At 39.9% G+C, this 60,948-nt stretch overlaps 3 protein-coding genes across 4 annotated transcripts; 2 read left to right on the forward strand and 1 right to left on the reverse strand.

Moving 5' to 3' along the window:
- The first annotated feature begins 9,508 nt into the window (after positions 1 to 9,508).
- On the forward strand, positions 9,509 to 18,599 carry FAM136A (family with sequence similarity 136 member A). Of its 2 annotated transcripts, none has more exons than XM_020985336.2 (3): positions 9,509 to 9,675; positions 12,730 to 12,870; positions 17,085 to 18,599. In XM_020985336.2, exons 1-3 carry the CDS (start codon positions 9,589 to 9,591, stop codon positions 17,271 to 17,273), a joined length of 417 nt encoding a protein of 138 aa, XP_020840995.1. In that variant the 5' UTR covers positions 9,509 to 9,588; the 3' UTR covers positions 17,274 to 18,599. The 2 variants fall into 2 exon arrangements, with proteins under 2 accessions (XP_020840995.1, XP_078005686.1); XM_078149560.1 differs by lacking the exon at positions 9,509 to 9,675 and adding an exon at positions 10,073 to 10,212.
- A 3,712-nt stretch (positions 18,600 to 22,311) lies between these two features.
- On the forward strand, positions 22,312 to 31,447 carry SNRPG (small nuclear ribonucleoprotein polypeptide G). The gene is made up of 4 exons (XM_020985338.2): positions 22,312 to 22,452; positions 28,476 to 28,498; positions 29,228 to 29,352; positions 31,253 to 31,447. Exons 1-4 carry the CDS (start codon positions 22,421 to 22,423, stop codon positions 31,301 to 31,303), a joined length of 231 nt encoding a protein of 76 aa, XP_020840997.1. The 5' UTR covers positions 22,312 to 22,420; the 3' UTR covers positions 31,304 to 31,447.
- A 225-nt stretch (positions 31,448 to 31,672) lies between these two features.
- On the reverse strand, positions 31,673 to 60,709 carry PCYOX1 (prenylcysteine oxidase 1). The gene is made up of 6 exons (XM_020985327.2): positions 60,491 to 60,709; positions 55,757 to 55,963; positions 50,659 to 50,833; positions 46,341 to 46,552; positions 45,780 to 45,932; positions 31,673 to 35,182 (listed from the first exon to the last, which is right to left on the reverse strand). The coding sequence occupies exons 1-6, from the start codon at positions 60,624 to 60,626 to the stop codon at positions 34,518 to 34,520; spliced, it is 1,548 nt and encodes a 515-aa protein (XP_020840986.1). The 5' UTR covers positions 60,627 to 60,709; the 3' UTR covers positions 31,673 to 34,517.
- Positions 60,710 to 60,948: the final 239 nt, after the last annotated feature.

The following is a 60,948-nucleotide window of genomic DNA, read 5'->3' on the forward strand; positions in this document are numbered from 1 at the left end:
ACCTTGAAAAGTATTATACTTTTCCAGCCTCCACTCTGATTCCCCATATTTTTCCACTCTCACCGTCTTACCCTGAAGATGCCCCCATCATTTGGCCTTTTCTTTTGATTGATGACTCTCGGGCCTAGACCACCATTTCATAAGGCACCCAAGCTATGCTCACTTCATAACTCACTTCAATTCCTCATTCTTTGAAATTCTCCAGCTCCTAGCAGTAGCCTACATTCCACCTTACCAGCTCTGTTTTATGTAGTCTTCTCCCTTTAGAATGTAAGCTCCTTGAGGGTAGGGAATGTCTTTTTGACTTAGATTTGTATCTTTAACATTTAGCACAGTGCCAGGAACTTAGGAAGCGCATAATAAATGCTCTATCTATCCACCCACTTATCTATGAACGTATCTATCATCTATCTACCTACCTTTTATAAACTAATCCTCATTGAAGTTTACTAAAAATCACAGATCTGCATTAAAAGTACTTCAGATACTTACAAGAAAATTCCCCTCATGTACTCCTGAATAGAGGCAGCTGTGGGGTAATAGATAGAGCACTGGGCTTGGAGTCAGGAAAATCTGAGTTCAAATATGACCTCAAATACATACTAATTGTACAACCCTGGCCAAGTCACTTAACTTCTATCTGCTTCAGCTTCTTCATCTGCAAAATGGGAATAATAATAGCACTCACCTCCCAGGGTTGTCATGAGAATCAAAGGAGACATTTTTACAAATGCCTAGTACAGTTCCTGACATATAGTAGGTACGTAATAAATGCTTATTTCCTTCCTTATAAATAATAGCTTCTAGGTCCCTGTAAGAAGTGACATGAAAAAACACAGAAGAGAATATGAAGAAAATACTAAGAAAAGGTGAATATGAGTTAATTTTGGACTAATTGAACTAAAACAACAATGGAATATTTTTTTAAAATTACAGGTCTGCACACTGCAAAACATTTTGTGCTACCATTTTGTTTCTAATGGCAGCCTGAAAAAAAAATAAATCAAAATTGAAATCCTTTAGCAGAATGTACTAAATTTGATGAAAATTGGTCAGTCCTTCTAAAGCTATTGTAGACAAACATGAACTGTTAAATAGTTAAGTTAAAAAAAAAGATCCCACTTTTGCTTGACCAATTAAGAACTATTAATACTTTGATAGATCTGTGATCTCATTGATGTGGAAATTCCCTCCAAGAGTACAAAACACAAACAAACCGTGCCTTCTCAATCTGTTCAGCTCGCCTCCATGTTCTCCTGTCAGTCCTCCACAGAGAACTGTGCTGGGGACCATCCTCTACATCTCTTGACATTGTGTGGATACCAATGGAACAAACGAGCTTTCCATTGGTTACCTCTTATTCCACGACCAGCCCACCTCAACTATCTAATGATATCCTTTATACAGCTCTTAATGTGTTAGTATAGACGACAGCCTTTTCACATCCACCATGTTTCTCCCCATTGTCCTTTGAGTGACTCAAAACTTTAATTCTTTGGAGTCAGTGGTATTTCATGACTCATAGCTACATAGCATCACTGGTAAAATATTAGTGCTAAAAAGATAGATCTTTCTTTCAAAATTGGGGTCATTAAAAGCACTGAACTGTCAAATTTTCCAAATGCAATGCAGCCTACTCTCTTCCTACTCTCCAATTCCGGTCCCAGTTTATTGTCCATCTGAAGTATCTTTCCAAGATGTGTATAATGACGGACTGATGCTGTGGGCTGTCCCTTGAACTGTTTATCAGTGTGAACAATAGGCATTCTTCATCTAGTTGTTTGTTGTTGTTTTTCCTATATAGACAGTCAGGACAAACTCTTTTGAATGGTTATGAATTTAATTTTCAAGGCTTGAAGCAGTAAGCATGTCATCCACAAAGAGGAGCATTTGGAGAATCACATGATCCATAAAGAATCCCTCTTTAACTTGTACTCAATACTGGGCACCTTCCACTGATAGCAGCAAACTCCTTTGGCAGAGATATTTGTCTTCTTCTTTTATGTCTCACTTGATATTTATAATCAAAGTTGTCTCTGTAACTTATAACTTCTTTAAAGGTGTATTAATTTTAACATATGCTTGGTACACACTTATTGGAGGACAACCTTTAAGGCAGCATTTTGTTCACCAGATTAAATGTTTTTGGTTTTTGTTTGGTTTTTTGTTTGGTTTTTTGTTATAGAAAATTGTTAGTGAAAGCCTAACTACTCTTCTTTTTTAATTTCCACTTAAAATAAAATGTTTTATTGATTTTTATGGCTTTTTAACATCACTGTTGCTTTCCAATTCCTCCCTCCCACCCCCACCCCCATAGGACCCGTCCTCATAAAAACAAGACAGGCAATTAAGCAAAAGAAATTGACAAAGACCACCTCTGACAATGCATGCCACATTCTGCATCCATAATTCATTGCCCCTCTATTGAGAGACAGGAAATATATTTCATCATCAATCATCTGGAATCAGTCACTGCATTAATATGAATTCTGATGTGTTTTGTTTTCCTTCAAGAAAAAAAGTATTGTGGTCATTGTGTACAATGTTCTCTTGATTCCTTCACTCTTCATCAATTCATCCATATCTCAAAATTTCTCTGATTCCTCATATTGGTTATTTCCTATGATGTAATAGTCAATCAAGCATTTATTAAGTGTTTACTGTATGTCAGGCACTGTGCTAAGCTCTGGGGATACAAAGAAAGACAAAAGACAGATCCTGTTCTCAAAAAATTCAGCCTAATGAAGGAGACAACATAAAAACAACTGTGTACAAACAAGATAGATAGGGAATAAATTGGAGGTAATCCACAGAAGGAAGGCATTAAATAAAATATTCCACTACATTTGTAAGCCCTAATTTGTTTAGCCATGCCAAAATTGAGAAGTACCTGTTTTGTTCCCAGTTTTAGTTACTACAAAATGCTTTTCTGTATATTTCAGTTCATAACAGAATCTTTCCTCCTATTTTTTCTCTACATGGGATACATAGACAGTAGCAGTAATGCTATGTCAAAAGGAATGAGCATTTTGTTCCTTGATGATTCTGTCTAAATGCTGAGCCTTCCAACCAGCATGAGGGTCCATCACCGACTTCACTACCTTAACTTAAAGGCTCCATGATGGTGTCTTGATTAGGTGTCAAAAAGACTTATTTTAAAATCCAAATTCTGCCCATTCTACCTATATTACTTTAGATAAATTACTTAATGCAATTAATTGCTAGCAATTAATTCTAGGTGGTGAAGTGGATAAAGCACTGGGCTCTAGAATCAGAAGGCCATGAGTTCAAATTTGGCCTTGGACACTTACTAGCTTTTCAACCCTGGGCAAGCCTCATTTAACCTTTGTTTCAGTTTCTTCAACTGTAAAATGAGAATAGTAACAACACCCCCTTCTCTTAGGATCAAATGAGATAATATTTGTAAAGTATTTAGCACAATGACTGGCACATAGTAGGTACTTCCTAAGTGATCCTTTCTTTACCCTACACCAAATTCTATGAATTTACGACAACTGGTGGCATGGTAGATAAAGCATTTGGCCTAGAGGGCCAGGAAGACCTGAGTTCAAATCCAGCCTCAGATACTATGATACGGATAGCTATGTGATCCCTGGGCAAGTCACTTAACTTCCATTTGTCTCAATTTCCTCAACTGTAAAATGGGAATAATAATAGCACCTACTTCCAGGACTGTTGTGAGAATCAAATGAGATAATATTTGTAAAGTGCTTGGCACATGCTCAATAACTGCTTGTTTCCTTCTTCTCCACAACTTCTTCCCCTCCCCCAACACACATACACACCAAATCCTATAAACCTGTGGGCTCAAAGAGAAGGTTTCCTATCCTTCCAACTCTGGGCATTCTCAGCAGTACAGCTGGGTAACCCCAAGTCCAATTCACCCTTTGCATTTTTTTTTACTCATAGGTTCATAAGTTTGAGGAAGACCTAGGCAGGCAGGTAAATACTTATCATTTGAATAATACCAATTCAATCAATATATGTTAAACACCTCTAAGAACAACTGGCATGTAGGAAATGCTTTGCTTACATTATCTCATTTGCACCTGAAAATGCTGTGAGCAAGGTGTTATTATCTCTATTTTGCCAATGAGGACAGTAACCTTATATTCTACTAGAGAAAAATAACATACACGCACACACACACACACACACACACACATATATACGTGTGTATAACATATAAAACATATAAAAATAACATATACACCTAGACCTATAAAAAAATACAAAAGTAATATATGTGTATAACATATATAACATAAAAAAATAACACATACACATAAGTCCTATAAATAAAAAATAGATACAAAAATAATTTGGATTGTATTAAGTAGCTTGCCCATAGTAACACACTAGTAAGCAATAGAAGTGAGTTGAACTCAGATCCCACATTTTATCTGCTCTACACCACAGTATTTCACAGGTGAAAAAGTATTGGGTAGAATCTAGGGATATACATTCAAACAAAGAAATAAACAACTGGTTCCCTATCCTCAAGGGCCTTATAATCCACCAAGGGTATACAAATAGGTAAATAAACAGTCCTTTGACCAAGAAGAGAGTATTAACATTAGCAGTAGCATAGCATGGGTGAGGAAGACTTTCTGGAGAAAGAACATCCTTGCTTCTTCAGTGGATGAGGAAGGGGGAGTTGGGACAAAGAGAATTTGCAACTGAAAATAAAATAAAATTGAATTAAAATTTTAAAAAGAAAAAGAAGGGATTACCTTTGGTAAACCTTAAAGGAAAATAAAGATTATGTGAGGTCAAGGTGGCAGAAAGCTTCGTAGTCTCTAGAGAGGTTTAGGTTCATAGCTTAGCTCTGTTCCCATATAGCACCGTCCCAGTTCCAGGTCCAAAATCCCATGTCCCAGTCACCCTGGCTTTTCAGGGTTTCTCTGCTAGGCTGACTGGCTGCACATCACCCCATGCAATGCTGGCTCCAAGGCCACCATCGCTCAAACTCTCCATCCCATCAGAACCTCTGGCACCTAAAAGCAAGGAGGACAAACTACATAAAACAGAAACAAACACTGAGGCCCATTGCTCAGAACTGGGGTGAAAGAATGAGAGCAGGGGAAGAAAAGTCACTCCCCTCTCATTGGCTCCATTCATGGAGCCCATGCTCCATGGGGGTGAACTGTGATCTTCACCCTCTGGACATAGCAGGGAGAAGGAAAAAAGAGCCTACCAGATTTAGAGATGCAGGCAATCAATCAAAGGAGACTACTCCCACCATGAGTAAGGGGAGCAAACTGAGGGGTACTCAAATAAGCCCCAGTTACAATAGAAAGCAATTTGGTACTAGTTGCTACTACTATTACTTACTAAACTGTGAATATACCCTTTGACCCAGCAATGGCAGTATACTAGACCTATCCTCTAAAAAGATCAAAGAAAATAGAAAAGGACCCATATGCAGTATTTATATCAGTACTTTCTGTAATGGTAAAGTACTGGAAACTAAAGGGTTATTCATCAATGGGGAAAAGACAAACAAATTATAGCACATTAATATGATGGAATACTCTTGTGCTATAAGAAATGATGAAGGGGATGGTTTCAGAAAAACCCGGGAAGACTTACATGAACTGATACAAAGTGAAGTGAGCAGAACCAGGAGAACAATTTATACAGTAATAACAACATTGTAAAGACAAACAACTTCAAAAGACTTGAGAACACTGATCAATACAAGGACCATCCATGATTCCAGAAGTTCACCATGAAGTATGCTACCTACCTCCTGAACACTCTTCCTGATTCAGGTTGCAGAATGAAATATTTTTTGGACATGGTCAGTGTGGGAATTGGCTTTGTTTGACTATGCACACTTGTTTTTCTTCCCCTTCTACTTTTTTTTTTGGGGGGGGAAGGAATAGGAATATATAGGAAGGAAAGAAAAGAGATTTTTGTTCATTGCCATAAATATTTGATTCTTAACAGATAAGCATTGGATAAAATTCTTGTCACTGCATCAAAAGATAATAATTAACAAAAATTAATTTTTGCTGCTTATTTCCCATAATTGTAATAGTCTTGATTAAGAACAATGTATTTGCAGGAGATGACCCAGGGCTCAGTTTTGCCATCCTAGCCCATCACAGATGATGGTACCGCTCTGCTGCTTTCCCATTCAATCATCCAGGTATCTCCTCTACAAAATCAAGGTGTCTAGAGTAGGGATAAGGGAGGAGGAGGAAGCCAGAGGCAGTTATGGTAGCGGAAAGAGCAACAGTGAACATGGAGTCAGAAAATTTGAACTTAAATTCTGGCTCTGCCAGCATTCTGTGTGGCCTCCAATTGTTAGCTGTATGGCCTTCAGTACCTTTTTGAAGGGCTTTAAGCTTTACCATGGAAAAGTCACTTAGATTTGGAGAGTATTAAAATTAGAAGGGAACTTAAGGATTATCTAACCCAAAACCTTCTCATTTTAAATTGAGGAAACTGAGGCCAGGAGAGGTCATATACTTAGTAACATAACTCAGACTCAAACATAGATCTCTTCACTCCTAATAGAACATTTTCTATTTCACAACGCACTCTGACTTACTCTGGCTATGATGTTTCACCTCACATGCACTTTTTTTGGACTCTGATGCACTTAGTCTTTAAGTCTATGATATACTTTGTGTCTATTGTGCTTAATATTGCGTATAACGGTTTTCTGTGAATTCATTTTCCTCTAAGACTTTCTCTCCAAACAAACATTTAACCAGTTGTACCTTATCTAAATTTTATTTAGATTGTGCTAGCACCTAGCATAATATATGTTTTACAAAACAATAAATTAAAATGAAATATTGAAAACATACGTAGAGAATGTGCCAGCAAAAGTATTGCTTGAGTTACATAAGGCTGCTTAAAGAATTGCCAAGTGTAAAAAGCCTTCTTTGATAAAAGAGACATTGGTGCTATTTGCAGCTATTTGTATATTTGAAACAATGCTTGGAAAATTACATGCAGAGCAGTTTCAAATGGTTCTACTTGCAAATAATATAGTGGGAAGGAGAAATGTCCATATACATCTGCAAGCCTTTAATCAATTACATAAAAAATATAATTTTCTAGTTCCCCGAATGCCTACTGTGTATCTCCCAAGATGGCTCCCCCAGGTTCTAGGCACCCTGTAAGTCCACACTCCTAAATCAATAATTAGTTAAAGCATACAACCAGGGAAGTCAACAAGCATTTATTAAGTTCTTTCTATATGCCAGGCACGATACTAAATCAAGGATACAAAAAAAGGAGGAAAAAACAAAACAAAACACCCAGTCTCTGCCCTCAAGGAGCTCATAATCTAATGGGGGATACAACATGCAAACAATTATGCACAAATAAGTTATACAGGATAAACTGGAGGCAATCTTAGAAGAAGGCATTGAGATTAAGGAAGAAATCAAAGCATAAGCATTGGCTGAAATGATAAAGAAAGATTTGCAATAGAACATTTCAGCTCCCACTGCATATCCCTAGGCATCTCTCCTGCAAACATACAGGCCATCACTGGGGACAGTGAGCAGATCTTGAAGTTGAATTATTGAATCCCAGTTCCAAGGTACTCTGTGGGTTAGCACTCCTAAAACCATAGCTGCACCTTTCAATTGCACTGCAAGTAGATGAAGCAATAGATCTAATTAAAGATGCTCACTTGATTATGATATGGTATTGAAATGGATGTTAGGAAAGGTTTGTTACTTTGCAGACTTAGTGATGACAATGCCACATCCAACGAAGTTTTTTTAGCATAATCTCTATATATTTTTGAATGACAAATATATGATGTTGAAGGATGAAAAGAGTCAATGTTTAGAATGTAAACTCTTTGAAAGAAGGGATTGTTTTATTTTTGTCTTTGTAACCCCAGCACCTAGTAGGTACCTAGTAGCCTTTTGATAAATACTTGTTGATTTAATAAATGGTGGATTGATTATTGATCAAATATTATAGGGACAGGAACATTAATACAATGTATTAATGGAATGTTAGTATAATGTATTACTGGAGGTGTGAATCTCATCAACTGTTATGCAAAATAATTTGGAATTATGCAGATGGGCTAAGCCAGGTCCAGGGTAACTGACTGGCCTCAAACCCATTGGTGAGTTAGGGGGGATGTCTACCCAAGCATGTGAAGACTTACCTCCTAAGGAATGGGTAGATGAGAATAATTTGTTCCAACTGCCACCAAGGCAGCTGAAGCAGGCACTGTGGAGTGCTTAGAGCTGGGTCAGACATCCACCGTGTCAAGGTCATCCACTGCATGCAGGGCCATCTGACAGTCTCTTGACGTTTGTCCTGTGCCTGGACTTTGATGACTCTGGAAGAAAGAGTGAAGCTGACAACTTTGTGCAGCTCTGCCTCACTTAAATCCAACTCACACACAAGTCAAGACATCACCTCATGAGGTCACTGGTCCTCTTTAGAGCAAAGAACAAACAACAGATACTGTACATATTCTCAGACCTTTTTTTTTGATGTATTGATCGATTTGGATAATTTTTTCTTTTCTTTTTTTTTTGTCTTTGAAAAACACTCTGGAGGCAGCTAGGTGACCCAGTGGATAGAGAATCAGTCCTGAAGTCAGAGGACCTGAGTTCAAATCTGACCTCAGACAAAACACTTGACACATACTAGCTGTGTGACCCTGGGCAAGTCACTTAACCCCAATTGCCTGGCCAAAAAAAAAAAAAGGTTATATGGGTTGGCTGGCAGGGGAGGAGGAGACAGGGGACATTATAGTGATGTTTTGTTTTGTTTTCTTTGTATTTTTTTTCCTTTTTAGGCAATTGGGGTTAAGTGACTTGCCCATGGTCACACAGCTAGTAAGTGTCAAGTGTTTGGTCTGAGACCGGATTTGAACCCAGGTCCTTCTGACTTCAGGGCTGGTACTCTATCCACTGTGTCCCCTAGCTGCCCCCTGCTTTGTTTTGAAGCAAAACAAATCAATTTTTTTGTGCTAAGCACTAAGCGTCACTACCTCTAATGATCCTATGAACCTTAACCCCCGTAAGATATTCCAACTCTAAAGGCCCCAACACTCTCAAAGCCATACGTGGGCTTTAAAGCCCTATATACACGTGTAAAAGACGTTTGCTAATTATAAGGAAGCAGCCAGATGAAATGATAAAAGGACTGCTAGAGATGAAGGCTTAGTGCCTGGGTTCAAATCCCAGGCCATCCACTTGCAGTCTGAACCACTCACTTCACATCTGTGCTGCTCAGTTTCCCGGCTTGTAAAATAAGAGGGTTGTCCTGGATGTGCTTCCTTAGGAAGGCCGGGAGAGGGACCCCGCCCGGCCAGAGGAACTACCGGCCGGAGCGGGCGCTGCAAGTTCCTCTTCTCCGCCGCGAGGGGGAAGCACCGCCCCGCACAGGTAAGACGGAAGGAAGGGTCGCTCGGTGGGACTCTCTGGTTGCTGGGGAGCGCCACCGGCGACGGACGCCGGAAGTGGGCGGTCCGAGGGGGGCGGGGCGGCTGTGGGGCTCCATGTGGACCTCGGGCTAGAGCGCTCGGGCAGAGCGGGGCAGGGCGCGGGGCTGGGGGTGGGGGTGTGCGCCATGGCGGAGTCGCAGCAGCTGCGGGTGCAGGAAGCGGTGGACACCATGGTGAAAGGGCTGGAGCGGGAGAATATCCGCAAGATGCAGGTAGCGGCGGCGGGAGGGCAGGCGGGAGCCCTCTCCCAGGACCATACCACTGAGTCATGGAAGGGCCCTTAGTTAGTAGCCGCCGAGGCCAAACCCTCTCATTTCACACGCGGGAAAACTGAGGCGCAGAGCGCCAGGTCCAAGCCTAACCCTCATTTTACACGCAGGGAAACTGAGGCGCAGAGCAGCAACCCCACCCCACCCCCCGCTGTGAGGTGCGCCGGCATCAAGTCCAATCCCCCCTAATTTTACGCCCCGGGAAACCGAGACGCAAAGCACCTAATCCAACCCACCTTATTTTACACACGAGGAAACCGAGACGCCCAGAACATTGATTCCAACCCATCCCCCCTTTAGTTTACACACAGGGAAACTGAGGCGCCCTGAGGTGGAGGGAAGGGAGCCCTCCCAAGGTCACTGAAGGGCGGAGAACCTCTGATCAGTGCCATGTGGACGCTGCCTTGGAGGCCGCGAGGAAGGAGCGCTGGCCGCCAGGTCGAGACCCGCCCGGGGCGACAGCAGCAGCAGTGACCTTGGGTAGGTCACTTACCCCGTCCCCTTCCGAGACTCAGTTACCTCGTTCTTGAAAACGGAGATGATTATGTTCTTGAGTGCGGTGGGGAGAAGGGGCAGAGGGCAATCACACACACAAACTCACTCTCTCTCTTTACTAAACTACAAGGACTTGCAGCAAAATGAGGGACAGGGTCCGATAGGTGGGTGGGAACCTAAAGTCTTAATAAGCTCTTAAATTGGAAAGCTGTATTCGGTCTCAAGTCTTCGTCTCCCGGTGCCAGCTTGGGGGTGCTTCGTGGGCAACTGTTGCCTCTCCTCTTGTCTCCAGGCTCTCCTTCGAATGCCCACCCTCGGTGCTGTACCGTCCCATCATCACAGGCCATGGAACCCACCTCCCCACCCAGAGTTAGGAGAAGCGGCCTGGCATGCTCAGCACCATGCACTTGGGTTAGGAGGACCCAAGTTCAAACGAAATTAATTACTCTCTTCTCTCTCTCTCTCTCTCTCTCTCTCTCTCTCTCTCTCTCTCTCTCTCAAGGTCACACAGCTAGTAAGTTTTGGGTTTGGTCTGAGATAGGATTTGAACTCAGGTCCTTCTGACTTCAGGGCCGGTGTTCTATCCTAGCCGCCCCTAAACGAAGTTTCTGAAGCTTGAGCTTCCACTCTGGACGGGTGGCAGGTTACTGACCCCTGTGTGCCCGAGGGCCTAAGTCGTGAGCCCTTGTAAAGGGACCTTGTTGGGGGGCTCTGTAAAAAACTATGTGCTCTCCAAGGGCTTACCATTTTTCTGCATCCAGTACATGTTGAATAAATGGATTATTGAATTTGAAAGCACAAGCCTTAGGGTTAGGTGTATTTTTATTAAGAAAATGCTTCACGTGGCAAGTATTTCCTTACCCCGGGAATAATGGGGTAGGACTGAACAGAAGGTAATAAAAGCACTATCAAACAGAGGCCCTGCACACCAAGGCCTTGAGTCACCAGGATGAAGGCACCAAGCTCCTTCCCTTATATAGCTTTGTGTATGACATTTAAGTAAGTTCTTTGCACAAATGTGATTTATGGTACCACATAGGGATACACACAGACCATTTGCAAAAACCCTAGGTTGGGAACTACTAATCTTGTTCTATGCAGAAATCCCTTCCTTTATACTGAATTTGGTATGTTCCTGAAAACCATGTCATAGCTGCTGGACAGGTGTCCTCAAGGGACATTTGTTGGTTGGGTGGCACCTGCATCATAGTTTAATGACCCTTTGACTTTTGGGCTAGATCTTCTATCCATCCTCTGACTGCCTGTACAGGATTTTATATACCAAATCAATTTTTATGATTCCTTCTTAACTCAGTAACTGTTCAAAAAGTATAAACTTTATAAGAACAAAGACTGTATTTTATCTAAACTTTTTATCTTATTACTAGGGTACCTGGCAATACTCTGCACATGGTGTTTAGCACATAGTAGGTGCTATATAAATGTAACCTTGCTCCTTGTAAGAACAGCTCACACTTTTCAAGCAGTTTAAATATTATCTTATTTGATCCTCACAACAATTTTAGGAGCTAGGTGTTGTTATTATCCTAATTTTACAGGTTAGAAAGTTGAGGCACAGAGAGGGTAAATGATTTGCCCAGGGTCATTTGGCTAGTCAGTGTCCGAGACTGTATTTGAATTCAGATCTTACCTAGCGCAAATGAGGTAAATGTATACATAAAGCTTTGTAGACTTAAAATACTATGTAAATGTCAGTTATTTTCATATGGAAAAAAAATTAAAGTTGTTTTGTTTGGGCCCAAAGGCCCAGAGCGGGAGCAGTGGGTAACAGTTGCAGAGAGTCAGGCTTGGATTTGATATAAGAAAAAACCTCCTAACAATTAGACTTATCCCAAAATAGTTTGGGCTGGGCTGCCTTGGAGGTAGCAGGATTAGGAAGTTCTCCATCACTGGAGGTCTCCAGGTGAGACTAAATAGCCAGTTTTGGGGGAAAATGTAAAGGATATTCTTGTTCAAAGATGGGTTGAACTAGATAGCCTATGATTTCACTTCTGGCTTTGAGATTCTAGAGTCTACCTGTTTTATAAGTGGGAGGGGTAGGCTTTTTAGTGAATGGGTGACAGGAATGGTGCAGAAGTGTACTTTTCACCTCTTTTCTATTACCATATCTTGTTCTATCACAATAGCTTGCATTTGCATAAAACTTTGAGGTCTTCCTAGTGCTTTGTGCTTGTTGTCTGATTTGATCCTTACTTTAGCCCTCTATGGATAGGTACTCTACAGGTAGATTATCTTCATTTGACAGATGGGGAAATTGATGAACAAAGGGATTAAGTGCTCTGTCCATAGTCAAAGGCAAGAAGTTAAGAAGTGTCATTGGCAGTATTTAAATCCAAGATTCCCCTAACTTCAGTCTTGCGTGCTTTCCATCATGCAGTACTGTGTCTTCCATGTCTTTCAGTTTCTACTTTTGCTTGTCTTTCACCCTGGGGTGAAGAATGTGTTCCTACTTGACCTTTCCACCTTCTGTGTCTTTTGTAGGGTACCATGTTCCGGTGCAGCGCCGGCTGCTGTGAAGATACCCAGGCCTCCATGCAGCAGGTTCATCAGTGCATTGAACGCTGCCATGCTCCCTTGGCCCAGGCACAGGCCCTTGTGACCAGTGAACTGGAGAAATTCCAGGTGAGGCTCATCTTCTCATCAGAGATGACAAGTTCAAAATTCCCTCAGCTCCATTTCTAGATCTATGGTTTGATTCTGTTAACATTTATGTTAGTGCTGGCAGTTTCCATATTTATAGTAGCTTATCTTCCTGGAAGAATGTTATAAAGTGTGACATAAGCTGGATTTGATTTTCCCATAGAAACTATTAGAATCATGTACCTAGCCAAGAACCTGATGACCATTTTTTTAATAGGCAGCATACTTACTTAGTTCATAGTATCTGAAGCTGGAGCGAATTTTATTTAGTCCGACCTTCGGGTTTGACAGATAACCTAGAAACCAAGGACTAGCCGTAGTAAGTGATTTGTCCAAGGTCACAGAAGTATGAAATAGCAGAGCTAGAATTTTAATTCAGGTGTCTCCAAATCCAAGGCCCTTTTCACTCTTCCCCTTCTCAACTATGCATTGGGTCAAGAATATACACTACTGGAAAAGAAACTCTTTAATCCATGAGAACTGCTAGGAAAATAGAAAGCACTCTGGCAAAAAACAGGTTTAGATCAGCATCCTATACTATATACGCTATAAATTCCAAATGGATAAGTAATCTTAACATAAAGGTCATGTAATACATTAAAAAACAGACAAGAATATCTAGATTGTGGGAACACGTATAACCAGACATAGGATATACGAGATTGTAAAAGATAATCTTTTTTATATAAAATTTAAGAGCTTTTGCACAAGTAAAACTGGTTCAGAATTAAAAGAAAAGCTACTGATTGAGGGGAAACTATGTAATTATCTCCTATATTTTTCTGTTAAATATCTTCTATATCTGACATTCAAAATCTATAAATAACACAAATTTATTAGACTAAGCAAGTGAGTAAGCATTACATCGAGTACTTGCTGTATGCCAGGTACTGTGCTAAGTGAGGGGGATACAAAGAAAGGCAAGAACAGCCCATGCCCTCAAGGAGCTCACATGGAGGGGAGGGGAAGAATAACATGCCAAAACAAGGGACAAAAAAAAAATAAACACAGGATAAATTTGAGGTAACCTCACAGAGAAGGCACTAAGATTAAAGACGCCTAGAAAAGGTTTCTTGTGGACTTTTATCTGAGACTTAAAGGAAGAAAGGGGATGGAGATGAGGAGGTATAACATTCCAAGCATGGGGTGTTGCCAGTGAAAATGTACTCCAAACAGGTAGTCAAAGGCTATGAACAGTTTTTTCAAAATAAAAATATATCATGTTCAAAATATGAACCCGAGAAAAATTTTCAGAATGAGTAATAATCATAGAAATATAAATTAAAACAACCCTGGGGTATGGCCTTACATATCCGGTAACCAAAGATGGCAAAACTCATTGTTGGAAGAACTATGGGAAGAGAGGCATGCTAATTCAGCCTTGCTGAAGTTATAAATTGGTTCAACCTTTCTGGATAACATTTTTAAATTAAGCAAGAGTATTTGCCAGATTGTTCATGCCCCTTTGACTTAAAGATTCCTTTATTGAGAGAGAAAAAGAACCTTGTATGTAAATCTCTCTCTCTCTCTCTCACACACACACACACACACACACACACACACACACACACACGCGTACATATATGTGTCCTGGAAATAAGACATGCCCAGTGGTTGGGGGAATGACTTACTGTGGTACAGAAGAATAAGCGAATTAAAAAAAAACGAATTGGCCTTAGTCACCTATACAATTGCATATAAGACTGACATCAGTTGCCAAACCCAGTATAAACTTTGAAACTTCTTCCGCAGTCCCCATGGGAATAAATAAAGCCATGTAAGCCAAATAAAACGATGGGCTTAGAGTAGATTTCTATGGTCTCTTCCAGCACTGGAGAGGTGTAGTGTGGAGAGCACTGGATTTGGAGTGAGAAGTCCTGGGCTCTAATAAAAGCTAACATTTAGATTGCACTTTTAAGTTGGCAAAGCACTTGACATGTTATCTCCTTTGAACCTCACAATAGACCTGTGAAGTAAGTGCTATTATCTCCATTTTACGGATGTAAAAAATGAAGCAAAGAGAGATTAAGTGACTTCCCCCAGGTCACATAGCTGGTCTGAGGCAGGATTCTAACTCGGATCTCTCTGACTTCCACATCCGGCACTCTAACCCACTTCCTTCTTTACAACTATTATGCTGTGATCCCTGAGCATTATAAAGGCCAAGCTTCTTAATTTCTGCCTACTTTTTACTATCTCAAACCAGAGGACAAAGTAATACCTTTATCAGGGATATAGATTTTTAAAGGATTTCTTTCTGTGAATATTCACAGGCATCTTTAGGGGTTCCTGAAGTCAAGTGAGGGATGCTTTCTCTTCATTCATCCAAATCCTACCCATCTTTCAAGATTCTGCCCAAGTCCCACTGCTTCCATGTACCCTTCCCAATCTAAAATTGGAATAGAAACATTAGAGCTCAATCTAGTCTAAATTTTCCCATAGGAATTCCTACAACAACATCTGGGTAGAAGATATGGGATACAGTGTCTAATACTGCTCCAACTCCTAGTCTCTTCCATGTCTGGGTCTCTAAAACACAAAATCTTTCACTTATTTATATGTTTTTTTCTTTCCTCTGTGTATAAGCCTTGAATCCTACCTGGATTATAAACTTAAACACACGGACCATCTTTACACATTCTGTATACTCTACAGTGGTGGCCAGAATTACAGTTGAATGGGACCTTAAAAGTTATCCCTTCAGCAGCTAAGTGGTACAGTGGATAGAGCACCAGCCCTGGAGTCAGGAGGACCTGAGTTCAATTCTGGCCTCAGACATATAACACTTACTAGCTGTGTGACTCTGGGCAAGTCACTTAACCCCATTTGCCTCCCCCCCCAAAAAAAAAAGTTATCCTTTCTTTTTTTTGTTGTTTTTGTTTTGTTTTTTGAGTTATCCTTTCTAATCCTTACTTTTCAGATGAGAAAACTGAAACCCAGAGGGATGAAGGAACTTAAATGTGTCTTTCTACCCCAAATCTAGGACTTTGCTTTACATAATAGCTGCTGTTAAAAAAAAATTATTGATTGATGATCCCCTCTCTATGACTATTCCAACACCATAGCAAGGGATAAAGGGGAATATACAATATATGCAGTCATCCTTAAAGGTGAATGTTCTGGTGGGATGGGCTGAATCAGACAATACTGTTGGTTCCCCTTTATGATGTTAGCCAGTGGTGCCTGTAGTCTAATTTCTGATGCTCCTGATTACCATTACAGGGCCCCTTTCAACTATGATCTGATAGACCATATTGCTTTTTCCATATTCTCTTCTGCAGGCAAGTAAGCATTCAGGAAGTATTCTGGGTGTTTTTGGTTTTGGTTTTTTGGGTTTGTTTGGTTTTTTTTATAAATTAGATCAGGGATGTCTGGTTTTGGTTTACCACCTCTTTTGTTGTCTGTTTCCCTGTAGTGAGTTTAAGTGCTCCAGGATAAGTTGTGGACTTAGAAGCTTAGACAGGAAGGAGGTCACTAGGAATACCTTCACGCAGATACTGTATTAATTCTCCCCTGCACCAAATGCTATAACAGGAATTCTGACATAAGTAAGGGTTAAACTAGATGACTTCTAAATCATCTTTACAGTTGTAGTGTGGGGAGTCTTGGGCCAAATCTTGAAGGATGAGTGAGACTTAGATAAGTGGAGAGAAAGCTTCCCTTGCCACTACAAGACCCTCAGATGCCTATGAACAGCCACTGAAAGAAACCCTTGTAAAATCTATAGCCCTAATAAACAAGGGCAAGAAAGTAAGAGCTCTATAGACTAAAGTACTAAGGCCCATAAGGATAAGTTTCAAAATTTACAAAGGTTTTATCATAGATTTGTAGCTTTAGTGCTGAAAGGGACTTTAGAGGTCACCTAGTCCAACCCCTTCAATTTAGAGATAAGAGACTCAGGGAGGTTGAGTAGTTTGCCCAAGGCCACCCAGGCTGTGAGCATCACAATCAAGTTTCGGACAGAGATTCTCTGACTCCAGGGCCATTGCTCTTACCATATCAGTTAGAGAGATCAAGTTGTTGACTAAGGACCCTTGAACTAACTTAACCTCTATGTTTCCTGGAAAAGTATTCTTAAAAAATGGTTTATTCCATCCCCTGGTTCCCATTTGCTTTGCTAATACTGTTCAGGTTGTAGCTGACACCATGTTATCAGAATGTTAATTATATCCCTGACTTATGCTTTCTGATTACAGGACCGCCTGGCTCGATGCACCATGCACTGCAATGACAAAGCCAAAGACTTGATGGATGCTGGGAGCAAGGAGCAGCAGGTGAAAAGGCAGCTAGAGTCCTGTGTGACCAAATGTGTTGATGACCACATGCACCTCATCCCCACCATGACCAAGAAGATGAAGGATTCCCTGGCATCTATTGCAAAATAGAGTCATTGTCAGTAGTCATCTGGGGTGGGAGAATGGGTCTATGTGTAAAAATGTATGGAAATTTTTACCTTTCAGTGAAAATTTAAGAATGAAGAAATTGAGGTTGGTAGCAAGTTTAAGAATACTTTATGGGAATTTTGCATCTGCCTCTGGACTCTGTTGGTTCCATTATATGTTTTAGCCCATAGGTGAAGAAATGGAAGAAACTGGTACTCATCTAGTTTGGAGGTAGCATGGAGGGCTAATAATACCCAGCCTATCCCTTTGGTGAAGATGACTCCTGTTCTGTCTGTTGGAGCCCTTAATGGCTTTCAGCTAGTTCAGAGATATTCCATTCCTAGAAGCTGAAATGACTGTTTGGGTTCATAGGTATTAGCAGTTCTCCCCCAGCTCACCTCCTATCTGGTATGAATCCCTGAAGTAGCTGTCCACATTTGTTTAGTGCCAACTTCACATCCACTTAATTAAACCATTTCTCATAGAACAGAAAGCAGCAGCCATGAGTTTGCTGCTGATTGGAAAAGAGAAACACAGTCGTATTTTCTCCCCAGTACAAGAACTGGCATTCAGAGGGGAGTCTGGGGAAAGGGAGTTGCTTGGATTAGACCACTGAGCTCTAATCAGGTGATCCTTCCTTTGATGAAGACAGTGCTCACGCCAGCTTTCAGCTGGGACACCAAGCAAGATCATCAAAGGGAAAGCTCCCACCAGGCACGTGACGCTCAGGTTCCTTCACGTTGGCTTCTCTAGGAGTGCTGCTCGTGTTACTTTTTCTTGCCCTTCAGGAAGTTACTACAAGGGCAACACTTCAGTTAAAGTGTTTTTTGAGATTAACATGAAACGGTTTTGACTAAAGCCAAAGAAAGCCTCTTTTTGCTTGCAGAACAATCTGAAGCCTCTTGTTTAATGCAATGGTAGATGATTGGTTTGGGGGAAAGTTAGTTTTCCTCAAAGCTAAAAAAGATATTATGCCTGACCCTGGTCCTGCTCATTTGCCCTTTTCAACAGAAACAACTTGTTGAGAGGACCCTTTTAGGACAGGAATGGGTAGGAAGACAGCTTAAACTTCTAAGCAGGTTGCAAGGGAGAGCTTTTTTCTACCCTGGAGTACAGGAGGCAGCTAGCATCAATTTTCCAGTTATCACTGTTGGTTAAAACTTTGAGCAACATGTTAGTACCAGGCATTGTGTTGGAAAAGATCTTGTTCTCTTTATACCAACTTCTTGTTGAATGCAATTAACATAGCCTTCCTGCTCAGTGTTTCAAGGCTATGTCATATTTTCCTAGTGGTTTGATTAAAAAATAAATAGTTTGATTTTTTTTTTACTTCCCCCAGTAGTGGACTGATTTTCTGTTTACATCTGGACAATGATATATTTTACCTGGTTCTCAATATTTTCTCATAAATGTATTTACATAGATATCAGAAACATCACTTAAGCACATATGCAGGAACTAACCCATTTACACCTAAACCCATTTCTGACATTTAGTAGAGGCATTGTTCATGCCTTCAGGAAGATTCCTACTGGAGTAGAAATCAAGAAACCTGGGCATCAGTTGCGTGGCATTGACCTGTGCCCTTCTATGACAGGGGATTGGACTAGCTGGTGGTCCTTGAGGTCTCATTGAGAGATGCCAACTCAGACATTCTATGAAGTATGTAATCATTAAGATTACTTTGATTTCAGATAAGCAAGATAAATTCCAGTTCTAGTGAAAACACATTTTTTCCCATAAGACCTTGGATGAGTCCCTTCATTTCTCTGGGCCTCAAATTCTTCATATAAAATGAGGAGGTTAAACTAAATCTCAAGATCCTTCTAGTTCTAACAGTCATGAAATTTAAGGCAAGGAGTTTACATGTAAAATGTTCTGTCTTTTGGCTTCCCCTTGCTTCTGGAATCAGGGAGGTTGGGGTGTTTCCATGGTGAACAAGGAAGAGATTGCCAGGGAGAGAATTTGTTTTTTATTTAGTTTAGTTTTCAACATTCACCTCCACAAGATTTTGAGTTCCACATTTTCTCCCCATCTTGTCCCTCCCCCCACCCCAAGACTGCATTTTGAATACCCCTTCCCCCTAATCTGCCCTCCCTTCTATCTCACCCCCCTTCTCTTACTCCCTTCCCTTTCTATTTTCCTGTAGGGAAAGATAGATTTCTATACCCCATTGCCTATATATCTTATTTCGCAGTTGCATGTGAAAACAATTTTTAACATTTGTTTTTAAAACTTTGGGTTCCAAATTCTCTCAGGGACAGAATTTGCTGAGTGGGCCCTTTAGTGTTATATTATTTGTGTACCTGGCAGTGCTAAGTCTACAGGACATCCTGATGAATGCTTGTAATTGGTGGTAGACATCTAGGAATATGGATTATAGAAAGAATTATAGACTAAGACCTTAGAACTTGCCTAGGGAAACTGGGAACCAGAGAGAAAAATGAAGTTCTCCAAAACCACAAATTAATGATATCTTGATTAGACATTTTATTATGTTAAGGAAGAACCTCTCAACACCTATTCTAAATTTTTGTTCTTATCACTAATAGATTGATGACCATTTTGTATTTTTATCACACTAGTAAATCCATGAGGGAGAATTTATGTGGAAACGTGGACAAAAATAAGAACACGAAGATGTGAGGGATAATCTTTAAAATCACAACTATTATGAACAGATAATTGTAGCTTCTTTATAAAAACTCATTTTTATACAGTAGTGGCAATATGGAATAATGGATAAAGTGATAATCCACTGATTGACAGTATTCAAAAAAGAACAGGCCAAATCTATTAAAGTTAATTTAGTATGAGTAAATTCAAAGCCTTACATATGGTTCAGAATATCTACATTGAGTATAAAGTAAGGAAGGTGTAGCTCCATTGTCATGTATCCTGTTCAGACCATATCTGATGTACTTTGTATAGTTCTGGGTGCATTTGTTTAGGAAGGGCACTGATAAGCTGGAAGACGTCTAGAGGAAGACCAGCAGGACTATGAAGGGCTTTGAGCTCATGCCATACAATAACTAATATATAATGCTTTAAAGTTTCCACAATAGATTGCCTTCTCTTTCTCATTTGAACCAACAACCTGAGAGAGTAGGTAGTGTTATTCCAATTTTACAAAGTAGAAAACTGAAGGAGTGATATTTGTCCAGTGTTACACAACTATGGTGTCCAAGGCAGGATCCAAACCTGAATCTTGATTCTAAGTCCAACACTAACTTCTAGGAACAAAGGATGTTTTTAGCTTGGAGCAGACAATATTTGGGGGACATGATAGCTATCTTCAAGTATTTGAAAGATTTGTTCCCCTTGGCCCCAGAGGGAAGATATTTTCCCTTTCCATTATATAATTCTCCTGCCTCATTATTGTGATGTCCAAGAGGCTTCATGCTTATGGGCTTAAGATCATCCTAGATAAATTCAGAGAGGCCCATTTTGCATATTAACCACTTTGCAAGTGTAGTCACTCAAGCAACTTTACTGGGCTTCAGTTGCTTCATCTGTAAAACAGTGGTTTAGATGCAGTGGGTAGAAGTTGTGGAGGAAGTTTAGGCTTGATGTCAGGAAAAACTTTCAAATAATTAGATCTATCCAAAAGTGAAATGGATTCCCTCACAAGGTAGTGCCCTCTGATTGGAGTCCATAAGATGACTTGTTACATAACAGAGAATTCTCTTCAGATTTGTAAAGTTCTACCTACCTTTGGGTACATAAAGTCTTTGGTACAAAAAGTCAACTTCAGCATGTACGAGGTCGGGGAGGCTTGATTAGATAGCAGCTGTTATGAAAAACATCTGTGTTTTAGTGGGTTACAAAAGTCAATGCAAATCAGCAGTGTGATGTAACCATATAAGTTAATATGATCTTGAGCTACATTAAAATATGAATAATGTTTGTAGCTAGCAATTATATAGTACTTTAAGATTTGCAAAGTGATTTACATATCATCTCATTTGATACACTCAACAGCCCCATGAGGTAAATGATAACTTCACTTTGCATTTTATGGGTTTGTCTGGTCACAGAGGGCAGAATTAGAAGCAATGGGTGAAAGCTGGCAAAGAGGCAAATTTAGGCTTGGTATTAGGGAAAACTTCCTAAGAAATAGAGCTGTCCAAAAGTGTAAATTCCTCCTCAGAAGCAGAAGCTATCTAATCAGGATGATCACTTGTCAGCGGGGATTCTTTTCGTATATGGGTTAGACTAGATGGTCACTTAGATCCCTTCCAACTCTCAGGTTTTCTGATTCTGCGATTCATAGACTGATTTATTCCTGGTGGAGGAAATTATCCATTCTGATAAATCAGATCTTTTGGGCATTCCCAGGTAGGATACTTTTAAGGTTATAAATCAGATCTTTTGGGCATTCCCAGGTAGGATACTTTTAAGGTTCACAAAATTACAATCCCTGCACACTCCTTGATTTATTGATATAAGCATGGATTTTCCCACCTTGATTATATGATTCTCACGCCTTCTCATTGTGACATGGCTGTGAGCCTGACTCCCATGCAGGTACAGCCCTGGATATTTGTAATAAGAGGATCAGCTTACCTAAATTCACCATACTGGCCATTTTGTAAGTGTAGTCCGCACTCAAGCAACTTCACTGGGCCTCAGTTTCCTTATCTGTAAAGTGGTTTAAACTAGATGATCTCTAAATGCCCTTCCAGTCCTAGGTCTTTTATAGTCCTATTCAGTGTTTCCTAATTTCAGTAAGACACGTTCAGGGATTTAAAGCAGCACGGAGTGGTGTTAAAATAGCACACACTGGGAATAGAGGGACCTATTTTTGAGTCCTTTCCACCAACTGCTTATCTGCCTTTGCCTCAGACAAGCCCCTTCCCTCTGTGCCGTCTCCGTCTCCTTTCCCCAAAGGCGATAACAGATTCTCCAAGCCCCAGCTGCGCGCTGAAATCCTACAAACTATTCAATTATCGGGCTAGTTCCCAATCCCGCCCACCTCAGTGGCAGTACGTCGGTTGACTGCACCGGCGCGAGGCGGGGCTTCTCGGCTTATGATTGGTTCGCTGGAGCCGATGATGCCAGACGTAGGGTGGCGTCAGTGGCGGCAAGGGAAGCGTGAGCAACGCCGAGGATTGTACAGGGAGGAGGCGAAAGGCCGCAACTGAAACAAAATGAGCAAAGCGCACCCACCCGAACTAAAAAAGTGAGTACGGTGACCTGGCTACTGGAGGGCCCTGAGGGTTCAGCTCAACCTGCACCGAGTCGTGAGGGAGCCCTGAGGAAGACGATTAGAGTCTTCTGCTTCCCAGCATGCGCCGCGCTCCCGGCCTTCGCTCCGACCCTGGCCACGTGGGGCGGGGGAGGGGCGCGCGCGCACAAGATCGGCCTCTTGTGGTGTCTCGCGCTCCATTCATTCATTCTTTCTCGGACAGCAGTGGTTGAGTGGCCTTTAGTTTGGGAGGCGATGTTGGCTGCGACAGGGTGAACAGATTAATAGCAAGGCGATTCAGACCTTGCGTCTACCACGTTAAGATTCCCTCACGGTTTCTTTAGAGTTTAAAATAAATGCTCGCTGATATCGCTGTGTAAGCTGTTTGGAAAATGGAATTTAAAACGATGTGAGTTTAGAGGTAATTCCCACCACTTCATTTGACAGAAGAGTAAACAGGCTCAGAGAGAAACGATGACTTGTCAAAGGTGGTTTAAATGGAGCAAGATTTCCCAGCTTCTCGTTGCACCTTGAGATTTTTTTACCTGTCACACACTTAGGCCATGGTTTTTTTTGTAGCATATGGAATGGTGGAGCCGTTCCATTTAAGTTCTGGAACGTCAGAGCTTAAAGTGGAATGAGTACACAAGACCTAATCAGATAGAAAGAAGGCACATCTAATGCAATGCCTTCATTTTACAGATGTGGAAACTGAGGTCCAGAGGGGAAGTGGCTTGACCAAACTCACTTTTATGTAGTGCTATGAAATGTACTACTCATTGTTTCTCTTCTTTTTAAAAATGTCTTAAATGTTTTAACATTGCCTTTATTTCCCAATATATCCCACTCCTTTCCTACCCAAGAGAGCCATACCTTGTAATAAAAGAATAAGAAAGAAAAGTAGGGTGGGGGAGAAACTCAATTCAGCAAAAGTGATCAATACATCATATTAGTTTTATGGAAGCAGCATTTCAGCCTTCTTTTCCCCTCTGCCCCTCCCAATCCACTGAGAGGAATTGGAGATAGGACTGTGATTTAAGCATAAATGACTAGGGGAGTTGTGGTGCCATTAGCAAAAATAGGGAAGTCAAGACTAATAGTAGGTTTGGAAGGAAAGATGAGTTTGAACACTTGCTTTAAAATGCTAGTAGAACATGGAGGTCTGGAGCAGCTAAGTAATGGAGTGGGTAAGGCTGCTGACCCTGAATTTAGGAGAACCTGAGTTTCACTCTTACCTCAGATGCTTCCTAGCTGTGTGACTCTGGGCAAGTCACTTCTGTTTGCTTGTCTCATTTGGAAAATGAAATAATGCCACCTACTTTCGTGGTTGTTATGAGCATAAAATTAGACATTTGTGACAAGTGCTTTGCCAAGCTATATAAATACTAGCTATTATTATTATGGAACCCAGTACATTTCACAGTTGAATATAAATTCAGGAGTCAGTCTCATAAAACTTATTGAAACTGGAAGTGAATTTGATAGCAAAGTTGGTGAGTATAAAAAGGAAAAAGGACATGGCTCAATATAGAAGCCTGGGCAATGCCTAGGTTAAGTGGGCAAGAGGAGAAAAATCAGGTGAAAGAAGTCATTAGACATATTAGGAGAACCTGGAGTGGAATATCATGAAAGCCAAGGGAAGGAAAGATATCGAAGAGGAAGTCAACATTTAAGTAAGGGCTTGATCCAGTGATGCATCTTCTCCCCCATCCCCCTCCCCCCCAAAAAAAGGTTTTGGCAAGTAGGATACCATTGGTGAACTTTGAGAAAGCTATTTTCGTTGGGTATGGATTGCATGTGGTTGAATAAATGAGTAATAAAGTAGAGGTGTCTTGTTTAGGCCCTAAAAGTATTCCTTGTCTTAGGTACTCACCTCTGGTTCCATCTCCTTCTTGAAGCTTTTCTTAGTTCTCAGCTTCTCCCATCTCAGTTTTCCTTGTATTGTGCTTGTGTCTTATTCCATTGTAGCTAGGTGGTGAAGTAGAGGGAGCCCTTAGCCTGCAATCAAGAAGACCCAAGTTCGAATCCAACCTTTGTGACCCTGGACAAGTCACTTAACCTCTGTCTGCCTCTTGTTTCCTCAACTGTAAAACAGGGATCATGAAGGCATCCGCCTAACAAGGTTCTTTTAAGGATCAGATTAGATTGGAGTGGAGAACTTGCGGCCTTGAGGCCACACGTCAAAAGGACTGCACTTGAGGACCTAGTGGGCCACATGTGGCCTCCAGGCTGCAGGTTCCCCACCCCTGGATTAGATGTTTGTGAAGCACTTAGCACATTGCCCTGCACATAATAGGTGCTATGTAAATGCTTATTTCCTTCCCCCCTAGAAGTTTCTTGAGGACTAGAATCATTTTTATATAGTAGATGCTTAATCAGTGTTTCCCTGAATTTAGTAAGATAGGATGATACCTGAAGGGAGTAGAAAGATTTAGGGAAACTTTTGTTTTGGTATTTCAAGATTGGAAACACCTGAGCATATTTGTAGTTAGAGAGGAAGAAGCCTGTGGCGAGAGATGATAGTAATTTAAGTGCCTTGAAAGCTATTGCCCAATCTTCTGGTTCTAGGTCTGCCACTGGGTAACCTTGGGCAAATCACTTCACTTCTGAGGCTGTTTCCTCATCTGTAAAATAAGAACATCAGACTAGATAATCTCTAAATTAATTTCCAGCTCTGAATTTTAGGAATCTAATTCATCAAACTTATAAGAAGTAACCTATTATATGCAAGACAGTATTGGGGATGTGGAGACAAAATTAACAGTCCCTACCCTCTAGGAACTTAAGTCTACTGGGAGATACAATGTTTAAACATAAATTAAGAACCAGTAACTTGAGGAAGAGAGCATTAAGAACTGGAAGGATCAGGAAAAGCTTCCTGGAGAAGAGAGCACCTGAATTAGGTTCAAAGGAAGATGAGAATTCTGACAGGCAGAGATGAGGCCCTGCATGGGGAGGGGAACAGAGGGTCCAACAAGAGATGACTTGTGTGATTGTGTATGAGTGGGATAACAGATTCAGAGAATAGTAAGGCATTTGGGCCAGAACATAAAGGGAAATTATATGAAATACATTTGAAAAGGTAGGTTATTGACAGCTATAAATTTGCCCACCTCAGGAGTTTGTATCTTAGAGTCAGGAGGGAAATGCTTTTTGAACTAGAATAAATCAAATGAAATACTGGAAGAGCTGGGAGGAGATAAGATCAAGGACACTTATTCCAAATTACTTCATAAAAGAGTTTATCTTAATTTTTTTTAACTGCTGCTTTAATATAAAATAATAACCTTGAGGGGAAAGGAAGACTGAGATAGAGGGAGGCTTATTGTAGATGAGTTTTGAGATATGGAAGGAAAGGAAAGAGGGATAACACTAACTTACATTTATATGATGCTTTAAATTTTGCAAAGCACTTTCATGGAAAAGGGCTAGAAGGGGGCCAGTGATAGTTAACGTGCTGGTTGACAATAGGGAAACAGAAAGATCTTGTCAGACTAGAATGTTGGGCAAAATCTAATAAGATGAAATTCTATAGGGATAAATATAAATATAAACTTGTAAAGTTGGGGGAAGAGGAGAATTGAGCTCAAGGCCAGGATAGGGAGAAATGGTTACAGTATCATATCTGGGTTTTTTTAGTGGACTGCAAACTCCACGGGAGTCAGCATCTTGATATGGGAGTCAAAAGCTGTGCAGTGTCAGCTGGCACAAGGAGAGGTGGACATTGCTTCCAGGAATGGGAGGTAATTGTCCCTCTACTTCCTACCCTCCAGAGACCACCAGTTTATGGAGGACATTTTTAAACTGGAGATGTTCCAGAGGACATTAGGCCCCATACATTAGAACCAAGAGCAATAGATAGAAGTAGCAAAAAAGGCAAACTTACTCCTGATGTGAGGAAGAACTTCTAACAAAAGTAGAATGAGTAGGGTTCCCTTAGTGAAGGTCTTCAGGCACAAGCTAGGTGAATGCTGGTCATGTAAGTTATAAAAAATTCAATTATACATTATATTTAATGACCTCTGTGGTCCCCTTCTAACACAAAAAATTATTGTGAAAACCAAGTCAGGGTAGTGATAGGAGTCTGGATTAATGTCACAGATAGGAATAGAAGTTCTTAGGTGGGCCTCCGTTTTCTCATCCTTAAAAAGGTTGAGCTAAATTCTCTTATTTCATGATCCAAGTATTATAAACCCATGTAGAAAAATAATGAAATAAAAATAGGGCACAACAGCTTATTGAATTTTTCCAGCTCAGCTTTTCTGTCATTCTTAATATTTGCTACCAGGAGCAATCCTGAATTACATAAGAAAGCCATTTGTTTTAGGGCCATTTCATAGACTACTGGTGTAAATCAAACATATCAGGGTTCCCCAGACTGTTATTACTAATTCAGGTTTCATCAGTAACTTACATCTTTTTTTCCTTTGGACTAATTCATTGTAAGCAAAAATATTTTGGGAATTGAAAAAAGTAGGAAAATCTGACCCTTCCAATCAGTGAACACCTAAAAGAAAAAGGTGAACACTGAATTAATAACATAATATAGTACTTTAAGTTTCTAATGTTAAGCTGGCTGAAATGTTAATTTTTTTACAGTAAAAAAAATACAATTAATATAAGACAATCACCCTTCTCCCCCAGGGGAAAAAAAACTCTATTATGTGTTTTGTTCTAAATCTACACATATTTGGAGTAACTAGGTGGCACAGTGGATACAGCTCTGGCCTTGGAGTCAACAGGATCTGAGTTCAAATCCAACCGTAGACACTTGATGCTTACTAGCTGTGTGACCCTGGGCAAGTCACTTAACCCCATTGCCTACCACCCCACCCCACCCCCAAAAAAGTAAATCTACGTGTGATGTTGGAAAACATCAAATTACTTCATAAAAGAGTTTATCTTAATTTTTTTTTAACTGCTGCTTTAACATAAAATAAAATGAGCCACAGGTGACATTTGTCTCTGAATCTGAAGAAAAATTTGAGTAATTTCAGACAGGACAATTTTGGGAATTTGCACTTATATAATATGCTTAATATTTACAAAAATTAATGAAAATAGTGATTTTAGGGTCAATTTGATCTAAATTTACATTAGTTTGACACCCCAGCTGCCCCCAACAAAAGACAGTTATATCAATTTAGGAAGTTCAGGTATCTTCTTTACCCATTCCTCATGAGATTTAAGCAACTGACTGCTGCAACTCCTGTGATTGGTTTTTTGGACATTCATTCTTGTGCTTAAAAAAAAAAGTTTGTATGCCCAAAGGGCTATAAAAATGTGCACACCCAGCAATAGCACTTCTAGGGCTGTATCCCAAAGAGATCATACAAATGGGAAAAGGACCCACATGTACAAAAATATTTATAGCAGCTTTTTATGTGGTAGTAAAGAATTGGAAATTGAGAGGATGCCCATCAATTGGGGAATGACTGAACAAATTGTGGTATATGAATGTAATGGAATACTGTTGTGCTCTAAGAAATGATGAGCAGGCAGACTTCAGAAAAACCTGGAAAGACTTGTATGGACTGATGCTGAGTGAAGTGAGCAGAACCAGAATGGTATACACAGTAACAGCCACGTTGTAAGATGACTAATGTTGATAGACTTAGTCCTTCTCAGCAATGCAAGGATCTAAGACATCTCCACAGGTCTTATGATGGAAAATGCTATCCACATCCAAAGAAAGAACTATCTTGTTTGAATGCATATCGAAGCGTACTATTTGCTATTTTTTTCTTCTGTTTTGTTTTCTCTTTCTTGTGGTTCCTCCTGTTGGTTCTAATTCTTTCTTACAACATGACTAATGTGAAAATATGTTTAATAGAAATGTATATGTATATCCTATATCAGATTTCATGCTGTCTTGGGGAGGGAGGTGGAGAGGGAAAGGGAGAAAAATTTTAAAACTCAAAAGCTTATGGAAGTGATAGTTGATAAATCAAAATAAATTTTTTTAAAAAGTTTGGAAGTGTTATTTTACTTCCCCCCTTTTGCTTTTGCTTTTTCAGATTTATGGACAAGAAGCTATCATGTAAGTTATTTAAGATGATTCTACTAACAAATGTTTCAAGTTTTTATTTATGTGGGTCTGGGCAGTATCTAATTCAATACAATTAGTTAAAATTGAAATAATGTATACTAAAACCTCTAACTCAGTTGTAACAATTTGTATGGGGGTAGAACTGCAATCTCTCTCTGTTAAAAGTCATAGTAAGTACAAATTAAGAAATCACTTTAGGAAGAATATTTAAAATTCAGACTACTTTAATAGTCTCTTATAGTTTTAAAAGCTTCATAAATAACTGACATACCTGTGATCATTTTGATCATTCATCTTACTAAAATACTTACTAGACCCTCCACAAGATAACACTTGATCAATTCCAATTTGTTTCTTAACATCCTGAAATAATTTAATTTCTTTTTTTTAATCACTAATTCACACTTTTAACTGAAGCCAATTGAATGAAATATTCTTTTTTATGATGTTACTTTTTGAAAGTTCAGTGAGTTACTTTGGCACAGTATCTTAAGTGGGCAAGAGGTGATCTTAAGTCACATATTTGTGCTTTATGTTACTTAATGTTGTATAGCCAGGATGGACCTCGAGGTGCTGTAGAGCCCTGGGCTTGAAGGATCAAACAAGATAATAAAGCACTTTGCCAATGTTGAAGCAATATGCAAATGTTAGTAATTATTATTCATTTTTTCTTAGAATGGTTAATGGACAATTTTGCTAAAATTTCACTTTTTTTCTTAGTGAAATTAAATGGTGGGAGGCACGTCCAAGGAATATTGCGGGGGTTTGATCCATTTATGAATCTTGTGATTGATGAATGTGTAGAGATGGCACCAGGTGGGCAACAGAACAATATTGGAATGGTGGTAAGTAACAATTTTTGAGATAATTGTAGTTAGTAAGCATTTATTAAGCTTACCAGGCACAGTGCTTGTGTTATGAGCATAAATTTGGAATGTAAGAAAGCTAACGGTCATATCAGGCTACTGGTGTAAATCAGTTAAATATACCTGGATTCCTCAGAGACTACTAATTACTAATCCATCCTTCATCTTCAATAACTTTCTACACCTGGAAAGCTAATTCTCTTCACTTTTTTGAAGATGTTCTATAGATGGACTTTCTGGCTTCTTTCAAACTCAAGTATGGACAGATGAAAAGCAGATTGCAGTCAAGATTCAGCCACTTTGTGGTTTGTCCCACTCAAATCTTTTAAACTATAATAAACATTTCATTGTCTAGAGGTCAGATTTCCTAACTAGAGTATTATTTGATACTTAAAGTACCTGCATTCATCATATTGTCTCGTGCCTGGGAAAAAAAACTTTTCAACTTCTACCCCTCTTTCCTTTAAAAAGCTTTAACTCAGGTGTCCTCCATGAAGCATTCCCAGATCTTCCCAAGCTGAAAGTTATCTCCTTCCTCCAGTTTTTCAGGACTTTGGCTTGAAGTATTTATGTGCATGTTCCACTTCCCCACTTTGTCACGAGAGTGAGGTCTGTGTTGTCTTATGTCTTTGTATCTCTCATGCTTTGTGCAATCATTGATCTCTTGAGGCAGGATGACTAAGTTGGCTAACATAATTTCAGCTAACAGCCTCTCTACAATGTGAATTCTTTTCATTCTGTTGCAAATCTCCATGTCAGATACAAATTCATATGGATTCCCATCGTTCTTTTTACCATTAATAGAGATAATCTGAAATTGAATTTTATTTTAGGTTGGATGCCACCTTGACCTATAACTTTATTCAGTTTTATGGATAATCACTTCCTGGACATTAAAATTGAGCTGTGGTTGTATGGGTGCTCATGATACCAGTTTTCTGTTTTAAGGAGAAAGTGCACGCCACTGATGTTATCAGGAGATCCAGGAGTTTAGTGACAGTGAATTCTGATGTAACAGGGAACTAAGTAGTTCATACAAGCATGGGTCTAGATTGGGGAGATCTATAAGCCCAAGCTGAACTGTGAATTGGCATTGAGGGGCCAGTAGTAATTCTCAGTAGGAAGCATTGGGAATTTGGAGTTGGTTTGCATAGCATTCCATTTTTCTCCCCTGCCTCCCAATGCTAAAAAAAATTCTATATTCTTTGGCTTTGAGCTCCGGCTGTAAACTAATTCCTACCAAAGTATTAACTGAGAAGTCCTAAACTGATACTTTATGTAGCAATGCCAAGCATAGTCACCTTTTTTTAAAAAAAGACTGGAAAAAGCAAGGCCTTTTAGACCTAATGGGATGAAAGGAAGTAAGTGGTAAAACAGTTTAAGTACAGTCTGTTCTGCCCTTACTGCAGTGACTTCATGGCAGTGGCACAGTAGTATCTAATGAATTCTTATTGGTTAGTTTGTTTGAAATTGATGGCTCGCAAGTTAAGCTGGTAAATGTCAGGATTTGGATTTGAGCCCAGGCCTCTTCTCTTCAAAAGGTTGCTCACCTCTGAACTGGATCTTTTAATAATCCATAGTACATTGAAATTCTCTGTCATAACACACAAGAGAAAAAAACTCCTATGCAAAACTCAGTTGCTAGATAGTTTGGTTACATGCTCATATACAAAATGGTCTTCACAGGCTCCAGAAACTCTCATTAGAAAAAACTCTGGAACACAAAGCACAAGGGAAGTAAATAGTTTTCAGCTAGAGAATGTGATAGTGGTGGATTCCATTCTTACTTAGTGATTTCTGGTGATTTGTTTGAAGTTCATTTTTATTTCTATAGCCAGGTTTCATGTACTGCTTTACTAACAGCTTTGTTCTTTCTTAGGTAATCCGAGGAAACAGTATCATTATGTTAGAAGCCTTGGAACGAGTATAAGGAATGAAGCATGGATGATGCTCTGGGTCTCCACTTACCCCTTTCATTCCCAAGAGCCTCTTTTTTTTTCTTTTGATACATAAAATTAGTCATTGTATATTTTTTGTTTAACTTTTTGAAAATAAACTTTTTGTAAGATGTTTAGATGTTTTCTTTCTCTTGGGTACTCCTGAAAGGAAACCATGTAGTAATGATGCCTTTTTTAAAATTCTTCAGTTTTGTTTGATGCTACAAGTTAAAGATAATCAGAGAGTTCCTTTAAATTTAAAAGTACTGTTAAACTGAAACTATTTAGAATATTGGTTCTATGGCCATTTTGGCTTTTGTATTCTATTTACATTAATACAGGTAAAATAAAGACACTGGACAGAGTGGCATATTTCTTTATTTTCAAGTTCACTGTGAGCAAGAAAAAAATATGGGAGGTGGGGGTATAAATCCTTAGCCAGGCCTTAATTAGGTAAAAACTCCACAGGAAATCATTTGTAGGGTTAAGCAGGGTATAGTGTTTCTTCCTCTAAAAGCTCAGGCTAGGATTCATATATAGGTTATATTATTTAGGCCCCTGAGTTAGAATTATGAAAAAAGTGACATGGCCTAGGCTTATCCTTTTAACAGTGTAGTAAGAAGCATGACAATCAAACAGGATAAAACCTGTTCTCTGGTGACAGCACTTCCATAAATGATCCAGCCCCACCATTCCCCAGAATGAGAGACCACGGAAAAAAAAATCAGCCCACAAACCTTTTAACCCAGAATCGCCCTGTTTTGCTGTTAAGTATCTGTAACCCTTTTCACAAAACAACCCTCCAAAAACACATACTGAGGCTCCACTGCATCATGAGCAAGTTATCTACTGATAACTGGCTTCCCTGGCAGAACTTTATTAACAGTGAGAGCAGATCCTACCTGTCCTTAACATCTAAGTTTACAACTGGTGCGCTATCTCAAAGAAAAAGTAGCTGAAGGCAGTATTAATGACAGACATGATCTTTTTCAAATCTTGTTATATTACTCATCGGTCAATCTTCAGCATATACACATGGGACGTTATGCTCTATATCCATTAACTGGAAGAATCTACAAAAGGGGAAATGATGGTTTTTTAAACCAATTCTTGATTTTAATAATTAGCCTAGGAACGTTAAAAGCAGACATAGCACCCTCTAACAACCACATTATGTGTAAGCTCAATATCTGCCTTAAAAGAATGTCAATCGCCTATCCCCAGGGCTTTGCAAAAAGAATATTAAATAGTGACATCCACTAATTACTGCTCAGCTGCAAAATTTCACTGAGTTAACTGACTTCTGTGGTAGGACTGCTTTCTACAACCCTTTGGAGGGCTCTCCTCAGTGCTTTATTGGATAAAAATTCCCTAATGTAATAAAGCAGTGATGATTTGTTTTTTGTACACAACCTAGGGGGTTTTTTGCTCGTTTTCTTTTATGTAATGAATTCTAATTAAGTACTTGATCTTTCCCTCTGATGGTAGGTAAACCAAGAACTGGCTCTAGTTGAGTTTTCTGATTGTTCTTCCCAGAAGCTCAGTGGCAGCTCTTTCACACTTCACTACACAATGTTCTTTCCCTGCTCCCAAACCCTAAAGTTAAAGAAAAGCTAGAGAGACTTAGTATGGAATTATCATTTTCATGTGAATCTTAATGCACATTTTTTCACTTTTTTCTCTTTACTATTTTTGGAGTTGATGATAACAGGATTTTACATGAACACTCAAGCTATTCACAACCTATTTTTTCCCAGGTGCATAGTAGCCTATTATGGGTACTTATCACCCATTGGCTAATTTTGATCTCTTTGCCCACTGAGCTTTGAAGCCATAGCAATCCCTTGTTAATCCAGGGCTATACAAAAATACACCTTTGTTAGGGATTAGGAGCTGAAGGGGATCTTAAGGTGTGGAGTCCAACTCTACCGTAATCTTTATAAATAAACAGGCCCAGAAAGGTTATATAGCTTCCCAAGGGTTGACACACATAGTAAGTATCTGAGGCAGAATTAAAACCCAGATCTTGCTCTAAGTCCAACATTCTGTCTTCTACACCATGCTGCAATCTGGTCTGATTCAGATGTGGTTGGGCTTGCTCCAGCCTTAACCTAAATCCTTCAGATGGAAGGCTGCTTCCACAGTATTAGCTCTAGAAATGAGATTTTTTTCAATAATATCTACTGGGCCAGAACTTTTAAAAATGCCCATTTAACTACCTACTTTAAAAAAATACGAAGGCAAGACTAACAGTTTAGAAGCATAGACTTCTAGAGTACTTTTAAAAGAATTTTCAATTTCATTAATCATTCTTAAAGTGAACCTGTTAAATACTCTACTGAATAATAACACTACAGGGAAATGGTTAAGTCAACTTTAGAGGTGGATTTGAGAATAGAAAGATTTCCTGACTCTCCAAATGGTAATAATCCTTACTCACTTTTGGTCTTCCTTCCAGACTGAACACTAGTGACTTCTGCTTTGATATCTTAGAGGAAATATAATATTAAAAAGTACCTGAGCCTTATCATTTAAAAAAAAAAAAAGCACAATAGAGCGACAGGATTAAGAATTTGGCCTTCAAAAAGGGTGTTTGGCAATGGCACATTTACAATGAAGAGGGATAGAGTGTATAGTACTGAAAAAGGAAATTAGTTTATCCCATTATTGATAGCCTTTGGGTACTAGATTATAAATCTCAGAGCTAGTAAGGAGAGGACCTTAGAGATTAACTATCCCACCTAGTCCCCTCATTTCTCAAATGAGGAAAATAAGGCTCAAAAAGAGCTTCATGCCCAAGATCACACAAACTAGTAATTCTTGCCTCCAACTCCTATCCTCTCTCCACAACAAATTCCACAAAACCAGTGATGACTACTCCAAAGTTTAGAAAGGTACCAAATTAATTTATAACAAACACATCTGACATATTGAATTCCTTAGTTTTGTACCTGGTTTCAGCCTAGACTGAAAAATGTCCTCAAAGATTTACATAATAGGTTTAAAGACAGAATTATGGACAACGGTTATATATTCATCTTTGACTGAACCCTCTACCTCCTTCAAACCCACCACTGATTACTTTGGTTCAACTAAGGACGATGACAACATCCCTGTCTCACAGGGACTCGACCCTTCTTGTCATCTTGGGATTTCATTTGGGAGCATGAGAGGAAGGAGGTTTGAGAAAAGGATGTTGGTGATACTTCAAAGCTCGGTTTTCAGTTTCTCATACAATCCTTCTTGGTCAATCATCTCTGTATTCCCATACCAACGGTGGTAGGCAAGGAGTGCTGCATTATGGGCTGCAATGGCACTCATTTCCATAGCACTTGCTGCCCACTCTATGCTATTGAGATAGTATATGCGATCATGGAGTATGATGGGAGGGCACTTCTCTGGAGGGTTATACTGAGGGTATGCAAGCCACTCCTGCTCCTCTACAGAATCATAAGATGCAAACAGCAAATTAAGCTGCTCCTTGGTAAGAGATCCTGAGGAAAAGATTTTCCAAACAGCTGAATCGGTTGTTGGCTTAGATTGAAGACTGGCCTCCTTTTTTACAGGGGTCGACACTGCGATGCTGTAAACAAATGAATTTGGGGTGTCAGTGGTGAGAATGTTAGAAAGGCCCACGCTATCAGTTGCCGCTAAGCCAAAGAAAGGTGGATTCAATCGCCCACGAACAAGAGTTGACACCAAGTGGTAGAGGTGGTATTGATGAAAATCCGGGATGGGTGGATTAAAGTTTAGAAAAGTGATATGGGATGTTTTGCTGGTCAGTGGAGTAGCCACCATGACAATGTCATAGAGGTCCGTGTTTATCCCTGAATCTGTTTTATAGGTGACTTCATATGCCTTCTTGGGTCCTCCTGGAGGGAAAAATCATATTTTCATTAAAATTTTTTTGTCACAAAGAAATAATGACAATACACCATTTCACAATGTCTGGAAAACTATTTTTATAGGATTATTTTCTCAATTACTACAAAGAATTCAAGAATTTTTAATCCTTAAAAGATAAAAGACTGTTCTTTGGCCTCCCATTAATAGAACAACTCAGGAGAGAAATTACAATTCCCTGGCAACGAATGCTAAAATGTCACCAGACCTTTATATTTTGGGGGATAACATCATATTGGGGGAATAAAAAAGATTTCTTCTTATACATTAAGACATTTGTGATCAGTAGATATAATAACACCACTGGTTCTCCTACTTCTCCAACTGCTACTTCATGATTCTTGCCCTTTTACCCTATACCCCACTCTTTAACGTGGGTATTTTCTGAAAGGATATGTTCTCAGAGTTCTTGACTGGGAGTCTGGAGACCTAATTTCAAACCCTCACACAATTTACTTGTTGTGTGACCCTGACCAACTCACTTAACCTCTCTAGCCTCAGTTTCCTCATATGTAAAATGAAGGGACTGAATAAGATGATCTCAGCATTAAACCTATGACTTCCTCCATGAAATCTTGCCTGGACAACTCCACCTCTTCAAACTTCCCAGAGCACAACACCCTTCTCTAATGCCCTTTTGTGTAATACTGAGATTACAGTAATCTGTGTATTCGTCATTATGCTTTTCAGAGACTGTGAGCTCCATGGAAGAAGGGACCATGCCTTAAATTTCTTATTCTCCCCGGGCCCTAATATATAGTGTTCTGCATATAGTACACACTTAATATTTGCATGCTGAATAAGTAGGCACCCAATAAATGGATGAATTCACTTGAACATCAGAGGGCACTCACCACTAAGAATTTCACAATGACCAAAGATCTCAAGCCTCTGAGTGGACTAACAGACCCATATCATCTGGCCCTAGAACCACTAGATTCTAGCATTAAACACACTCAGATTATCTTCTAGATGTACTTCACCCTCTGCCATCTTACGATAAGGTTACAGAGTTGGCACTGCATTTATGTTTGTTTAATCTTATCTCTGGAGACCTAAACACTAGAGTTGCCATCTGTTCCCATTAGGACTCAGAACTATCAGAGATCCAGAGCCTTCTAGAGCAAAAGGCCCATGGAAGGCTTGCAATACTGGGGACTGTTCCACATTTACAGTAGCTTCCTGGGTATGTATGCCTTCTTTCCTGCTGTCTTGGGATGAGTTGGAGCAGAATGTGAGCTCACTCCAGTCTTGGGCAATGAAGTACCAGGTATTTACACACGCATGTTTCCCAGCCTGAAATTCCTGCTACCTCCCCAACATTTGCAATCAGACACTCCCGAAGCTGATGCTGCTACTCTTGCACCAAATATCAAGCTCTGTTAGCACTAGACCCTGGAGGGTGATGTCACCAACTAACTGGTTTTTGCTCTGGTTGACACACTTGAACAGCCTGTTCTTCTAATCCCTGCGATCCATAGTCACCTCTTGCTAAAACAGAAGCCCTTTTCCAATGCTACATCTCCCTACATTCTTCTCATACCTATTCTTTACTCCATTCCTCCCTGGGACACTCCACAATTCTCCAAGAGCCTTCTCAACCTGGAAGATCCCTCCACCCCTAAAACCTCACACCAAAAGATTCTTTAGTTCCTATGGCCCCTTTCTCTGGTTAATCATCTCCTCTAAGAATCTCAATTTTAAGAAAGGACTCGTGGCCAGTGATGTTCACTCCTTTATTCCTCTCTGGGCTCTGCTCCTGACTCTCCTCATTTCCTTCTCCACCATTCCCCTCTGTTTTTTAGTTTCCTTTTACATGGAGTCTTCCCCTATTAAAATGTAAGCGCCTTGAGGAGCTTAAGTGATGGACAGTCATTCTTTTTGTTTCTATTTGTATCTCTGGTGTTCAGCACAGTGCCCTGGTATGTAGGAAGGACCTGACTTCCATCTCAGCCCTACCACTCTGCAATCCCTATAATTCACTCCCCTCCTGTTCTCCTGTGCCCTCAGGCAACATCATTAATGAACTACTTCCATCTCATACTCTGTCCATCTTCTATCACTGATAGAAACATTGTTCCTATTCTCACACTCTTGACACAGGGCCTAGAGGAGGGATCAGCTCAGTTGTTTTTCTTGAGTGATACTTGCAGGCCTCTACCATGCCATCATCCTTAAATTCTGAACATCCTTGCCCCAATCACTGTTTGTGGCCTGCCAATTTTTAATTCTAATTCATTCTCAAAACTCACCTTCTCTACTCCTACTCCCATATTTTTTTTAAATTTAAATTTTTTTATTTTTTCCATATGCTTTTGAGTTGAAAATTTTTCTCCCTTTTCCTCCCCCCCCCACCCTCCCCAAGACAGCACACATTCTGATATATAGGCTTTACATTTACATACCCATTAAATATATTTTCACATTAGTGAAGTTGTAAGTAAAAATTAAAACCAATACGAGGAACCATCAGAAAGATGAAACAAAACTCAACAGAAGGTAAATATAAGTGAGAGCGATTCGACTTCCATAGTTCTTTCTTTGGATGTGTACAGCATTTTCCATCCCGAGGCCTCTGGAGATGTCTTAGATCCTCATAATGCTGAGAAGGGTTCAGTTTAACATTCTTAGTCATTGCATAACGTGGCTGCTATTGTGTACAAAGTCCTCTTGGTTCTGCTCACTTCACTCAGCATCAGACCATATAAGTCTTCCCAGGTTTTTCTGAAGTCAGCCTGTTCATCATTTCTTATAGCACAACAGTATTCCATTACATTCATATACCACAACTTGCTCAGCCATTCCCCAACGGATAGGCATCCTCTCAATTTCCAATTCTTTGCCACCACAAAAAGAGCTGCTGTGTATATTTTTGTCCATGTGGGTCCTTTTCCCATTTGTTTGATCTCTTTGGGATATAGCCCTAGAAGTGCTATTGCTGGATCAAAGGGTATGCACATTTTTGTAGCCCTTTGGGCATAGTTCCTTACTCCCATATTTTTGAAAGTCATGTAACTCTGATGAATGAGTCCATTAAAAATTCATTTTATCTAATTGTATGTGACCAAAATATTGGAAGTCATACCATGAAAAATTAGAAGAAAATTGGACCAGGTACCTTTGTTCGCTAGAGCTAAATAAGCTTTCTTAACCAAAGAGAGGATAAGAAGCTATCAAAAAAAGTCAAAACAGATAATTTTGATTCCATGAAACTAAAAACTTTTGGATTGACAAAATCAACAAGACTGGGATAAGGGAATCTCATTGACCGGGAGGACAAAAACTTTGCAATAAACAGATCTGATAAGATCTGATAGATATGATCTCCAAGAAATATAAGAAACTAACACAAATATCTAAGATCAAGAGCCATTCTTCAATAGATAAGTTGTCTAAGAATGCAAACAATTCTCAAAAGTACAGCAAACTACCAACAACTGTATGAAAGATTGCTCCAGATTACTAATAATGAGAAAAATACAAATAAAAACTCTTGAGGTTTCACTTCACAACCCACCAATTACTTGGATACAGTATCACTACATACTGTTGGTGGAGCTTTGACGTGGTCCTACCATTCTCAAAAGCTAAGAAAGTGTCACTAGAATGTTCATATCCTTTGATCCAGAGATCCCACTGTTAGACTTATGCCCCCAAAAAAGGTCAAAAATAAAAACGAGACCTCTATATACACTAAAATAATCATAGCCCATCATGCGGTTTTTGGAAAACTAAATAGTGGTATGTGATGTAATGGAATATTACTGTACTTCAAAAACTCATTGACTATGAAGAATTCAGAGAAACATGGAAAAACTTATGTGAACAAAGTGAATTAGCAAAGAAATAAACTACACAATAACTACAACAATGTCAGTGGAAAAAACAACAGCAACAGCAGGGAAACTTTGTAATTCTAACAACCAAACTTGGCCCTAAAGACATGAGAAAATGAACCGACTTTCCTTTTCTGTAGAGATAAAGGACTCTAGGTAGAAAACATCACATATACTGTCATACTCGGGTGATATATTGGGGTTGTTTTTTTTTTTTTTGCCAAACTGCTTTTTTAAAAAAATTCTTTATTAAAAGGAATGGCTATCTGAGTGGGGAAGAGGAAGGACATGTTGGGAAATAAAGCTGATATAAAAACAAAAGTTACTATTGATTTTTTAAGAAAGACTAATTTCATTTCTTCTTTTGGCAAAAATCACAGGAGCCTATGATTCTAGAAATGGCTACACCTAAAGATTATAGATTAATGGTTTGTTGTCAAGGTGGATGGAAGTCTATAGTGCAGGCCATAGGGATCTATGTTTAGTTAGCCCTGTGGTATTTTTTACCAATAATTTGGTTTTGGCTAGCTTACAAGACTTGCAAATAACACAAATCTAGGAGGGATAACCAATATGTTGGCTGACAGAGTCAAGATCCAAAAAGATTATATCAGGCTACAATTTAGGGCCTAAATCTAATAAATCAAAAGTTAATAGGGATAAATGGAAAGTCTTAAACTTGTGTTCAAAAAAATTCAACTTCCCTAGTATAACATGGTTATTATATGGGATGGCTCTCTAAGAGAGAGTAAGGGGAGATATATGGGGAAAATTTAGAGGACAAATATTAATAAAATTTATTTTTAAATGTTTTTTAAATCAATCATTAAGATGGGGAAGTCATCACTATGTAGCTATTCTAAAAAAGATCTGAACCAACAGAAACCACCTGATCATCTCAATAGATGCAGAAAAAGCTTTTGATAAAATACAACACCCATTCCTATTAAAAACACTAGAAAGCATAGGTATAAATGGAGTATTCCTTAAAATAATAAATAGCATATATCTAAAACCTTCAGCAAGCATTATATGTAATGGGGACAGGCTAGAAGCATTTCCAATAAGATTGGGGGTGAAACAAGGATGTCCATTATCACCACGGTTATTTGATATTGTACTGGAAACATTAGCTTTAGCAATAAGAGAAGAAAAAGAAATTGAAGGCATTAGAATAGGCAAAGAAGAAACAAAGCTATCACTCTTTGCAGATGACATGATGATATACTTAGAGAATCCTAGAGAATCAAGTAAAAAACTACTTGAAATAATAAACAACTTTAGTAAAGTTGCAGGCTATAAAATAAACCACATAAATCATCAGCATTTCTATATATTACCAACAAAGCCCAACAGCAAGAGATAGAAAGAGAAATCCCATTTAAACTTACTGTAGACATTATAAAATATTTAGGAGTCTACCTCCCGAAACAAACCCAGGAACTCTATGAACACAATTACAAAACACTTTTCACACAAATAAAATCAGATCTAAATAATTGGAAAAACATCAGTTGCTCATGGGTAGGCCGAGCTAATATAATAAAAATGACAATCCTACCTAAGCTAATTTACTTATTCAGTGCCATACCAATCAAACTACCAAAAAATTATTTTATAGAGTTAGAAAAAATAATAACAAGATTCATTTGGAAAAACAAAAGGTCCAGAATATCAAAGGAACTAATGAAAAGAAATGCAGGGGAAGGTGGCCTAGCAATTCCAGATCTTAAATTGTATTATAAAGCAGCAATCATCAAAACTGCTTGGTACTGGCTAAGAAATAGGGAGGTGGATCAGTGGAATAGGTTAAATATGCAAGACACAGTAGTCAATGACTATAGTAATCTATTATTTGATAAACCCAAAGACCCCAGCTTCTGGGATAAGAACCCACTTTGAAAAAAAACTGCTGGGTAAACTGGAAAAGAGTATGGCAGAAACTAGGCATAGACCCAAATCTCACACCATATACCAAAATAAAGTCAAAATGGGTTCAGGACTTAGATATAAAGGCTGATACCATAAGTAAACTGGGAGAACAAGGAATAGTTTACCTATCAGATCTATGGAGAACAGAAGAATTCATGACCAAACAGGAGATAGAGAACATTATGAAAAGCAAAATGGATAATTTTGATTACATTAAATTGAAAAGTTTTTGCACAAACAAAGCCAATGCAACTAAGATTAGAAGGAAGGTAGAAAATTGGGAAAGAATTTTTACAACCAGTCTTTCTGAAAGGCCTCATTTCTAAAATATATAGAGAATTAAGACAAATTTATAAGAACACAAGCCATTCCCCAATTGATAAATGGTCAAAGGATATGAACAGACAGTTCTCAGATGAAGAAATTAAAGCCATCTATAGTCATATGAAAAAATGCTCTAAATCGTTATTGATTAGAGAAATGCAAATCAAAACAACTCTGAGGTACCACATCACACCTATCAGATTGGCCAACATGACAAAACAGGAAAATGATAAATGTTGGAGAGGATGTGGGAAAATTGGAACGCTAATACATTGTTGGTGGAGTTGTGAAATGATCCAACCATTTTGGAGAACAATTTGGAACTATGCCCAAAGGGCTACAAAAATGTGCATACCCTTTGATCCAGCAATAGCACTTCTAGGGCTATATCCCAAAGAGATCAAACAAATGGGAAAAGGACCCACATGTACAAAAATACATATAGCAGCTCTTTTTGTGGTGGCAAAGAATTGGAAATTGAGAGGATGCCCATCAATTGGGGAATGGCTGAGCAAGTTGTGGTATATGAATGTAATGGAATACTATTGTGCTATAAGAAATGATGAACAGGCTGACTTCAGAAAAACCTGGGAAGACTTATATGGTCTGATGCTGAGTGAAGTGAGCAGAACCAAGAGGACTTTGTACACAATAGCAGCCACGTTATGCAATGACTAAGAATGTTAAACTGAACCCTTCTCAGCATTATGAGGATCTAAGACATCTCCAGAGGCCTCGGGATGGAAAATGCTGTCCACATCCAAAGAAAGAACTATGGAAGTCGAATCGCTCTCACTTATTTTTACCTTCTGTTGAGTTTTGTTTCATCTTTCTGATGGTTCCTCGTATTGGTTTTAATTTTTACTTACAACTTCACTAATGTGAAAATATATTTAATGGGTATGTAAATGTAAAGCCTATATCAGAATGTGTGCTGTCTTGGGGAGGGTGGGGGGGAGAAAAAGGGATAAAAAATTTTCAACTCAAAAGCATATGGAAAAAAAATTTTTTTTAAATAAAAAAAATAAAAAATAAAACAGATCTGAAGGTCTTAGCTCAATATGAGACAGCAGTGGGTTATGAATTTTCAAAAAGCTAAGTAAAACTCAGGATTTATTAAGAGTCATAGTGGTCAGGATTAAGTAGGTGATAGCCCCATTATGCTCTGTCCTGATCAGACAATATATAAAGTACTAAATCTGGTGGGGGCACTACATTTTAGGAAAAAACACTAATAAGATACTGAAGAGCATCCAGCTAAGGATGCCCAGGACAGTGATGGACCTTATGGTGATCAGGTTAACTGGAACTGGAAATGAAGAGGAAATGAAGAGAAAAGAAGACTTACAGAGCAAGGAGTATAGGTTCAGTGACTGGGGATGGAAGAGGTGGAGGGAGACAGGAAACAAAAGAGGTCTTGAAGTACTTGAAGGACCATCTTGTAAAAGAAAAATTGGACTTGTTCTGTTAGGCCTCAGAGGTCAAAACTAGGAACAATGCATGCAAGTCAAGAAGTACAGATTTCAGCATGGCATAAGGAAAAATTTCCCAACTATTGCTGTTGAATCATTTTTCAGTTGTGGCCAACTCTTTATGAACCCATTTGGGGTTTTCTTGGCAAAGATACTGGAATGGTTTGCCATTTCCTTCTCCAGCTCATTTTACAGATGAGGAACAAACAGGGTTAAGTGACTTGCCCAAAGTGTTTGAGGTCAGATTTGAACTCAAGAAGAGGAGTCTTCCTGACTCCAGGCTTGGCACTCTATCCGCTGTGCCACTCAGCTGCCCTAAAAACTACATCAATCCAAAAATGGAATATGCTGCTTCAGATAATAGGTACCTCTTGCTAGAAGTCAAGTAAAGATTGCGGGATCATTTATCAGGGACCTTGCTCATGTGTAGGTCAGACAATTCTGCCCCCTAAACTTAGCGGTCCTCTAAGATTATACTATCCTGGTTCCTCTCTTCTCTTCACATTCTCTCCATCAATGAACTCACGGTTCCCATATTTTCAATCACCTCAGCTGTATAGATGCCTCCAAAATCTATAGATACAGCCCCAGTTTCTCTTGAAATTCAGTCCCGCATTTTCAACTGCCTACTAGCTGTTCCAGCTCCCTTTCTCAAATTCTACACGCCAAATTTCAGCTCACCCTTAAGGAGCCCCATTCTCTATATTTGTAGGCAAAATGGTAATGGGCCCAATCACTCAGATATTAACCTGACAATCACTCCCTCTTCCTCATCACCCTCTCCCATAGCCAATCCACTAACAAGTCTTGTTGAGTCTACTTCTGTAATTCTGTCATCAGTACCATTATCTCCATGTACACCAGGCCTACTTCAGGCCTTCAGAACTTCTTGCCACACTTATTCTGATAATTTGTTAATTGGTCCTTGAACTTATACTATCTCCTGTTCAATTCACTTTCCAAATAGCTCACAATGTTCTCTTCCTAAGGCACATGCTTGATTCTAACAATCAGAAAAATTCAAATCAAGACAAACTTCAAGATATTACCTTACATCCACTAAAATGATATAATTAGCAACAACAAAGAAGATAAAAAGATCTATGTGTACAACAATTGGTGAGTCACTAAGTAAATTATGGTTTATTAATCTAAAAGAATATTATAGAGCCACAAAAATATTAAATCTGAAGCACACAAGGAAATTTGGAAGGAGCTCCACAAATCAAAGTAGAATGGCAGACCCAGAAACGTGTACATATAGCCATTTATATACAGGGGTTTTTTGCGCTTTTTTTGGTGAGGGAATGGGGGGGGGTAAGTGACTTGCCTAGGGTTACACAGCTACTAAGTGTCAAGTATCTGAGGTTGAATTTGAACTCAGGTCCTCCTGACTCCAAGGCCGTAGCTCTGTCTATTGTGCCACCTAGCTACCCTACTAATAATATTTTTTAAAAAGAAAGAAAGGAAAGGCAAAGGCAGCAGAATTTCAGATCAACCAAGGAGACATAAGACAAAAGCTTTTTTGTTTTTTCGTTGTTTGTTAATTCATTTGGTTCTACCTTTCAAATAATTTTTATATAACATTCTAAACTTTATTTTATTTTGTATGTTTTGTATACTACTTTTTGTTGACTATTATTGTTATAACAAAAAACATTTTTTAAGAAAATCTTTAGAGGTATTGCCTTTAGAGAAAAAATATAAATATCTTATCCTCCCCCCACCACAATCTGGCTCCACATTTTCATCTTCATTTCAAACACCTCATCTTTGCCTCAGTCAGCCACTTACATCAAGGCTCATCTCCAGCTACTTTTTACTTTACTCTTCAACTATCATCATCCCTTTTATTCTGGAACCATAATCAAATCAATGTTGCCCTTGTTGCTTGGAAATGGAAAGAGTGTTAATCTACATGGAAAGAGTGTTAATCTACTCCCCTCTGGCTCTACTTGACACCTGTGAGACAATCCAAACCAAAATATCCTTCCCTAGTCTCTGACTTACTACTATGTGTTGTGGTCCTCTATTAGAATGTAAGTTCCTTGAGGGCAGGAACTACCTTTGTACATGAATCCACGATGCTTATCACAGTGCTTATCACATAGTAATCACTGAATTATCTAATTGAATTATAATATTCTGTTAGATTTTTCATTTATTCACCTTCGTATTCTCTATGCTCTGGTCAAATCAGGCCAGAAGCTGTGACCTAAAACTGACATTCCAAATCCTGGCTATATGCATTTGCCCAAATCGTCCCCCACAACTAAAATACAACTGCCTCTTCATTTCCAGGGCAGCTAGATGGCGCAGCAGATACAGTGGTGGGCCTAGAGTCAAGAAGACTCATCTTCATGAGTTCAAATCCTGCCTCAGACACTTATTCTGCTGTGTAACCCTACACAAGTCACTTAACCCTGTTAGCCTCAGTTTCCTCATCTGCAAAATGAGCTAGAGAAGGAAATGGCAAACCACTACAGTATCTTTGCCAAGAAAAACCTAAATGGGGTCACAATGAGTCAGCAACGACTCCCAAACAACTTCATTTCTCATTCTCAGACTATTTATCTTCATTAAGGGCTCAGGTCAGTGCCACCTCCTTTTTGAAGTTTTGGGTCATTTCATCTCACTCTTCAGTCTCCAGTTGTTAATATTGTCTCTGCCCTCAAATTACCTTGAATTAACTTACCTACACACAAGTTTTATACTACAAGTGCAATGTAAACTCTTTGAAGGTAGGACTGTTTTAATTTTTGGTTTTGTATTTGAATGTCTAGCACAGTGCCTAGCACATAGATGGTGCTTAATCAATGTCTGTTAAATTGAAATGAATGTACAAATCGTAAATTTGGGATGGTAGGGTAGAAAGGAAAAGAAAGGCTTCTCTGACTGACCCATCCCTACTCCTTCCTCCCCTCCCTTCCCCCAAGCACTAAATAATCATCTTCTAGAAGAGTTTAGGAGGAAAAAAATGGAAAAACCTGAGAGAAGCTTACCTGTCTGCGTGTTTCTTGCTTTCTCCTCTATGTGCATAACTGTGCCAGAGATAAGCGAAGCTCTGGAGAACTTAAGGAGCTCTTCACAAACACGGTTATTTCCACCTTCTACAGCCCACAGGCCAGAATCTATACCTGCCAAGGACACTGCACCTGTCAGAGGAGAAAAAAATGTTACAAAAGGCCACAAAAGAAGGCTTCCATCCACGCAGTTTCTCCAAATTGGTCAGCATTGTTCCACAGGTCAGAAAAGCAATGGGATGGATGAAGTTATGTCTAAATTTTTTCTAGTTCCTCACCCAAAGACTCAGGAGCTAGAAGGCTGATTCTATGTGAGTTTCATCTTTATTTCCATTAGATATTTGCTAGGTCTTCTCTAAACAGAGAGCCAAGTAACAGACTGTCCTCTGTTACACCTGGATCTGCAGTGTGGTTTTGAGCTATTCTCTCTAACATGGAGACGATATAGAGAGGCCAGGGCTATTAGAACCACAGCCACAACCGTTTTACAAAATACATTTCCTTGAGCAGATCCAAATCAAACTGAATGTGCTGACTTACCTACAAAGCCATTGATGCCTGCGTCTTGGCCATAATTGAACCTTGTGACGGGAGTAACAATTTCATTGAGGAATTTCTCTGAGAAGCCTGCTTTCTGCATAGACTGGAAAATGGTCCGGTTGAGCATTCCAGTGAATTCATCCCCTCCTAGAGCATGCATCAAGCCTTCCACACTACTAAAAGAGTAGTCGTGGGACTGATAGCGGTAAATCCTTCATTGAAAAGAAGGGAAAGGGCTATTAAGTATCAAACAGAATAATTCCTAACCCCACGGCCTGTGTTTCCAAAGGCTGTCAGCACGACAGGGGTAAGGAATGGATAGGAATAGAAGAAAGAAGGAAGAAACAGTATCATGAAATCAAAAGACAATGAGGTTGAATATTTCTAGCCCTAGTCCCTCTCCAAAGTTTCAGTCCCTGGTCTTCTACTGCTTGCTGGCTATATCTACCTTTTTTTTTGTTCTACAATCAGCAGACAGTCAACATGTTTCTAAAACCAAGTTCATACCTCTCTGCACAGAGGGAGAGAGAGAGAGAGAGAGAGAGAGAGAGAGAGAGAGAGAGAGAGAGAGAGAGAGAGAGAGAGAGAGAAAGGAGAGGGAAGGAAAGGGAGGGAGAGAGAGGAGGAAGAAGAAAAGAAGAAGGAAGGACGGACGGACTACAGAAGGAAGGAAAGAAAGAAGGAAGGAAGGAAACTTTCAGAGACCTTATTATCTTCTCCCTGTTATCTGGGCTGACTCATCTTTGACACACTCCTAACATTCATATCCAGTCAGCCACCAATTTCTATCAATCCTTCTTTCAAAATATCTCATTCCTTCCATTATATTCCCACAGTCACAGGCTTAGTTTAAGCATGGACTAAGGCAATAATAGTTCCCCCTTACTCAAATCTCTTCCTCATCCAATCTATCCTATACATTATTATCAGACAAATCTTACTGAAACACTCCTTCCATCAAGGCAGTCTTCTACTCAAAAGCCTGTGGCTCTTACTGCCTACCACAGACTTCTCAAACCAAATTAAAATGTAACTGGGAAATGTGTAAACAAACAAAAATATATTAAAATACACATAATGTAGGGGGCAGCTAGGTGGTACAGTGGATAAAGCAGTGGCCCTGGAGTCAGGAGGACCTAAGTTGAAATCTAGCCTCAGACACTTAGTAGATGTGTGACTTTAAGCAAGTCACTTAACCCCAACTGCCTCAAAAAAAATTTTTTTTTAAAAACCATAGATAACATTAACCTATGATTCTTTAAGTCAATATGCATCCTGGAGGAATCTGTTTTTATTTGAGTTTGACACTACTGATCTAGTCCACCCCCACCTATTTTATAGATGAAGCTGAGACCCACAGAGGTCAAGGGCCTTGCCAGAACTCACACAGGTGGTAAGTGACAGAGTTGGAATCATACTCTAAACCTAGATTTCATTCCACAATACCCACACCATCTCCACCTACAGAAATCAAAAAAGAGAAGGCAGGGAGAGGGAAAGGGGGAAAAGGAAGGAATTGAGAGACAGAGACAGAAATCCAAGTGTTCTAGAAAAAGATTTCCTATAACAGGTGGGTATTGGGATTTGGGTACTTTGAAAGGGGTGAAAGGCCCAATAGAACTGCAATAGAAAATTGCACAACATCGAGGAGCAAGGAAAGAGAAGAGTGGGCCAGACTATGGAGGGCCTGGGAAACCAGTCAGCTAACAACAGACTTTCCTTCAAAAATGAGTCACCCCAACGCCATTTGTTGTATACTAGTTTTCCCTGCTGACTTTCTCAGTAAGTCACCAGAAGCCACTCCATGGTACTTTACCCAACACATTCTAGCATTCTGTAAATGAATTTTTAACAAGGATCCCAGTGTCCCCCATGAACTTCCCTAACAGTTCTACACACACACACACACACACACACACACACACACACACACACACACTCTTCATGAAATCGAAAGAACACATGCTCCCTAATGATAAGCAATGAGGCAACAAGATATCCTGATGGAAAATGGATTAACCAGGCCAGTTTCAGGGGAAGCCAAAGGACTCTTTCTTGGGTAAACCTTCTGCCTCTACCACCACCACCACCACCACCAGTACCACCACACCCACCACCACTACCACCACCACCACCATGCAAAAAATGTGAAGAAAAGTTTAGGTTTCTGTGCTACTCAAAGAAACTGAACACTGATGAAAATATCTTGCAATTGTATGATAGGCAGGTTTGACAAGAATAATGATGGGATGAAACGCAGGTGAACCAGGCGCTCCAGCTCTAAGTCTACTTGGTAATTCCCAACCCTAGCTTTGTCCCAACCTGGGACTTCCCCAAATGTTCCAGGGGGTACTATGAATTTTGAAAAGAAAATTCTGATTTGCTTTAATAATAAAAGTACATCATACAGTACTTTTCCATCAATCAACAAACACTTAAGCACTTATTATGTGCTAGGCACTGTGCTAAGTGATAGGTATACAAAGAAAAGCAAACAGTACCATCTTCAAGGATCTTAATATTCCAATGAAGGAAACCACATGCAAATAGATGCACAAAAGGTACATATATCTTGGGGCTGCTAGGTAGTGAAGTGGATAGAGCACCAGTCCCAGAGACAGGAGGACCTGAGTTTAAATCCAACCTCAGATACTTACTAGCTACATGACCCTGGGCAAGTCAATTAACCCCAACTGCCTCCAAAAAAAAGATATATTTATCTTGTCATGTAATCAAACAGTGAAGGAGATCAGATGGTCACAGCTCCAAAGAGTTTGGGGACTCTGATATTTTACTATAAGCCTCCTGGGGAGCCTTTTGGTATCTATAGCACCTACCACACAGCAGATACTGATTAACTAAATTAGATCAAAACACAATTACCAAAACCTGAGATTCCTCCTGAGACCCCTCTGTTGCTGGTTGCTGGCTTCTATTTAAGGCTTATTCACTGCTACAATTAGTACAAGAGAGGTTCCCCCTCTGCTACTCAAACAAGCAATTCCTTACTTGCTGAAAAACCCCCAGAGACAAACTACCTGCACAGCAGCCCAGCCCAACCTGCCTGGCTTTCGGGGCCTGTAGGAACAAGTTACCTACCGACTTTTAAAAGGAGAACCTTGTCTCTGGGTTGATGACTGACTCACAACCTTTTGCTCCTTCTAAGTAATGTCTTCAGGGGCCCTGAGAGATCCTCCAGAAGAAAATCCACTATTTTGAGTCATCGTGCGCTCCAAAGAATTACCAAAAAAGCTAAATTTCACACACCCAGAAGTGAAGGTTTGGGGAAGAAAGAAATCTGTGATACTTATCAGAAAGCTGAAGAAATAACAGCATGTTTGTTCCACTTGAGCTAAGGAGTGGGTTTTGTGACATGGCGTGTAATTTGATATTTTGGCACTTTGTTTATTCACTTGGCAGGGCAATCGTGGTAATAAATTATTACTCCTGCTACCATCTTGTATACACATTCTCCTTTCTCCACAAAGTTCAAAATTAGCCATTCCAATAAGCACGTACTCCCCACCCACCCCTCTATCACCCTAAATTTGTTTCTAACCCTAACCCCATCCCAAATTGGGTTATGTCTTGAAAGAGAATTAGGTTGTGGTAAATAACCTTAATAAAAACTCTTAACTACATAAAACTCATAAAGAGGCAGCCTGGTATTGTAGAAAGAGCATTTGACCTAGAGACCCGAGCTCAAATCCACATTTGATCCTTGCTGTGTGGTCTTGGGTAATCACTTCTTCTCACTGAAATGAGGGTAACAATGACTACATTTCCTACTTCAAAGGGTCATGGTAAAGAAAGTATTCTGTAAGCTTTTTTTTTTCCCTAGGCAATTGGGATTAAGTGACATGCCCAGGGTCACACAGCTAGTGTCAAGTGTTTGGTCTGAGGCCAGATTTGAACTCAGGTCCTCCTGAGTTCAGGACCAGTGCTCTATCCACTGTGCCACCTAGCTGCCTTTTGTAAGCTTTAAGGTGCTACAAAAAGTGAGTCACTCTTCAAGCTGCTGTTGTTGCTAACTGATCTTACCATGGTGACACAGCCTAATATGGGCAAGTCCAGAAAGCCTGAACACCTTCCAACCCTGCTAGCCAGTCTTTAACAAGCATTGCCATATTCCTCAAGAACACTGCTCCAACTAGAATGATCCCTCTCCACTTTGTGAGTGGAGAAAATCTCTCCAGTGGTCCCTACAATTTTCATGATAATCCTATACAATCACTGGGAAATCTGGGAGGCAAAATTCAGACACTGGAATTCCTAAAGTCCATAAAATTTAAAAAAAATTTTTATGATAAAAAATTACCTCATAAACTTGTCAAAGACATCTTCCATCCACATATGCATCCGGAGGAACTGAAATCCATAATGCCAGAGGAACTTAATCATGTTAATGATGAACCAACCACTCTCTTCAAACACAAGATGTTCTCCATTATGAATGCCCATGAGGCCACCAACACACTGAACAGTAGGGAGATCTGCAAAAACAGAGGGAAAGCCAGTGATTCATGTGCATCTTGGACATCACTTTAAGAAGTAGTCTAGGGACAGCTGGGTGGTGCAGTGGATGGAGCAATGGCCCTGGAGTCAGGAGGGCCTGAGTTCAAATGTGGCCTCAGACACTTAACACTTACTAGCTCTGTGACCCTGGGCAAGTCACTTAACCCCAATTGCCTCATCCCCCCAAAAAAGTTTTTTAAAAGAAGCAGTCTAATAAAATACTTGCCTGAACTGATGGTAGGACAAAACAAGCAGGACCGAGAGGACAATGTATTGTAATGACCACAATGTTTTTGTTATTCAGTCATTTCCATTGTGTCTGATTCTTCATGACTCCATTTGGGGTTTTCTTGGCAAAGACAGTGGAATGGTTTGTCATTTCCTTCTCCAGCTCATTCTACATATGAGGAAACTGAGGCAAACAGGATCAAGTGACTTGCTCAGGGTCACACAGCTAATAAGTGTCTGAGGCTGGATTTGAACTCAGGAAGATGAGTCTTCCTGACTCCAGGCCTGGCACTTTATCCACTGAGCCACCTAGCTGCCCAACGACCACAATACTTATAAAGAAAAAACACTAAAAGACTCCAAAAACTCTGGTCAATGCAATGACCAATCACAACCTTAGAGGACTGATGTTTCTCAGATTCCAAACGGAAGCAAAAGGAGACATCTATTTTCTTTTTTTTAGGCAGTTAGGGTTAAGTGACTTGCCCAGGGTCACACAGCTAATAAGTGTCAAGTGTTTGGTCTCAGGCCAGATTTGAACTCAGGTCCTCTTGACTTCAGGGTCGGTGCTCTATCCACTGTGCCACCTAGCTTCCCCAAGGCATCTATTTCCAAACATGACTGAGGTATTGATTTGTTTTGATCAACTACCCTTGTTTGTTATGGAGGATTCAACTGAAGGAAGAGATTAGGCAGAGAAGTGATTAGGCAGACGGGAAGTGATAGCATTGTAAGGGAAAAAAGAGCATCAATAAAACAATTTTTAGAAAGGGAAATCTATCAAAACAAAAAAAACCCTTCCCATATCTAGAAAGTAACTGTAGAAACTCACACTTCCAGTACAAGACCTGAGTAGGGATTTCAAATAAGAAAGTCAATTCAAGCCATTTATATTAAACACTTACTATATGGCAGGGACTGATATTCAGAGAATCTTAGCATTGGTAGTGACCCTGCTTCCCCACCTAGATCCTTAACATGCAGAATTTGAGCACAAACAGAATCCTTTTCAAAAATTCCCTTCAATATTCCATTTCTTCTCCCCTTGACTCCTGCATGGCTATACCACTGGCAACCTCATCTCATGTTTTAACTGTGACTCCATGCTCTCCGTTTCCCTTAATATGCACTTTTGTCATTTATACTTTGCCTCCTGTTTGCTGCCACCTCATCCAGGCTGACCAGACTGAGATTGTGAGTATATGCGTGCACATGTATATATGTGTAGGCTACAAAAAAGAGGAAGAGAGAAAGGGAGGGGAGGAACAGAGAGAGAGAGAAAAGTAGAGAGAGAATGCCTGTCAGTATAGGATGCAAAAGGGAGAGTAGGGAAACTAAGTCTCCTAACAGAAACTTGCATTTCCAATCAATGGCTTGGGAGTCAGAAAACTGCAATTTCTTAGTCCTGGCTCTGCCACTAATGTGAACTTAAAACAAATCACCTTACCCACTAGGGACCTTGGCATCTTCACCCAAAAAATGAGGGGGTTGGACAAGATTTCTGAAGTGCCTGCCAGCTCTGAAGCTGGATTACATAATCTACAAGAAAACTTCAGGCACACTCTTTGTAACGCAGCCCAACTCAGTTCTAATTGTTTTTATATGTGTAAATGTGTGTTCGCATATATATGTGTAAATATACACATGTATATCATGTATATGCATGTGTATAGACATACATACATACATACATATATTTGTTGCTGTGGTTCAGTTATTCAGCCATATCTGACTCTTCATGACCCCATGTAGGGTATTTTTTTTTGGTGAGGCTATTGGGGTTAAGTGACTTGCCCAAGGTCACACAGCTAGTAAGTGTTAAGTGTCTGAGGTCCTCCTGACTCCAAGGCCAGAGCTCTATTCACTGCACCACCTATGTAGGTATATTAGAGTAGTTTGTCATTTCCTTCTCCAGTGCATTAAGGCAAACAGGCTAAGTGACTTGCCCAGGGCCACACAGCTAGTAAATGTCTGAGGCTGGATTTGATCTCAGGTTTTCCTGACTCCAGGCCTAGTGTTATATCCACTGAGCCACCTAGCCGCCTGTGTGTGTTTATACATACACACATATGTATGTGTACATACACACATATATACATATCCATATACATATTCCTTTTATGGAGTGAACTTTTACCCCCTGGTTTTTGTTTGCTGTTGTTGAGCATTTCAGTCATGTTTGCCTCTCTGTGATGCCATCTGGGATTTTCTAGGCAAAGATACTGGAATGGTTTGCCATTTCCTTCTCCAGCTCATTTTACAAATGAGGAAACTGAGGCAAACAGGGTTAAGTGACTTGCCCAGGATCACATAGCTAGTAAGTGTCTAAGCCCAAATTTGAACTCAGGTCTTCCTGACTCCAGGCCCAGTACTCTATCCACTGCACCACCTAGCTGCCCCAAGTACCAAGAACTCCCTGGTATTTCTGCTCATTGATCCCAGTTCTGCCCTCTGGAACCATAGAGTTTCATTCTAATCTCCTTTCCAGATGAGAGTCCTTCAAACAAATATCTTAAAAAAGATAAGCCATCATGTCCCCCAGAAGTCTCCTCTAGGCTTGATACTTTCAAGTCATTCAAGCCTTCCCTCCCATGGCATGGCTGGTGGTCCTTCCCTGGGGCTAGCCACCCTCCTCTGAATACGCTCCAGTTAGTCTCCTAACATGGGACACTGAGAACCGACAGCAAAAACTCCAGATGCCATCTGACATCAGCATCCACCGAATCATAGAACCAGAAAATGCAAATGTTTGAAGGGACCTTAGAGGATGAAAACCTGGCTTTGCCAATGCCTGTATGTGTGACCTTGGGTAAGTCACATAGCTTCTACAGGTCTCCATTTCTTAGTAAAAGGACTGAGGTCCCTTCAAGCTTGGATACAGTATGATTCTTGACTGCTATTCGCTTACAGTCAAGCAAGGACATGAAAAGTCCCAAGAATTAAGGCAGTTTACTAAAAGCCAAAGGCTTTATTTGGGTTTGAATTATTTACACTGATGTTCTCTTAGGTTTCAATATTAACTTTGTAGTAAATATTTGTTCAAAATGTAGCCAGCATTGTGGGTCTAAGACACTAATCTCCCTGAAAATTTTTCCTATCAATGTTTAACTGAAGTTACATGTATATCTACTCCCCGACTAAAACATCAGCTAATTGATATTTGGTAACTTGGCAATGTGCCATTTTGTTCAGGGCTAGAGCCAAGGAGCATGAGGTAGGTGAAAACAACAGCAGTTTTAGAGGCAGTGGTCCTGGGTTCAAATCTTTGGTCCACTACTTACTATTTGTATGACCTTTGGCAAGGTCTGAAGGCAATGAGTCACAACAGAATTTTTCACAACGAAAAATAGCATGAGAACCAACCAGTCTATTCTGTATAACTGAATATTCTGGATAACTGAATGAAGACTAGATATATTACAAAACTTTCATACTTTGCACTGTATCCCTAAATCCTCTTTACTATCTGGGCAGCTCTCTCAATTCCCAGCCCTGCCTACCCCACCCCACACCTTTGAACAGGAGTAAGGCTAACAGTGCTGAAGAAAGTCAGAAAACCCTGAATTAGCATCCTGCCTCAGACATTTATTAGCTGTTTCACTTAATCTCTCTCTGCCTCAGTTTCCTTATTGGTAAAATAGCACCTACAAGGTAGCTGAAAAGGATGAAATGAGATATCTGTAAAGTACTCTGCAAACTTTAAAACGGCATTTAGATGTTGGCCATTATTCTTGCTATTGTAGAAGCAACATGACATAGTTAGTGTACAGAGAGCAAGCAGTGATGCCCCAAGGCCTGGGTTCAAGTGCTGTCTCTAACATCTGACTGGGGACAATTCTCTTAACCTCTCAGTGTTCTGCAAAAATCTTGTAACACTATAAATTGTAGAGAAGTTTTTGACCTACACTGCTGATGGTATTTCCTCACCTATGCCAATGAAATCACAGATGTAGTCCCCTATCCCAGGTATCACCATCATTAATTATTATAATTATCAATAACAATTATGTAATAATTTTAGTAATGATAATTTTATGTATTTACATATATTCATATTTTATATTTATGCAATGTATGATTTTATTATATCATTATCATTATATTAATAATTATTATATTATTATTATTATTATTATTATTATTATTATTATTATTATTATAGTGGAATGAACACTATGTGGAGTCACAACACCTAGGGTCCAGAGTGGGCTGGCATTAAAGTATCTGCCACTAACTAACTGCATGACCTTGGACAAATCACTGCACTACTCTGACACTTCTCCATCTGAAAAATAAGGGGGTTTCCCTGCTTTCAAATATCATGATTTTAAGATGCAAAGTCACTGGCTAATGAACATACCCCCAATGCCCACCAGAGCACTTCCCCTGTGGCAGCTCTCAATCATTCAGAGAACAGATGTAAGTTAACAGTACACTTTCCCCACCACCACCATACTTGAAATAGCAAACATGTTTCCCAAGGCATGACCTTGGGCTGTTACTGAAAAGTGAAAAAAGATGGAATGCCTTTTTTCCAATTAATTTTTTTTGAAATGAAGAAAAGAAAGGAAAAATCTCAAGAATGCTGGAGTTTCAGTTCCATCAGATAAAAATAGCCATTGGTCACCAGATGATATCATCTTATGTCTCTAAAAGCAGAAAATCCTCCATACCCAGTTCCTTGACAAAGCGCTTCATGTGCAGATTTAGGGGATGTATGATAGAACCTCCGGACTCGTAGCTTTGTCCTTTCACATTGAGAGTAGCCAGACGGCCTCCAACCTTTCCTTTCTCAAACACATCAATCTTCACTTCTTTCCCAAATTTCTGCCGTAGGTAGTAGGACGCTGAAGTGCCACCAATTCCAGCTCCAATAATAGCTGAAGGAAAAAAAAATAATGAGTTATATTCCTTCCTGAAATCAAGGTTAGCAGGCAATTTATCTTTTTGTTTTCAAGTTTTCTGTTCTTGTTATTATTGGTTTTGTCCAGACTTGCAATTTTATTTTTATGGGGAAGTTTATATTTTATATATTTTAACAATTTCATATTTTTTGTAAAGTTTCCTCAGTGTGAGGAAACTCCTTCTACCACTACAGACGGGTGAAATTCCTTCTACCAATATAGACAGGTATGTTTTCACCAACTTCTTGTCTTAAAGAGAGCAGCCTGTGGCCCTGAGAAGTTAAGGAAGTGTCACATAGCTGCAAGGGGCCAGAGCTCTTCTAATGCTGAAGCAGGTTCTCTCTCCACTATACCACATTGCCTCTCTTAGAATTTTCACTAGGGTATAGGTGAAGACATCTCTAGTGGAGTAAATAAAACAATGCATCTGGGATCAGGAGACCCAGTTGTAAAGTCCAGGTCTATCATTTATAAGCTGTGTGACCTTGGGTAAATCACTTAAGATTAATTTTGTTTTCCTCATCTATAAAAATTCAATACATCAAACATTTATTAAGCAACTATGGGCTAAGCACTGGGCAAAGGGCTAGAGAAGAATACTCATACTGCTTATCTCATAGGTTATTACAGATGAAAAGGAAGGTAAAGCACTTTGTAAATCTTAAAGTATTATCAATGTTTCAATTATTATTAACTGGAACTAAGGGGAATGAAAGATGGCGGCAACAGAGACTCTTGAAATGGACACTGGTAAGAAGATATGGACACTGGCAACAGAGCCAGGTAGCATGAAGGAGATTTAAAAAAAACCAATAGAGCTGGAGTCAAAGGTCTGCTTAAAACGTGGCTCTGCTACTATAACCTTCTGCAAATCATTTAATTATCAGTTTTAATTTCCTCATCTATAAAATGAGGGAGTGGGCCACAGCAAAACTCTAATGTCTCTTCCAGCTCTAAATCTCTGATGCTATTAATTCTAGACTAAGATTAGGCAATATAGGCTTAGGAAGGTGGTATCCACAGGAAAGTGCAACAAGAAGCACTTTTTAATTTTGCTTATTACAGAGGAAAAGTTCCTCTCATTATATTTATTTTATGTGTATTTCATTATATTTATTTTGTGTGTATTTATCATATGTACATAAATATTTATAGCAGCTCTTTGTCTGGTGGCAAAGAACTGGAAATAAGAGGGGTTGCCCAGCAACTGAGGAATGGCTAAACAAATTATGGCATATAAATATAATGGAATGTTTTGGTGCTGTAAGAAATAATGAAAGGAAGGGTTTCAGAGAAACCTGAGAAGACTTTAGGAACTGATGCAAAGTGAAATGAACAGAACCAGGAGAACGATTTATATCATAACATAACAAACAATTTGAAAGGTTTAAGAACTCTAATCAGAACAAATCTCATCCCCACTCCTGACAGAAAGGTGATGGACTAAATATGAAGACTATAACACTATTAGAAATGTCCAATGTGGGAATTTGTTTGACTAGGCATATTTGTTACATGGATTTGTTTTTCTTTTTCCAATGGAAAGAGGAAGGGGGAGATAGGAAGCTGAGAAAATAAATGCTTGTTAACAGAAACAAAATTTAAAATATTATTCTTTATAGGTACAGAGAATTTTTAATAACAGAAAATCCCACCATCCACAGTTCATAGAGATTTATTTTATGTTACGTCAAGTTGTATTCACTTACCATAGAGGCTCAAAGCCTCTGATGAACCACAGGGCAACATTTTTAAGGAGTATAGGAGTAGAGAAGGGATTGTATAATTTTCTTTTTTTAAATTTTCTTTGTTTTTAGTTTTCAACATTCACTTCTATAAGATTCTGAGTTCTAAATTTTCTTCCTGTCCCTCCAATGCCCCCTCTCCAAGATGGCATGCAATAGAACAAAAACTGAGATTTTTCAACAAGTGCTCCACCCCATACAAAAGCAGAGATGTGCCAATTGATAGCAATCAAATATAAGTTGACTTAGCAACAATATTAGCACTTGTCAAACTTCTCCCTGAGCCCAGGCCATGAGAAAAGGATACACAAGGGAATACCTAGTACTGTACACAACTCTGTCAGACAAGGCCTTCTTGATTGCACAGCCTTGAATGTGTGTCAGAATATCACACATTATGTTCTAGTGATAAGTTTCTCTAGTCTTAGCCAGCCTGGTCCTCAAACAACAGATGTTCTATACAGACAGTCCATCATCGAGCCCCACAGTCAACCTCTGCCAGCTTGGTAGGTCCTAATAGAATTTGCTAACATAGCCGTAGGGAAATTAGAGTTACACTCCACTGTGATGAGGCACTGAAGGACTTCACAGAAGGACACAGACACACATATGTTAATGACTACACAGTATTCCATTTCAAACAAGACAGAAGAGGTAACCAGTAAGGTAATCTGACCTAAGACAAAAATAGACTTATCTAAGGCAACTGAAGGATTTAGGTTCAAATAGAGTCAGGCAAGACAAGCCAAATGGGCCCAGAGGCCTTCAAGGCAATAAATTCAACCTGCCTTACCATAAAATAAGCATCTAAGTGCCATGAAGAACTTTTTTTTTTAGTGCATCCTAAGGGATAACTTATCAGAAGAGCCTTGGAGGTCTTTCTGACTCAGTAGTTTCTATCAGGGCTCTCTATTTCCCTTATACTATGTTTCCTGTCTGACCCTGGGCAAACTGCTCACCCTTTCAGTGCCTCTGGCTACTGTCTCAAACGATAAATTGCAAATAAGTGTGGTTAGGCATTGGTAAGGATGAGTTATCTATACCAAAGAAATAACAAAACTGATGCAAAAAAAATGGAGTAATATAAAATACACCACTCACTTCACTACTCTTTTCATTTCATCTCTATAGCAGCTACATACCTGCCTTCCCCCCACACACACACCCCATGTCTAAAAGGCCTTTGTTACCACCAGGAATCAGGAGGAAATAGTCTCTGGACTCATTCTCTTCTCTATCTAAATGATTCCTTACGTGCTACTCTTCATCTATGCAATTTTCATCGCCCATACATAGAAGCACCCAAGCTGTATCAAAAGAAAAATCTGTGCTCCTGTCTGGCAGTTTATTACAAAGAGGTGGGGAAAAGGGCTTCTGAGGTCCAAGACACAAAACAAGTGACCTACTTCTATGCTTCTCCAACCCCCACCAACTCACTACAAATGCTTGAGTTTGGAATCATCAACAGAGGCAGTCTAGTATCTCTGAGGGAATCAGAAGACCTAGGTTCCAGTACCACCTCTAAAACCTCCTACCTTCCTCACTGTGGTCAAGTCTGCCTCTGGCTAAGCATCACTCCTCCTCATCTGCAAAATGGGCAAGTTGATGTTGGCATGCCCTACTTCAAGGGGAGTCTTGCAAGGAAACAAGGCACTGTACAAACATGAGTTATCATGTTTGGTTGCACAAAAGGCCACCTTTCTGGGCCTTCACAACGCCCCCTTTGCTCCCTATTCAGGATACCAAAGGAGCCTACAAAGCCTGGATAGCCTTACCTGTGATCTAGAACCTATTTTCCTTCCCTCCTATTTCTATTCCTCGACTCTATTTCTTTATCCACAAAAGTCTGGTTCACATTCTGTCAAGTGAGGAGGGGTGTAAATCTCTAGGATTTTGAGCTGGATGTCAAGAAATCATCTGGAGCTGCCCTGCTGCTTTACAGATTAGGAAGTGGAGGCCCAAGAATGAATGAGCCTGGATTCTATGGTCTCTAAGGTCTGTTCCAGCTCCGAACTTATGATCACATAGGCCTCCCTACCTGGTTAGCCAGCCCTCATCATCCCTCACCGACCTCACCCAGCACAGTAAAGTAGAAGAGAACATGGGATGCAGAGTAACAAAATGTCAGAGTTAAAAGCAGCCTTTCAGCATGGTAGGAGGAGTTTCCTTTACCAACAAAATCACAAATTGGAGGCAAATTAAAAATAAAAAGCAATGTTAAAATATGCCACTCACTCCACCATTCTTCTCATTTCATCTCCTCTGCCAACTTGGCCCATTGGACAGAGAAGGAAAACTGAGGCCCAGCACAATTAAGGGATTTTTGCCTAAGATCACACAACTGGCAGGGCTGGGAGTCAGACCCACATCTTCTGGCTTCCAGACCAGTGATCTTTCCCCCTATTCCACGGCTGCCCCTAGAATCCGAGCTAATCCCGACTCGGCTACTAACTAGCCTGATTGGTTTGGGGGCAAGTGGCTTCCCGGTTCCGGGTCTCAGTCTCCCCATCTGTATTCCACGCCCATGCCGGATCAGAGACTCATTGGTGGCAGGCTCTACGGTCCATCTTTTTGGGGGGGGTTTTTTGCAGCTAGCTAGAGCTGCAACAAATCTGCCCCGGGGCGGGCCCTACCACTTCCAGCTCGGGACAAAGGGTGTGCAAAAGGGAGCTGCGCCGTGAACGCGAGTGGGGGCTGGGGGATGGGCATGCCCTCTTGCTTTTCTCCCTCCCTCCCTCGGCATGCCCGGCTCTCCTACCAATCTTTTCCGGCGGGGCGCGCGGCTCTCCCAGGCCCGGGCCGCAGAGCAGCAGCAGCAGCAACGCCAGCAGAGGAGGCCCCGGGAGGCCCCGGGAGGTGGCCGAGCGCGCGGGCGGAACCCCGTAGCCTTCCATAGCCTTGCACGCTCGCTAGCTCGCGCACTAATGCCGGGGTGCAGCCAGGTGACCAGAGGGAAGAGGAGCTTGCACGCCCCGCCCCTCCCTCCTCCTCCCTCTTCTCTTCTCCCCTCCTCCCTCCTCCTTTCTCTCTCTTCCCTCCTCATCCGGCCCCCCGCAGCCACCGAGCCCCGCCCACCTGCTGGAAACTGGACCCACGTGTGCTGCGCATCCGGGAGAGCGCAATGGGAGACCCCGTGAGGGTTTAGGTAGCGGAGCAAAAGCTGTTTCTGTGAGAGAAAATAAGGAGAATCGTTCGTTAATTTCACCAGCATTCAGG

This window comes from Phascolarctos cinereus, unplaced genomic scaffold, assembly GCF_003287225.1.
Source record: "Phascolarctos cinereus isolate Bilbo 61053 unplaced genomic scaffold, phaCin_HiC Scaffold_2;HRSCAF=192, whole genome shotgun sequence".
NCBI classification, from domain to species: Eukaryota; Metazoa; Chordata; class Mammalia; order Diprotodontia; family Phascolarctidae; genus Phascolarctos; species Phascolarctos cinereus.

What these genes read in the sequence shown, in the direction of transcription:
- PCYOX1 (XM_020985327.2), bottom strand. Translation starts at nt 60,626, where the DNA reads ATGGAAGGCTACGGGGTTCCGCCCGCGCGCTCGGCCACCTCCCGGGGC. An exon ending in CGCCCCGCCGGAAAAGATTG is followed by an intron (nt 55,964 to 60,490) that starts GTAGGAGAGCCG and finishes TTTTTCCTTCAG; the next exon opens with CTATTATTGGAGCTGGAATT. An exon ending in GCGCTTTGTCAAGGAACTGG is followed by an intron (nt 50,834 to 55,756) that starts GTATGGAGGATT and finishes CTGTTTTTGCAG; the next exon opens with ATCTCCCTACTGTTCAGTGT.
- SNRPG (XM_020985338.2), top strand. Translation starts at nt 22,421, where the DNA reads ATGAGCAAAGCGCACCCACCCGAACTAAAAAA. An exon ending in CACCCACCCGAACTAAAAAA is followed by an intron (nt 22,453 to 28,475) that starts GTGAGTACGGTG and finishes TTGCTTTTTCAG; the next exon opens with ATTTATGGACAAGAAGCTAT. An exon ending in TATGGACAAGAAGCTATCAT is followed by an intron (nt 28,499 to 29,227) that starts GTAAGTTATTTA and finishes TTTTTTTCTTAG; the next exon opens with TGAAATTAAATGGTGGGAGG.
- FAM136A (XM_020985336.2), top strand. Translation starts at nt 9,589, where the DNA reads ATGGCGGAGTCGCAGCAGCTGCGGGTGCAGGAAGCGGTGGACACCATG. An exon ending in AGAATATCCGCAAGATGCAG is followed by an intron (nt 9,676 to 12,729) that starts GTAGCGGCGGCG and finishes TGTCTTTTGTAG; the next exon opens with GGTACCATGTTCCGGTGCAG. An exon ending in GTGAACTGGAGAAATTCCAG is followed by an intron (nt 12,871 to 17,084) that starts GTGAGGCTCATC and finishes TTCTGATTACAG; the next exon opens with GACCGCCTGGCTCGATGCAC.